General features: G+C 37.0%; 1 protein-coding gene and 1 long non-coding RNA gene across 5 annotated transcripts; both read left to right on the top strand.

Annotated features, from left to right (window-relative positions):
- Nucleotides 1–3361: 3361 nt before the first annotated feature.
- On the top strand, nucleotides 3362–4334 carry LOC132110573 (uncharacterized). Its single transcript, XR_009424662.1, has 3 exons — nucleotides 3362–3456; nucleotides 3601–3685; nucleotides 4253–4334. It is a non-coding gene; the product is annotated as an uncharacterized LOC132110573 (long non-coding RNA).
- Nucleotides 4335–26100: 21766 nt separating this feature from the next.
- On the top strand, nucleotides 26101–61129 carry LOC132110542 (protein jagged-2-like). Of its 4 annotated transcripts, XM_059517240.1 has the most exons (26): nucleotides 26101–26337; nucleotides 26869–27189; nucleotides 40932–40992; nucleotides 46041–46295; nucleotides 47136–47196; nucleotides 48217–48347; nucleotides 49051–49170; nucleotides 49358–49471; nucleotides 49591–49704; nucleotides 51407–51520; nucleotides 52247–52293; nucleotides 52949–53122; nucleotides 53216–53366; nucleotides 53528–53692; nucleotides 53805–53918; nucleotides 54243–54356; nucleotides 54437–54550; nucleotides 54635–54751; nucleotides 54973–55000; nucleotides 55226–55311; nucleotides 55833–55946; nucleotides 56802–56917; nucleotides 57292–57546; nucleotides 57639–57770; nucleotides 59337–59490; nucleotides 59998–61129. In XM_059517240.1, exons 1-26 carry the CDS (start codon nucleotides 26275–26277, stop codon nucleotides 60462–60464), a joined length of 3702 nt encoding a protein of 1233 aa, XP_059373223.1. In that variant the 5' UTR covers nucleotides 26101–26274; the 3' UTR covers nucleotides 60465–61129. The 4 variants fall into 4 exon arrangements, with proteins under 4 accessions (XP_059373223.1, XP_059373225.1, XP_059373222.1 ...); XM_059517242.1 differs by lacking the exon at nucleotides 51407–51520; XM_059517239.1 differs by having other exon boundaries at nucleotides 52949–53366.
- The last annotated feature ends 10960 nt before the right edge of the window (nucleotides 61130–72089 follow it).

The following is a 72089-nucleotide window of genomic DNA, read 5'->3' as shown; positions in this document are numbered from 1 at the left end:
GAATTGCCCCAAATTCCGTGACGTGGCCACGGATATATCTCCAACGCAAGTCAATGACACTGACCTTCCGTGGTCCACACACGGATACCCGTTTCAATGACGGAGTACAGAACTCGCTCAACGGACGTGCTTTCTCATTTGGAAACGCAACATTTGAAGTATTTGTTTCTTTTCCAATGCCATAATGACGTTAACCAGACAGTTAATGTAGTTATTGCATTGTCCTGCCATCATAAAAATTCACTTTGATTCTGTTAGCCTAACTAAAATCTGTGATACGAGCACGGAGTCTGTGCTGAGATCACGGATAACTCTAACGCAAGTCAATGACACTCATCTTCCGTGGCCCACACACGGATGCAGTCTCACGGCAGTTCGTGATTTGGGCACGTAATTTAATCTATTTATTCGTGGCATGGACACGTTTATTTCGTTATTTTCGTGATTGCAGCACGTTTTTTTTAAACTAATGCATTTCAATTGGAGGCATCTTTCGTGCATCAGCACGATACTTTCTGATTAATTATTTTTTTTCCCCCACAGGACAACAGAAGAAACTTACTGAAACTTTTTTTTTTAAAAATCGGAGCTTAACTTACTGTAACAAAACTGAGCAACATACTGTATTGCTGGTGACAAAAACACACATTAAAACTTTTTTTGCTGTAAAATGCACAATGGTTCTTTTTTACTTTTTTTTATTGATTTTTATTTTTTTCATAGGCCTAGATTTTTTTTTAATTACAGATATCAATATCAAGTCCTTGACACATAACTGTAACACATTTTCACATTTAGAAACAATATAGTTTAAATAAAAAGAAAAAATAAATAAATAAATAAATAAATAATCTAGCAGAGATCTTTTTTTTTTTTTTTTTTTTTACTTTAGACTCTAAAGTTTAAAGTTTTTATTAAGGTTATTGTAAAGGCTGCTTAAAAATGCTGTTGCTGATGAGCCGCTGATCGCTGTCAGATTCTGCGATATGAATGTCCGCGTTGGATTGTGGCTAATGGGCTTAGAATGAGCCCCGCTCGGCCCGTGTTCTGGCTTACTGTAATATTTCACCGGTAATAAGACCGAAATAATATAATTAAAATAAAGAAATGAATGAATACAATGATAACATCTAAATAAATGTTGATAGATGTAGCCTTATAGTTTTAAAAATATCAATAAACAGCAAATCAACACAGCTTCGAAATAATAACCGAAAGAGACCTAAATAATAATAATACATAATTAATATACTACAGCGCCGCCACTCCCACCACGCGCATCACGCGCTTTGCGTCAACCCATTCACTCCCAAAGCGTCAAAAACTGAAGGCTGGTCAAGCGCCTCTAGCGTCACTGACATGAGATGTTTATCGCTATGAAATCACGTTCAAGAAGTCTCATTCAGCACACATCGCGATACTTGCCATCAGTTTACAAGAGCCGCAGGTGGGGTGAGTAGTAGTAAATATGCTCTTTTAATGCCTGTTATAAAATGTATTCTGTCTTCTTTATTAATCAGATGAGCGCCTTATGTTTACTCTCTGTATTATATCGGTCATCCGAGGCTGTCTTTGAGTTTCATTGTGTTTAACTAAATGAACACAGCTGCTAACTGGGGTGATTAAACTCTGTCACGTGACGTGTCATAGACCTGGGATCCGTTTTATATTCATTTCAGGTTCAAAGATGGAAGTTGTATTTGTAGTAAAATCATGGTAACCATGACACCTACAATAGTAGGTCAAACCCAGTAAACAAGACATTTACCATGTTTTTTACCGCAGTAACTGTAGTTTTACTATGGTTTCGTGATAGCACAATAATCACCAAAATAACTATAGTTGTACCACTGTAATGATAGTGTTTAAATGTGCTTTTATATGACATATTTCACAGTAATCACATTTACTGTACCATGCTTGTAATACCTTTCTAATGTAAATAAAAAAAAACACATTTTTCCCATCTTGCAGTTCATTCATATTAGTTTATATCTTAAATATTTTGCTCACAGATCACTATTAACATTCTGTATATAATTCTGTTTTATTTTCTCTCCCCTTGTATTTATTTTTTAGCTGAAAAGATGTAAAGGAAGCAGTCAGCCCAGTCGTGTTTGTGGAGAGGTATTCCTTCAGAAATGGAGAAGACAGAAAGCTGCAGAGGCAGGTTGGTCTGTGACTGTGATAGTTTGTCCCTTTTATCAAACATTCCTGCTGTTATCATTTGCACAGCATTTGTTGTTTCTTAAACTGTTGTACGGTCCAAATACTCACACTTGCCATCTTTGCACATTTCCTTTATTTGGCCCAAGTGAGCATGAAGATCCCAAGTGTGTGTCGATCTTAACATGACAAAGTTTGTTTCAACTTTGCATTTTAAAATAAACTTCTAAATGTTTTTCCAATAGTCCCTATTAAAGATGACAATTTAATTTGTGGTGCTTCTAATTAAGTGATAAAAAGAAGTTACAAATGATGTACAAAATAAATATACTTTTCTGTGCACCAAGAAAACGTGCAACACTTTGTTTTACTACTAAATTATTCTCAATATCTAATTATTATTATTAATATTTTACATACATTGGAAAGGTTTGCGTGACCTCCTGTGAGATCTCTGCAAAAAGTCTCACGATTAATTCCAAAACATGATGCATGATGGGATACACTAAGCGTTGTAAAGCGCTCCGGAGCAGTATTGGAGAGGTTTAGTTTGTGTTAAGGATGCTGCGCTTTGGCATTATTAAGACCGGGGACAGTATTGTGCATGCACTGTCACGTACACACACTCTCAAGGGACCTCAAGTGTGGGTATTTGGAAAGGGGAAAAGTCTTTAAAATGATCCCTAAATACAGTCGCACATCAAAGTCTTAATAATTCACTAATTCAATTTAACACTTGTATGATATTGTACAAGCCCCTGGACAATCTTATCTGACACTGTCACAATATTGGAAAATCACACAGTCAGAAAGTTTATATTGTTCATTGGCTTCTCATTAAATTACTTCAAATAAGCCCCATCAGTTCATGTTCCCACTATACGTGATCTCCACGAGTAGAAATGCTAGTTTAATGTGTCACGTGATATATATTAAATCTTTGATTAATTTGTCAGAACCAGATCAATTACACTACTGATAACAGCCCTATTAGCATGTATTAATTTTTAAACCAACTCATATGAATATAGCTTGCTATTAATGACTTATACAGCAATTAATTATACAGCATCTTTGCAGAGGATGCTTTCATGGTCTAAAAAATAATGTATAAGTAATGAATAAGTTGCATGTAATGAAATAATATTTCTGTCTTACAGGATTGTTTGCAGATAATGCTGCTCTTCTTTTTCAGAAGTTTTTGGTGAGCCAACCCTCACACACCTTCCTAAAAACTAAAAGAGCTATTACTGAGTCTCAGTGAATCTTGCCATGATCAGCTCTTCCCAGGTACCTTTTTTTTTTAATATTTTTGAATTAACATTTACTCATCAAATGCTCTGGTCTGAATCTTACTTTAAATTAACTTAATTATATGTTTAATGAGCAATATTAATTACACACAGAGTAAGTAGAGATTATCTTGTTTCACAGAAGAGAAGGAAGACCAAGGAAATGATTTGCTCAGGATGAGGAATGAAGACGGCCATCTTGTGCTCAAACAAACAGAAGTCCACTGGTATGTGTGTGTTGAAGCAATGCTGTGTTATGTGTTACAGCACTTTATGATGATCTCTCACAGGTCTGGTCATGTCAGCCGTGATTATTCTTTCCAATGTTTTTATTGTTATGTTATTTTATTTGATACAGCTATTATAATTATAGCATGTTAGCAAAGTGTGACTGAAACATTTTTAATCTTAAGTTTTTAAAAAACACTACCTGTTTTTCTTAAAAGCATACAAGTGCCATAAAAGTGGTTTAATTGATATAAACACCAATTGACATTATCTCATTGTTTTGTAAATGTTGTGTTATAAATTGTGGATTGATATTTGATTGGTTTGAAGCAAGGCCTTACACTCCACAGACTAAAACACATTTGTGAGAGAAGTCAGGAACTTTGGAGAAAGATTCTAGAGGAAGAAAACACATTTACTGCAACATTAGATCAATTCTAGAGTCTCTGAGAACTACACTTGCTAATGGAGTCTCATGAGCAAGACCTTTGCCTCTGTAATTTTTTCTTAATTCTTGCAGAATTAAATTGTTTATTGCAATACTTTAACAATTTCACTTTGCACAGATGATCTCATCAGCCAAATGAGGGGTTTTGATCAAGTGATGCTCTTGAAAGGAGTGAAAGAAGAGGATGTGGTAAATTGTCTTCAGAGATTCAGGTCTTAAAACAGCTTGAAGAATGGTAAGTGTACAGTACTACAAGGGTCATAGTTGCTCACCCTGCTAAAATCACACAGAACATAAGCTGAGCTCTCTGTCCATTAAACAACTTCATCTGGATTGTTTGTTACACTTTGACCAGGTCTGGGATCTTAGGACTGAGAGATCCTCTGGCTGAGAACATGCTACACCACATCGGTGCTGGATATCAACCACAAACTGTTTCCAGACACGAGAGAAGAAGATCACGATGGGGAGATGAAACCAGTTTAGATGTGATGATAAGGAATCATTATTTTCTGGAACAGTATCACATGTCTTATATGTACTGTATCGCATGATCTGAATCACAGTTGACTGGATGGGATTGTGTGACTTTTAAGGACATTTCATCACTCATCTGTGTGAACTGATTAATATATGAGGTTAATGTATTTTTGATGATAAATAATTATTTTCCTTGAATCTTATTTGTCTTGATGCTACTTTTATCATCTTTATATTCTATGCTTCAATAAAATGAAAATGGTGAATATTGTGTTCTGAAGATTCTTGGTAAATACATCATTTTACTAGGTAGGCTCATATGTGTTTATTTTAGACTTGGAAAAACTACTTATTATTAATTATCGGGATTATTTTTTACTTAAGACATAAAAATATTTGATCAGATTAATGACATCTGGGACATCAATACACCAGAAAGTTATTATTGTTTATATTTAGTAACAAATGCCAATTGTTTTGTGAAAGAAAGGGAGTTACGAGATTAATTATTTTGCATTACAAGATGTTGCCATGGGCTTTATTGTTACAAACACTTGAGGGATAACTGAGAATGTAGCAGGAATGATCAATGTTTATCTTGAACTGCATTAAAACCAAGAGCATGCACATTACTGATGTCCAGTACCTGAGGAGCAAGATAAGGGGGTGAGGAGGACATTTTTACACAGATTTTTTCTAATTAGTTTTTCCATGTTTCATCAGATGGCCTCACCATGTCCTGTCAAAAGCTTTACTAGCCATGATGTTAAGATTAGAAAAGTGTGGACTGTGAAAACTGTCAGATATAAATGTGACTCAGCTCAGTTTGTTGTCCATGATGAGGAGAATACATATATGTAGGATTTACTGCCCTTCTACCCCCAGGGGCCCAGTAGCACCTCCTGGAAGAGCCCAAAACTGTACATTTCAAATGGCTGTAAATCAGAGTCAAATTAACATATCAAAGAGAAAATCAGCAGGATTACTACTTATGCTATGCTGATAAAATAATTTTGGGCACAGTTTTCAGAAATAAATGGAAAGGTGGCATAAAGGCATTTTAAATATTGCTCACTCTAAAATACTAAATTTCATCATGCCTCTCAAATATATCATAGATGTTTACACAGTGAACATATTTATATGTCCAGTTTACCATTAAATATATTATTTATTTCATTTCGTTAATAAAACGTTTTAACTTACATTACCCATAAGCCTCCGTCGTTCTATCTATGGAAAGGCAAAACTAGGCGCTGTTTTTTGTAGTTCATTGAAGTTATTCTTAGGGATAGGGTTAGGATCTCACTAAAAAGGTGATTTTTCTCAACATAGAAACACTTCATTGTTGACTTAATATATTTACTAATGTGATAATAGCAGCAAAACATACTTTTGTAACATGATGCGCTGTTTAATATGGGTTAAAAGATAGTCCAACCACAGACAGTCCTGCGGTGACAAGGAACATTCACAGCCAATGGCATCAAAGCTGAGCAGCGTCATCACACTTCCTTAACCATTTATGGTCATTCATGAGCGCTGTCTTCCGTTTTTCGGCTAAAGGGATAGATTGGTTAACAATAAATTAAATTTGCCACCTATTAGATAGTGTTTTATTAACGTCTACACCTTCTTCCAACAATAATGCAAATACAGAAATTATTGTTATTCAGCTTGACAAAAATTAGGCAATATTGATGTGCACATGTGTATTTACAACTACACATGTGATGAGAACTGCACAGTCACAGTTGTATCTTATCTAACCAATAGATTCATTTCATTCAATTTAAAAGATACATTTTTTTCCTGACCAAAGACAAGTGCATTTACTAATAAAAAGTAAAGAGTGAAATTATTAAGTTATTAAATTATTCACATTTGTTTCTGTGATTTGCCTTGCTTTACCAATTGATCTCTAGGAATAAAAACTGAAATAAAGCATAATGAACATACATAATTTTGTAAGAATTTTCCAGTATTTATTACAGTATTATTATTATGTCAAACTCATTTAAAGACAAAGAGCGCATATTACTGCACTGTCACCAAGCTCGTTTTTGAAGAATAAAATTATGAAGAATAAAAAGGCAGTTATGTTGTAAACGTTAACAATTTTCAGTATGCAAATACTTTTATTAAAAAACAAAACAGTATAAATACGGTATATGTCTTTCAGAGAACACCGGAAAAAGATACATTCTCTTTAAAAATTCTATTGACCAAAAAGTGATACAACACAATGTAAATGTTTCAAACTCACAAAATAACATCATGAAGTCATGCATGTCAAGTGTGCAATATCATCTATAAAACTCTATCAGCACATCATCAAATAAACACTGATTGTCCGAACAATGGAAGAAAGATAAAGTGTTCAGGAAAACAAACACCTGCTACATAAAAATGCAGAAATATAACTTTAACAATAACATCATTCACTTCATGACTGGAACTAGGGGATGGCTGTGTATGAATATGTCCTTTACTAAAACTCCCGATGAGAACTGATGCTTTTTTTATGATAAAAGCACCAGAAGTAAAGTTTACTGTATGACGCTTGAAAAAGAGAACACAATGCTTTATCAATATGATAAATACTATTTTTAACTATTGTTATCATCACTGGTTCTGTATACAGTACAGTATATGGGTTGCTGGAAGGTCACAATGTATTCATTATAAGCTTAATTAAAACAAAGTTACATCTTCTGCAAAAATCAAACCACTGCAAAGTCTTAAGTCACTGATCCAGGAACCATTTCTGTGTGTGGGGGGGGGGGATAAAGAGTTGAAGAGGTGAGTCCTTGTGCATGATGGAGAACTACAGTGTTATCTGCAAACAACCCTGGAAGACAGAAAGGAAGGAAATATTATTTCTTTACATGCAACTTTACTGTGTTTTTTTAGACCATGAAAGCATCCTCTGCAAAGATGCTGTATAATTAATTGTTAAATGCATCCATTTTATAAAAGCAAGTCATTAATAGCAATTTCTAATCATGGAGATCACGTATAGTGGGAACATGAACTGATGGGGCTTATTTGAAGTAATTTAATGAGAAGCTAATGAACAATATAAACTTTCTGACTGTGTGATTTTCCAATATTGTGACAGTGTCAGATAAGATTGTCCAGGGGCTTGTACAATATCATACAAGTGTTAAATTGAATTAGTGAATTATTAAGACTTTGATGTGCGACTGTATTTAGGGATCATTTTAAAGACTTTTCCCCTTTCCAAATACCCACACTTGAGGTCCCTTGAGAGTGTGTGTACGTGACAGTGCATGCACAATACTGTCCCCGGTCTTAATAATGCCAAAGCGCAGCATCCTTAACACAAACTAAACCTCTCCAATACTGCACCGGAGCGCTTTACAACGCTTAGTGTATCCCATCATGCATCATGTTTTGGAATTAATCGTGAGACTTTTTGCAGAGATCTCACAGGAGGTCACGCAAACCTTTCCAATGTATGTGAAATATTAATAATAATAATTAGATATTGAGAATAATTTAGTAGTAAAACAAAGTGTTGCACGTTTTCTTGGTGCACAGAAAAGTATATTTATTTTGTACATCATTTGTAACTTCTTTTTATCACTTAATTAGAAGCACCACAAATTAAATTGTCATCTTTAATAGGGACTATTGGAAAAACATTTAGAAGTTTATTTTAAAATGCAAAGTTGAAACGAACTTTGTCATGTTAAGATCGACACACACTTGTGGTCTTCATGCTCACTTGGGCCAAATAAAGGAAATGTGCAAAGATGGAAAGTGTGGGTATTTGGACCGTACAACAGTTTAAGAAACAACAAATGCTGTGCAAATGATAACAGCAGGAATGTTTGATAAAAGGGACAAACTATCACAGTCACAGACCAACCTGCCTCTGCAGCTTTCTGTCTTCTCCATTTCTGAAGGAATACCTCTCCACAAACACGACTGGGCTGACTGCTTCCTTTACGTCTTTTCAGCTAAAAAATAAATACAAGGGGAGAGAAAATAAAAAAGAATTATATACAGAATGTTAATAGTGATCTGTGAGCAAAATATTTAAGATATAAACTAATATGAATGAACTGCAAGATGGGAAAAATGTGTTTTTTTTTTATTTACATTAGAAAGGTATTACAAGCATGGTACAGTAAATGTGATTACTGTGAAATTTCATATAAAAGCACATTTAAACACTATCATTACAGTGGTACAACTATAATTATTTTGGTGATTATTGTGCTATCACGAAACCATAGTAAAACTACAGTTACTGTGGTAAAAAACATGGTAAATGTCTTGTTTACTGGGTTTGAGCTACTATTGTAGGTGTCATGGTTACCATGATTTTACTACAAATACAACTTCCATCTTTGAACCTGAAATGAATATAAAACGGATCCCAGGTCTATGGCACGTCACGTGACAGAGTTTAATCACCCCAGTTAGCAGCTGTGTTCATTTAGTTAAACACAATGAAACTCAAAGACAGCCTCGGATGACCGATATAATACAGAGAGTAAACATAAGGCGCTCATCTGATTAATAAAGAAGACAGAATACATTTTATAACAGGCATTAAAAGAGCATATTTACTACTACTCACCCCACCTGCGGCTCTTGTAAACTGATGGCAAGTATCGCGATGTGTGCTGAATGAGACTTCTTGAACGTGATTTCATAGCGATAAACATCTCATGTCAGTGACGCTAGAGGCGCTTGACCAGCCTTCAGTTTTTGACGCTTTGGGAGTGAATGGGTTGACGCAAAGCGCGTGATGCGCGTGGTGGGAGTGGCGGCGCTGTAGTATATTAATTATGTATTATTATTATTTAGGTCTCTTTCGGTTATTATTTCGAAGCTGTGTTGATTTGCTGTTTATTGATATTTTTAAAACTATAAGGCTACATCTATCAACATTTATTTAGATGTTATCATTGTATTCATTCATTTCTTTATTTTAATTATATTATTTCGGTCTTATTACCGGTGAAATATTACAGTAAGCCAGAACACGGGCCGAGCGGGGCTCATTCTAAGCCCATTAGCCACAATCCAACGCGGACATTCATATCGCAGAATCTGACAGCGATCAGCGGCTCATCAGCAACAGCATTTTTAAGCAGCCTTTACAATAACCTTAATAAAAACTTTAAACTTTAGAGTCTAAAGTAAAAAAAAAAAAAAAAAAAAAAGATCTCTGCTAGTTTATTTATTTTTTCTTTTTATTTAAACTATATTGTTTCTAAATGTGAAAATGTGTTACAGTTATGTGTCAAGGACTTGATATTGAATTCTGTAATTTAAAAAAACCTAGGCCTATGAAAAAAATAAAAATCAATAAAAAAAAGTAAAAAAGAACCATTGCGCATTTTACAGCCAAAAAAGTTTTAATGTGTGTTTTTGTCACCAGCAATACAGTATGTTGCTCAGTTTTGTTACAGTAAGTTAAGCTCCGATTTAAAAAAAAAAAAGTTTCAGTGAGTTTCTTCTGTTGTCCTGTGGGGGGAAAAAATTAATTAATCAGAAAGTATCGTGCTGATGCACGAAAGATGCCTCCAATTGACATGCATTAGTTTAAAAAAACGTGCTGCAATCACGAAAATAACGAAATAAACGTGTCCATGCCACGAATAAATAGATTAAATTACGTGCCCAAATCACGAACTGCCGTGAGACTGCATCCGTGTGTGGGCCACGGAAGATGAGTGTCATTGACTTGCGTTAGAGTTATCCGTGATCTCAGCACAGACTCCGTGCTCGTATCACAGATTTTAGTTAGGCTAACAGAATCAAAGTGAATTTTTATGATGGCAGGACAATGCAATAACTACAATAACTGTCTGGTTAACGTCATTATGGCATTGGAAAAGAAACAAATACTTCAAATGTTGCGTTTCCAAATGAGAAAGCACGTCCGTTGAGCGAGTTCTGTACTCCGTCATTGAAACGGGTATCCGTGTGTGGACCACGGAAGGTCAGTGTCATTGACTTGCGTTGGAGATATATCCGTGGCCGCGTCACGGAATTTGGGGCAATTCCGTGATGATTTCACGGATTTTGAGTTAAGGGCCCGTGGACATTTCACGGAATTCTGTGAGACCAGGTTGGTTTAGATAGCAGATAGCAACTGAACAGCATTAAATAGTGGAAAATAATGTCAATAATGCAAAAAGGCAGTTCATCGTTGATTTCAATGATGTCATCATTCCGTTCAGTTTAAATAGTATCTGTGCAATCAAGTCGATGAAATCGCTGGAAATTTAGCGTCCCCAACTCAGCAAGTGTGTGTAAAAGATCAGAGATTTATAATGCCTGGAGTTTACTGAGGTGTTGGAGGTAGAAGAGACAAAGAGATAGAGACATTGAAACCTACCTCCTTACTTCTAAACAACACATCCACTCTACTAAAAGAGTGCAATAGTGGGATGGTAATATATACACTAAACTGGGAGGATCTGCTAATCAAGGGGAATTAATCAAGAAACTGCAGTTAAATACAGAGGTCTCAGGACTCCAGCACTCCCCAAAAACAACAAGAGCCTGCAAACTGGGGCAAAATTCTTTTCGTTTCTTCGGAAACACGCCTGGGCCAATAGGGGTCGGAGAACACTTATAGAAAGATATCCCAGTAGTGGGGAAGGGTGCAGCTCCCTTTTTAACCCTGACGTCCATGAATCACACTGAGCTCTCTTCAAGACTCCTAAAGTGGGGGATTGTACACTAAACTCCCATTACATTTTTTTTTGTGGCTCCTCTATTGAAATGAATATTTTTGAACTGTAAGAAATAGTGTATATACATTTTTACATCTAATATCATTATAATAGCAGATTAGCATAACAATACTATTATTATAACATAACACTACTATTTTTCTATCTTTCTTTCTTTCTTTCTTTCTTTTATAATATCATGTGAGTGAGGTCACTCACAAAGGGATCATTACATTTGATTGATTCCTGATTCGGATCAGTAGAAATTGACAGGAACACTAAAACTGTTTGAGTACAGCTACACCTGTTGGTCAAATGGAGGAATAGATCCCCCCCTCAGCATTTCCACTATCAAATCGATCTTATATAAACTCGTACATATAACTCGTCTTTTGTGAAGTTCTCTTTTTGTCCCAAAAGAGCCTGGTTTAGAAATCTACATAAATTATAATCTTTTCATATTCAAATAGGCTAAGGCCCAGTGGTCGTTAAACCCATGAGGGATTAATGATGAGAAAGCTTGTTAAGGCCAGTCCAATTAAACTGGAGAGTCCCTACAGAAGAGCTCTGTGTAAAGGAGGGCAATTAAAGACTAATTAGGAAGAAATTTCTTAATTAATTCCAAAAGGGCACATGTGTGTGAGACCTCCCAAATTATGGTTACTGTTATAAAAACAGACTATGTAGAAACATAGGATCTTCATATCCCTCAGTCAGTTCTCAGAAAATGGGTCACCATCAAAGAGAAACCAGAAAATAGACACATAATGAAATATTTCTGCTCAAAGATCATTAGAATTAACAGCCAGGGACTTGTACTTTAACAACTGTACTGGTATGCTGTACAGACTGATATACTGTACGTGCTAAATTTAGATTTTAATCAGATTGTAGGATGAGCTATCAAGAGTAATAATATTTTTTAAAATAAAGAAGATTTCAAAGCTCCAGGTGTGATAAATAAATTTTAAATCAGATTCGTCTGAATGCAAGAGGGACACTTCTTTATTACATGTGGCAGAAGAAAGGCCTTAACTATTATTTTCCCTATTTGAAATTACGTATTTGGAATAAGTATTTTCCCCACACAAAACTAACTTTAACGAACAAAATGTCAAAATGAATTAATATCCCGCTGACAGTGAAATTGCAATCAATTAAAGTCAAAGTTCAGCATGAAAATATGAAGTTCGTTTGTTTGAAATATAAAAAAATCTTAAACGTGAATCTGCTTCCACCGTTTTTTTTTTAATTAGCCTATTCAGAAGCTAATTCTATGCTCCCTCAAGTGGTTATAAAGGGTATAGCTATATACATCTGAGATACATAGTTTGTCAGCACATCAAAACCAAAACTTTCAAACTGATTATAAAACTAAAAGCAAAAACATTTTAATATGTAGAGTACATGTAACCTTTCAGTGTAATTAAGTTCCTTTTTACTTTCATAGAAACCGTGAAAGTTTTTATGTTTCTCTATGAAATTATGCTTAAATTGTGGAGGTTTTTTTTTTACATTTATAATTATCTTTGCGGTAGAGATATAAAATATGGATATACCATTATATTTGTGTTTGACATATCTCACATGAAACATTTTTGTTTTCTCAGTGAGCGTGCTATGTGACATATTTATGCTGAAATCATGAAATTATTTATTGTAAAGATAGTGATTTACATCATAACACTGCATTATTATGTGGTCAGGTAATAATTGGCTTCTGTGTAAAAGACTGACCGTAATACTGCATTTTGAAGCCAGACAATTTCAAATCCTATTTAAAGGACACTTCTCTGTTCACACACACTATTAAGTTAATCCATATCCAGACGTGCAGACACCCACACACACACACACACACACACACACACACACACACACACACACACACACACACACACACACACACACACACACACACACACACACACACACATTCTGAAGTCAAACCAGCTGCTCTGCAGGATCCACCTTCACAGATCTCTCTAATCACAGAGAGACGCTGCGTCTGTTATCGTGAGGTTTTAATGAATGATACTGTAGTTCAGTGGATGTATAGGTGGTGAGTGTGTGTGTCTTTGATGCAATGTGGAGACATTATGTCTAACAGTGTTTAAGAGCAGTAATGCTCAGGTAAAGGTTAAATCATCGTCATCCACTTGTCTTGTGTGTGGGCTTGTCATCTATCATCCTAAAACAAAAGCAGATGATCCCCTGCAATGCCCTAGACAATAATAAAAAACATTTTGTTTATATTAGTGGTTCTCAAATGCTAGTTTGCAAAGGGCTGTTCTAATAGATGGGCAACAGCGAAAAAAAAAACTAAATGCAAATAATAACATGACAGTAAGCATGTAATTATGCTTGGTTAAGATGACAAAATAAGGCTTATCAGCTTATCAAAAAAACTGAAAAGTTGTTCTCATTGATGTTTATACTTCAAAGGATGTGCATTGACTAAAACTATAAATTATTTTGTTATAATCTATCACTATATAAATAATCTATCACTCGAAAATATGATTAATAATGATAAATTAGTTGGCCTGCGGTTTGTTCCATGTGTACGCATTGGTAAATAAAATGCATCTATGCATTTATAGAATTGATAATACTTCTATTCGGCCTGTCATGTTAATTATTTTTTAAAATTTTTTTTTTTACACAGAAAAAAATACTGTAAATAAAAGATTATTGAAGTATATTTTACAAAAAAAAAATCATATTTGATTTGGTGTACTACTTACTGTTTTTTTGTAATTATTTGTGAAGTTTACCAGCAATTTCTGATTAAAAATTGTTAAATCGTTAAAAAACATGAAATAAAAATAGTTCAAAGTAAATTCTACACCATGGTAATAAAATTGCAATATTTCCATATAAATATTTTATGTTTATTTAAAGACATTTAAAGACATTGTGAAGACAAGCATTTATGTTGACATTTTGCATTGATGTCCAATGGTAAATGTGGCTCTTAAAATAAAAACTGAATAGAATATATGAATAGTTTTATATGGATATAAGTGCACAGAAAAGAACAGATTAATAGAACAAGATATGTAGAAACAAAATGGCCTAATTTTAAGCAGTCACAGCGTGTTTTTAAAAAAGTGTGATTAAAACAAGGCACATCATATTATATCTTCTGGATTAATGATGCATTTAACGATATTTAAAACATCGATATGTTTTCCAGTATACACTAAACAAAATTATGTGGACTCCTGACACCACACCTATTCGTGCTTTCTGAATATTTAAATTCAAAGCCATTATCCTGAAACCATAATTTTGCTACCATAACAGCTTTCTCACTTCTGGGAAGGCTTTTATCGGCGCTTCATTGATAAAGGCTTTTTATAGTTGTGGTGCAGGCGGTTAACTCAGAGTCAGTCAGGGAAAAGAGAGAAGAACCAGGTTGGCAAAAGCCGGACTCTAACCCAATCAATCGCGTTACAAGCTAGTTTTCCGTGCCCAAAACATTACTGCCTACACCATTGAAGCCGTTATTCACATGTGTCGTATTCACTTTTGTGTCGATGGAGGGCGGAGCTACAGTAGATTTGCACTTAGTAATAGACGCTCCAAATAATCTTGTTTTCCATTTGCATTAAGATTATTTTTATTACCACACTGGCACATAATTTTACTTAAGTAAAATTCAGTTAATTTAGATCCCCCCCAGAAAACAAGACTAAGTATCTTATATCATTTCCTTATATAGAAAATCAATCTTTATTTTATTATTTTTTTTTGTTATATATATATATATATATTTGTACTTGGGAAAAAAAACACTTAGTAAGAAGAGCATTTTTTCCAGCGTGCATCAGTGAAGAGTTTAAAAAGGGCCAGGTTAGGTTCATAGTGTAAGTTACCATGGTAACTGACTCTGAGTATAAGTTAGCTCTCTTTCAGAAACGGGTTTGACTTACCCTGCTTTCTCAGGTTTGACAAACCTCCCATTCTGAAACAGAAAACCTAGAGTTTCCCTCATTTTAGGGTTGACATACTCAGAGTTTTCACTTAACCTCCTTTGTGAAACAGGCCCCTGGTTCACACTATTCACAGGGATTCAGGTCTGAGCTTTAAAAAGTTCTTACATGCCAGATTCTTTTAATAATTTCTTTATGGACCACTTAAATTAACCATTTATGAATTGTTGCAATGAAGTTAGCAAGGTAACAGGTTATTTCAATCATGACATCACAGCGTTCTTTTCGCATGGAGCCACTAGGTTACAACATTATTACATTATTACAACACTAAGTTATAAAATTATCTATCACAGACCAGCATGTTTATCTCCCGAGAGACAAGATGCTCCCGGGAGCTTCTGAAATACAAACCATCGTGAATCTGAGCAGCGCCAAACGTATGAAACAGATCAGGTTTTTTAAACTCTTACCTGTCAACAAAGTTGACTCCATTTAGAACCAAATCCTGAACTGTGTCACAAAGAGCCCTCGGAGAACTCTGGAGTGTTCTGTGCTTACAGTAAACAAAGATAAGAGTCATTCTCATCTTCTCTTGTTTGACTAGAATTTTCCTCTCTTCTGCCCAGGCATTGCTTTTGCCATTAGGACAAATGTGAGTGTACACTTTGTAGTCTTCTTGACATGTAGAAGGCAGACTTTATTCCTCTCTGATGCTCTCGGTCTACATTTCCTGGGAAATGAATACCAGAATAATGTACATGAAAGGATTATTGCCCCTCATATAAATGTTTGCCCCCCAACATGTCAAGGTTCAGGAATTACTATCATTCATGCAAAAAAACTAGGAATGTGATTTGGCAAGGGATTGCTGGCTGAGATTTACCATGGAAGAGGGAGAGTGATATGACCTTGACTCTGTGTGTTTTTCCTGTGCTGCTAAACTGAGCTGTGAAGTGTTTGGAACAGAATGCAATGTCTGTGGAATTCCCCTCGATTCCCCCGCATCATGCAGTAGACCTACCTTTGACAGATTTCACCACAATGAAGTCTCTCAACCCTTTTCTCTTCACTTTTTTCTCTCATTCCCTCTCTATCACGGGAAATGTTACCTCATACACAAAAGTACCTCTATGTGTGAAGCACAATTGCACAGGATCCTTCCCCGCCCAACAATATTTCCAACAGTTCTCTTGTTCCTGTTCGAAAAAAACATGAGAACACAGAGAAATGTGAAATAATTTATTAAAAAAGAAACTTAACAAGTCTTAACAAGAAGAAAAAAACAAGTTCAAGCATCAGCTAAAAAGTGAAAGTGCATGCTTTTGAATACATGTTAAGGCTGAAGAGAAAAACAACTAATTAATAAGATATTTTAGCTATTTTACACGAGCAAGAGTGCTGTTGTTACAAATTTCACTGATATTGAACCGCTGCATTCTAAAACTGACCCATAGTCCTTTGAGCAGAGAAATTAGAAACATTGTTAATTCTCATTGGCATATAATTAAAAGTGATTATCAACTGAATGGACTTTTTCAAGATTTGCCTCTTTGTCTTTTCTAGAAGCTCAAACCTTAGAGATAGGCTGGTCCATGCTGATATTGCCACGCCTCCTTCTGGTACTCTTTCTAATGCCCAGGGTAATTTTCCATGCAAAAGTTGCACTTCCTGTATACATTACCTTAAACTCCAATCTTTCACACATCCGCACACACGTAAGATATATAAAATCAAGCAATTGATTACATGTAAATCTACTCACGTGGTGTACATTTTGATCTGCCCCTGCCCATTGTTGTATGTAGGCAAAACTATCAGGGCTTTACGAACGAGAATTTTGGAACATTTGAGTGCAATCAGGAGATGTGATGCAACTTCGTCTGTTTCCCAACATTTTCAACTAGCTAAGCATGCAATTTCTGACCTGAAATTTCTGGGCATCGAAAGAGTCTTGCCTAAAAGGAGAGGTGGTGATGTAGATAAAAAACTGCTACAGAGAGAATCTTTTTGGATTTTTGAACTCAACAGCCTTTTCCCGAAAGGGATGAATGAAGAGATAAACTATTCATGTTTTCTGTAAATGCCTTTATTCTTTTTTAGAGATAAATATTGTTATCGTTTCTATCCAATGAATTGTGCTTCTATTTGTTCTCTGGGTCTGGGCTGTAGCCCCTCCCTTTGCACCTGTTACTTGTTTCCTGATTATCTATCGGATATTAATTGACTGCATGTTTGTTGTTGATTCATTATGAGCATTGAGAATAGCTGGATGGCTGAAACATCTGCTCTTGCTCTAATAAAATGATTGATTCTTTTTGTTAAATACTTTGTCTAGTTTTTCAGAGTGCGAACCATCAACAGTCTCTTCTACTGATATTTGAACAAACAGCAACATTTTGAATGTGATATCTTATGCCAGTTCGTAATAATTTTACAAGTATGACAAGTATTAGTTCATACAATCTCATTTATACTTTTTTTTCACAATCTGACAATTAGGTTATTGGTGGACCTTCGTGCTCCTACATTTTTCTAAAAATCTTCCTTATGGATCACATTTAAATTAAATAGGCTAAAATTAAATGAAATTAAGTTGGATTTTTTTTTATATAAAGCAGCTCAATAAACCAAAAGATATTTTGATAAATCAAAAATTTTAGACACAATTTTGTCAAGTACTTTTTTTTTCAATAGAATTAAAAGCAGAATTTGCATCTCAGATCAACACAGGAGAGTGGTGCTCCTAGTGTTTTACATTTACATTTATATTTATTCATTTAGCAGACACTTTTATCCAAAGCGACTTACAGATGAGGACATTTTAATCAGTGTTGTTTTTTAATCAAATAATTTAATGACTAACTCATAAGAACAGCCAGTTTTTTCCTTACAATTCTAGTTGCATCCAAAATCAGAAGTTCATCGGGATAGTTTTCACCTACTTTTTTCAAATACTATGAACTCAGATAACCTGTTTTTATAATGTTATTTTTTATAATGTTAAAACCCGTTTTTTTGCATGGGCTACTATATAGTATGGAAGCAGGTATAATCGGATTGAATGAGTGATTCAATTATGTACTCAATAAATCTTTATCACCACAGCCAGCCTATAATGGTAAAAGTTTTCTCCATATATTCATGTCATACTTGGGAAAAGTCCCGCCCATTTGTGATGATCACTGCCCTATTAGCTTAGACCAGTGGTTCCCAACCATGTTCCTGGAAGCCCCCCAACACTGCATGTTTTCCATGTCTGCATAATCAAACACACCTGATTCAGATCATTAGTTCATTAGTAGAGACTCCAAGACCTGAACTGGGTGTGTCAGACAAAGGAGAGATGCAAAATGTGCAGTGTTGGGGGGCCTCCAGGAACATGGTTGGGAACCACTGGCTTAGACACAGCCCTGAGTGAGAAGCAGCAGTCCGCCATTACTGTTTTCTTGCTGTAGCTGCTGGAGATACAATGTCAGTGCCAAAGAGCCATTACAAGTGTCGTGTGTTGGGATGCACCAACGAACATAGGAGTCTCCATAGATAACTGAAGACATGGGGGTTAAATTTCACTTTTGAAGTAAATCCCCCCCACCCCCCAAAAAATTCCTATTTGTTTGTGCAAATCATTTTACGCCAGACTGCCTCACAAACGAGGGTCAGTTCAGTGCTGGTATTGTGCAAAGGTTGATTCTGAAAGAGAGATGGATTTCAACGCTTCATGCGCAAAACGTCAGCTCCAGAAAAAGCAAGCATCACGTGTCATATTTTGTTTTCCAAAAGAGCTTCTTGGCACTTTGTAAGGCTAATGTTGCTGAAGCTACCATCGTCTCTGCCTGTTTTAACTGATGATGCCTTCACGTGCTACCAGAATGTTTCCTAAATAGGAATGTGGCAGTTAAAAATAGCATATGAAAGCATGTGAAGTTAACCTCATGAATTTATCGAGCTCATAATGTGATAGCATGTGAAGGCAACATGCAATCAGCTTTGTTATTTTTATGGTGCCGTGCTTACCTTTGTGTAATTCATAAATGCGCGTTAACTGCACAGTACAAACATATTTTGTGATAATGTTTTGTTTTGTTGTTGGAGGTATGCCTGAGCATGAGATCTTGATGCTCTGGCCTCTTTTGAAAGGGAGGTGTGAGCAGCAGCTCATTTGGATTATAAAGGGACAAACACAAAAGCGGCGTATTTTGGCTCATACCCTAAAAGTGGTAATTTCAACAAGCTATAAAAAATGATCTGTGGGGTATTTTAAGCTAAGATTTCACATACACACTCTGGGGACCCCCTTTTTACATCTTGTAAAAAGGAGTATAATTGGTCACCTTTAGGTCACAGTTTTGACTCCACAGAATGTTTGAAAACTTTTCATGTGTTTTTAGCTATTGAATTGCGTATTAAGTTATATTATTTTAATAAAATGATGATCATTTATTAATGTAAATACCTTTAAGTCATCCTATGACCCTCTTAGTAGTTTCCTGAAGCCACTAGTGGGTGAAATCTCCACCATTAATGCACAGACCTTCTGTCTTGGATGCACAAACACAGATAGCAAAAGCAACAAAAACATTGAAAAGTCCTAGTCAAATTCAAGGGCTGTTTTATGTATATAATATTTTATTATATAAAATATAATACTCATATAACACACATACACATTAGAGAATATTCTCATGTGTAGAAGGTCACAGTCATACACAAGGGGTCCTTAGGGATTTCTCTGAGAAACACTTAATCCATGTTCAACCAGCCCTGCCTATCTCCTTCTATTCAGTTCTGTATATTAGCAACACAATGTCTCATTGTGTGTGTGTATGTGTGTGTTTGTGTGTGTACTCCTCCCTCTCTTACAGCACACTAATGCAATGAATGATTGGCACAGCTGACTGAGCTGATAACAGCTCCATCCTCTACATACCCACCCACTGCTAGGCACGCACATACCCGCCTGCGGTTAACACTCATGGGCCACAGACCTATACTCTGCCACGGCATCTATTCCCAGAAGCCTGGATTAAAACCACAGCTGGGCTTCAAAAATTGGCCTATGTGGTGGGGTCAAATTGCTGTCTAATTAGCAGTGTTTTACAATCTCAGGCTGGATCTTGTGAAAAAATATTCAGTGTTTGCAATTTTGCTTGCCACAGTAATAACCATCAAATTAAAATTAGGTTATTATGCTTAGTGGTATCAGAGTTTATTAGTGGATTTTTTACCATTTCGCTTACTGAAATTGATGGTGGTTCACCTGCCTGTTTAAAAGTCTGTGCTGACCAACTGGCCTCCATCTTTACACAGTTCTTCAACAGATCTCTGCAGCTGTGTGAAGTTCCCTGCAGCTTCAAACTCTTCACTATCACTCCAGTCCCAAAAAAATCTAATTAATGACTACAGACCTGTCGCTCTCACGTATGGTCATGAAGTCGTTTGAGAGACTGGTGTTGGCCTATCTGAAAGACATCACTGGAACCTTGCTGGATCCTGTTCAGTTTGGGTACAGAGCAAACAGGGCTATGGATGATGCAGTCAACATGGGACTGCATTATATAGTGCAAAATCTGGATGGACCTGGGACTTCAGTTCGGCCTTCAATACCATCATGCCTGACCTTCTCTCTGACAAAATGACCCAGCTCTCCATGCCCACCCCAAACTGTCAGTGGATCACCAGCTTCCTGACAGACAGGCAGCAGCTAGTGAGGCTGGGTAAACTCACATCCAGGACTGGTGCCCCTCAGGGATGTGTGCTCTCTCCACTGCTCTTCTCCCTATATACAAACGAATGCACTGCAAAGGACTCCTCAGTGAAGCTCCTGAAATTTAAAGGTGACACTACCATCATGTACCTCTCTCAGAACCTGAAATGGGACACTCATAGACTCCACTGCTAAAAAGACCCAGCAGATGTTGTACTTCCTTCTCCACCTGAGGAATTTCAACCTGCCACATAAGCTACTGAAACAGTTCTACATAGCCATCAAGTCCATCTTGTGTTCATCCAAAACTGTCTGGTTTGGTTCAGCTACCAAATCAGACATACAGAGACTACAACGAACAGTCAGCACTGCTGAGAAGATTATTGGTTTCCCCCTGCCCAACCTCCAAGATCTTTACACTTCCAGAGTGAGAAAAAGGGCTAGGAAAATTACTCTGGACCCCTAACACCCAGCCCATTCTCTCTTTCAACTGTTGCCCCTTGGTCAACGCTACAGAAAACCAACCAGAACAGCCAGGCACGAGACCAGTTTTTTCCCCCCACAGGCTATATCCAGCCTGAACAATTAAAACTTTCATAACTATACCTTGTCCATTATAACCAGGGGTGTCGGACTGGGGGTAAAACCAGTACTGATTACCAGGGCCCCAAAGGAAGAGAGGGCCATTGAGCCATTGGGGGGGGGGGGGGGGGGGGGGATCTTGTGCCAGGATCTTGTGCAGCGCCCCTGATTATAACTTACATATTTATACACAGTAACTGAAAACTGAAAACTGAAATTTGTAAACTACATAAGCTGTACACTTTTAAATAGCATATCTCTGCATTTATTAAACCAATAGTTTTTTCCTCTATATTATTACTTCTATATTATATTGCATTTAATTTCCTGTTTTTCTTATATTAGTGTTATATTTAATATCTACTGTGTAATTCCTATGCCTGCTTTTTTCATGAGAGCATAACCCACAGCTGTGATTAAATACAAAATGTAAAACTAAGTATGAGAGTAACCAAATGGATCTAAACAGTTTCATTTCAGTCACCATTTTAAGGAACTACAACCAGTTTTCAGTGATCATTCAGAACAGGGCAAGCTGAGGTGAGCTGCAAGCTGCCTCTTCTGAAAATTATATTATTCAAGTCAATCCATTTACACGTCACACCCCTTCAGTGACCCTAAAAAAGACACACTGAGGGAATCTGCATTAGCTGTAATAGAAGTCTGACTTGAGGTCAGAGGTTAAGCACTCCCACACTCCATCACTGACATTTATAAACCTGAGACAGAATTTCACACCTCCCAATGACACACCTGCTCGCTAACTCTTCTGCACTTGTTTCTCTCTGCGTCTTCAAGTAGAAGGAGAGAGAATGCATTTACGGTGGCTAAAGATATGCTGAACACTGTAAAGCATGACATACTAGAAAAAAAGTCAGCAAAAAATCTTTTATCTATTATTATTATTATTTTTGAAATGGAACAGTTTATTAAACCTTTAGAAAAGATACAAAAACATCTTTTAAAAACATGTTATTGTTATACAACCCGAATTCCGGAAAAGTTGGGACGTTTTTTAAATTTTAATAAAATGAAAACTAAAAGACTTTCAAATCACATGAGCCAATATTTTATTCACAATAGAACATAGATAACATAGCAAATGTTTAAACTGAGAAAGTTTACAATTTTATGCACAAAATGAGCTCATTTCAATTTTGATTTCTGCTACAGGTCTCAAAATAGTTGGGACGGGGCATGTTTACCATGGTGTAGCATCTTCTTTTCTTTTCAAAACAGTTTGAAGATGTCTGGGCATTGAGGCTATGAGTTGCTGGAGTTTTGCTGTTGGAATTTGGTCCCATTCTTGCCTTATATAGATTTCCAGCTGCTGAAGAGTTCGTGGTCGTCTTTGACGTATTTTTCGTTTAATGATGCGCCAAATGTTCTCTATAGGTGAAAGATCTGGACTGCAGGCAGGCCAGGTTAGCACCCGGACTCTTCTACGACGAAGCCATGCTGTTGTTATAGCTGCAGTATGTGGTTTTGCATTGTCCTGCTGAAATAAACAAGGCCTTCCCTGAAATAGACGTTTTTTGGAGGGAAGCATATGTTGCTCTAAAACCTTTATATACCTTTCAGCATTCACAGAGCCTTCCAAAGCTGCCCATACCGTATGCACTTATGCACCCCCATACCATCAGAGATGCTGGCTTTTGAACTGAACGCTGATAACATGCTGGAAGGTCTCCCTCCTCTTTAGCCCGGAGGACACGGCGTCCGTGATTTCCAACAAGAATGTCAAATTTGGACTCGTCTGACCATAAAACACTATTCCACTTTGAAATAGTCCATTTTAAATGAGCCTTGGCCCACAGGACACGACGGCGCTTCTGGACCATGTTCACATATGGCTTCCTTTTTGCATGATAGAGCTTTAGTTGGCATCTGCTGATGGCACGGCGGATTGTGTTTACCGACAGTGGTTTCTGAAAGTATTCCTGGGCCCATTTAGTAATGTCATTGACACAATCATGCCGATGAGTGATGCAGTGTCGTCTGAGAGCCCGAAGACCACAGGCATCCAATAAAGGTCTCCGGCCTTGTCCCTTACGCACAGAGATTTCTCCAGTTTCTCTGAATCTTTTGATGATGTTATGCACTGTAGATGATGAGATTTGCAAAGCCTTTGCAATTTGACATTGAGGAACATTGTTTTTAAAGTTTTCCACAATTTTTTTACGCAGTCTTTCACAGATTGGAGAGCCTCTGCCCATCTTTACTTATGAGAGACTCTGCTTCTCTAAGACAAAGCTTTTATAGCTAATCATGTTACAGACCTGATATCAATTAACTTAATTAATCACTAGATGTTCTCCCAGCTGAATCTTTTCAAAACTGCTTGCTTTTTTAGCCATTTGTTGCCCCCGTGCCAACTTTTTTGAGATCTGTAGCAGGCATTAAATTTTAAATGAGCTAATTAAGTGGATAAAAGTGTTAAATTTCTCAGTTTAAACATTTGCTACGTTATCTATGTTCTATTGTGAATAAAATATTGGCTCATGTGATTTGAAATTCCCTTAGTTTTCATTTTATTAAAATTTAAAAAACGTCCCAACTTTTCCGGAATTCGGGTTGTATTATATTTGATACATCAGGCTTTAATGGCTTATAAAGTATGATATAGTGAGTATATTCAGTTTACATTGGAGGCAAAAAAACATCAGTTTTATTCCAAATTTAGTCCAAACTGAGAAAAAGTTTGCAATTGTTTTGCTGTTCCTATTATTTATATGGCCCAAAATGATGAAATCCTGATAGCTTGTAACATAAATCATTGAGCCACCTATAACAGTATAGAAGACTACTTACATAAAATACATATCAGTTGAAAAATTTTCATAAAATACATAATTAACAGTTGTCCAGTTTCCCTGTTGTATCATATTTGATGATGATTTGATTTTCATGAAAAAAGAAAGAAAAGAGGCTATTCAAAAGTTGATAATCAAGAAAAAGATAACTTGCTTCAGTCCAGTAATTGTTCATGAAATATAACTAACAATATAAAAGTTATTCTTATTTTTCCTTTATAAAAACTATTAAAGACTGCAAAAAGATACATGTACCATAACCTGAAGACAAGCATTTTAGGAATGACATAAGGCCATTTAATTCCTAAAAAAGTATGAACTATCAATCTGATGTCTGAAGGCATGTAAATTGTGTACTTAAGTTTTTTCAGCATTTTATTAATTTAAAGACCTGAGAAATTCACATATTAAATAAGATACTGTAGGCTTTTTAGGGCAACTGCATGAATGAATGTTATTTTATATGTGAGATAATCTTTTATGTGAGCTGTTATCTTTTATATAATCCTGCATCCAAACAGATCAATCAACAAGACTGTATCAAAACTACAGTTGTATTTTTGACTATGGGCCAAACCTCAGCTTTCATAATAGAGCTACAGTGACGATGATGACAATATCAACAACACTTCAATTAGTCATACCCTTAGACAAATGATGTGTGCTTCTGTGGTGTAGATATTATGTAAATTCACTGGAAAACAGAACTGTTTCAAAGTTTCCCACCCCGTCCTCGGTCTGTACATGTTCTTTGAGCTCAACAGAATGCAGGTGCCTTTCTTTCTATCACAGCCGCAGTGTGTCACATCCTCAGAGTGCTGCAAGCATTGTTAACATCTAATTCATCTGCATGCAGCTCTCAGGCTGACTTCCTCTCTTTATTCTGGCTATGGACCGGCACTGGAGGAACGCAGGATGGAGTCTGACGGCAAGATTAGGACTTCAGCATCACCCATTTCCAAATAAATGAGAGAGCGGGAGTAAAAACAGACAGAAAATCAGGACGTGACACAGCTATAAAAGTAAATGTGCGATATCATCTGGTTTAGTCTATTACTAACAAACTCTTTTAGATTCTGTCTGTGTACTAAAGAACAAAAGTTTAGCTGGCATCATGGCTGAGTGGCATTACACACACACACACACACACACAAATGACACAAAAGTCATCGCAAGTGGTTATTAGATTAAAAACACATTCCTGTGCAGTACCTTTAACTCATATCTTCCAGTAATCGATCACTAGAGGGCGCTCTGTATCTGTTACCTGCAAACATTCACCCATGCCTTGACATGATTTGGATTGTGAAAGAGTACTAACAGGGCAAAATGCTACCAAAATAAAAATAGCAAGATTAAATAAATAAAATTTTATAAAAAAAAATACACAAATAACTTAGTGTTTAATGATCGCTTGCAGAATGTCAACCTACTTCTTCTACCAGTAATTAAATGATCATTCAACTGTCAAATATTCTAGAATGGAAAATCATTCCTGTTGTGAAAGATTAAAATGATTAAATAGTAATAGTACTTGTTTGACGCATTAAAATATTTTTTTCATCCTTACTCTACGAACTAAGTCAATAAGCCTGTGAGATATATAATTAATAGGAAGGCCCCGCCCTCTGACAATGCGATTGGCTGAGGCAGATGTTCTACTACAGCTGATGGCTTACCAATGGTTTATTGAACTGTCGATCAAGCCCGTTCAGACGGCTAGTAGTTGACTGATATAGTGAGAGCAGCACGCTGGAGGAGTGAGTGGATGACTTTCATCTCATCTTCTGGACGTCTTGCGGAGAAAGGAATCACTTTGAATGGCTGGATTTTTGTGGATAATAATGCATATATGTGTTTTCTTTTTTTAACCATGTCGTACTAACTTCATAGGAGTCATGCATAACTATTTTGGAGCTTGTTTCTCAGTAGTGTTCTTAATTGTGACGTTTTGGACTGAGGTGAGTTAAACTTCCTTATGCCTTTTTAAGTCCAACTTTTCATTCACTAGTTGAAAAGTCAATATATTAAACAACCGTTTTAAACTGAACTCATTCATTTTTGTCAAATTAGATTTTGGGATTCTTGTCCTAATAGAATTACCCTGCTGTCAGTAGAATCATGTGATCCTTGAACTTTAAAGGCGTTTTAAAACCAGTTCTCGTGCACTGTAATGCATCTACACAGAAACCTTTAAAGCATTGTCTAAATTATTCATAGAGCAAAGTGCATATTTCATTAATGCACAAACAGATTAATATTTTTGCGAGTGCATTTGACTGGTATATTTGCAATACCCTTATAACTATAAAAAGATCACTCCTTAAACAAATGTACGTCAGTGCACTGTATCCGCTATATTGTGTTGAGCTGCATGTTCTGTCTTGTATTTTTTTTATTTATTTTGGAAGGCTGACAAATGATTCTGTTAAGTCTTACAAAGCCAATCTGTTTGCATTTCACATTTTAACTGCTGTTTATGTTATTTTTAGGTATGCCAGTCGTCGGGTTATTTTGAGTTTCAGTTGATCAGTGTGGAGAATAACAGGGGTGAGCTCGCTAATGGAAACTGCTGTGACGGCGCACGGAGCGCACGAGACGGTCTGTGCGACCGGGACGAATGTGACACGTACTTGAGAGTGTGCCTAAAGGAATACCAGGTGGAGGTCACCACATCTGGGTTTTGTTCTTACGGCACTGGAAGCTCGAGCGTGATCGGAGGGAATACGTTTCAGTTAAAAGGATTCAGTGGAAACCCAAACAGGGCCAATGACCTCGGGACCGTTATCATCCCCTTTCAGTTCGCCTGGCCGGTAGGTGTTCACCGATACTCTCTTTCATCAGCTCTTCCAACAAACAAACCCCTTTTGTGGACGTTTTCTATATATTAGGCCTATTTAGCCTACATTGTGAAAAAAATATCTGCTATATTCTATGAGTTTTTGAACTCGAATTGTCTTAAATAATTAAATTCAAGGGTGTCAAAACTTAACAATGATGGGGTTTACACTTTTATTTTACTAAGAAAGAAGGAAAGCAGCTAAACCTAAGGTAGAACTTTTTTATTTTTTTACTGTATTAATGTGTTCATTTTGCAACCAAAATATGATCGTAACCAAATAGCTTTTCCTATGCTAGCAATGCAATAGAAAACACATTAGGCGCATATGACATTTGGGGAGTATCAAATCATAAATAATATGAAGCCCAGTTTATGATAAGGATTTCTTGTTATATGACGTATTATCCACCTTAAGATCTGTGGAAATGGTATCTGGTCTAAGATTATTATTAGGAGTACAAACTGTTTGATATTTCCTTTTAAAGCCAGCCTGACCACCTTAAGATCAGGTTTGTTGTTGGTCCAAGAAGATATTGCTAGATTGTACCAGTTTAACGACCGGTTTAGACCAGCTTGAAACCACCTTGTTCCAAAACGTTTCCAGCAGATTGAAAACGCACACGTGAAGATTAATTTGGTCTTAACAACACCAACTGATAGCCTACGCTACTGCAAAGCAAATGACTCGATGGAAAGAGGAGAGGTCGGTATCATGGTGGTCACTGGTGTTAATCGTAGAGATGATGAGTAGAGCATCTCCGGTTACGGCGCGCGTTCGGCTGAGAGAGCGGCGGCTGGTGCGTGTCTCTCGTGCGCGCGGTGTATAAAATTACACGTTTAACTGACGGTGTCGTATTTATAGGACGTAGTGTGTTTTACTTCATGGCATGCGGACGGGGCTGCAAGAAGACCATGTATTGCGGAGTTTAGAAGGAAGATGATCAGTATAGTCATTCATCTATCCATCGGTCAGTTGCGGTTCTTTTATGGCGCCCTGGGCGAACCACCTTGTCTGCCACCTCATAATGAATTGAAATTTACATATATTTTGCTATTTTATATAAATGTAGCCTATATATTTAGATATTTAGACAATTACAAATTCAGACAAATAAAAAAATAAAGTGAGTAATGTTACATTTGTTTAAAAAAATACTTTGTTGGAATATCACATTTTACTGTCTGATTATGTTAGCTAGTTGGACAGAAAAAATGATTGTTTTTTCCCTCAATGTGTAATAACAACATGCAACATAGCATAAAATTAGTCATTTATTAGTCTATTTAAATTAGATGTGAAACCTGCATACATACTAATTAGGCTATCCTTTGCGCATTTCACCTCCATTTTTTTTTGGAGGTGACGTAAAATAAAGGGAATAAAGTAATGAAATGAATGGGCTGAAATGCCGGTGTTTTGTCGAGTGTGTGTGATGTAAGTAAGATATTCCTTTCACAATGTAGACAGATTCAGTGATTATAATGGGAGTTTTTTGAGAGTTCTTAAATAAGCCGAGAATGAAAATTCGTCCATCTTCTACTCACCCTCGAAGCATCCCAGGCGTGTGTGACTTTGTTCTTTCAGAATAATCCAATTGAAATTATATTAAATATTGTCCTTGCTCTTTCAAGCCTTACAAGCCAGTGTTTGTTGGGGTAAGCGAGTGTTTATTGTCAATTGTTCAGAAGACGTGAAATAAAGTGCGCGCATCTGTAATAAAACGTCCCTCACACGGCTCTGGGGCTGAATAACGTCCCCCTGTAGTGAAACCATGCGTTTTTGTAAGATAAATATCCAGATTTTGAATGTAATAAACACCTTTTTCTCATTTCTTCTGACCGTGGGGTACCAGAAGACTTGACATACCCTGGAGTTGGTTCACCCTCCGTGTGCGTCTGAGTGAGAGTGTTTTTCTCCGTGTACACACTCCGAGTCCCGAGCGGTTATTGACCCACACGATTACGTGATATTGACGTTGACGTGTCATGCAAATGAGCAGGAAAACCCTGATTGAGCATTATAGATTATTTACTTTTCTAGTGCAGGCGCCCCGTGCCGCACTGAGCGGTTGTCCACGTCGCCCATGCCTAAATCCGCCACTGCGTCTATATAGCCTATCTAACTCAAACTTTAAATTAACCTTTTATGGTTCTCATTAATATATAGTAACTTGTTTCTTTCCATGAAAATATCCAAGGAAGCTGGCATAGTGTTTAAAACACCAACCAACAACATATCTATCAATCCATTGTGAATATTTTCACTTTAGCTATACTGTATGTATGTATGTATGTATTATCTGTCTGTCTATGATGGTGTAGCTGAAAAGTGGACCTGCCAATGCTGGTTTAAGTTTCTTCTTTTATTCAGCAGCAAGTCTACAACACTTACAACAAAATAGTTGCTACAGTTGATGTTACTGTAGTAAGGAATCATTCATTAACATGTCACTTTCTCAGTAAATCAACTTTGATCATTAAAGCAAATTTTTATTTTCTTAGTGAAATAATCTTAATATATGCTCATCAGTGAAGGGCAACAGTTGCATGAGCTCATGCTGTTTTTTTCCTTTTTTTTTAATGAAAGGCACAATTTACACAAGACAGAGCTCTTGACTAGAACTGGCATGCTCATGGAGTGATATCACGACCAAAGAGATGGAGAAGAGAAAGAGAGAGGCAGTGGGAGTTGTCTACACGATCATGTTTCAGATAGCAGCATTGTTGCTAAATAGACCAGAACAGATAGTTTGTAAGATAACGCAAGGGGCATTACTGTGGGTACAACATTTAACTCAAACCACACAGTGCTTACCTGAGTGTGAGTTTGTTGTTGATTTCTTTAACCTGGTAAATATGTTTTGTAAGTAGCAGGGGCGCTGCACAAGATCCCGGGCTAATCCAGTCCTAATGCCCCCCCCCCCCCCCCTCAGTACTGGTTTTACCCCCTAGTCCAGTGCCCCTGGTAAGTAGTGAAAAACGCGGAATCACTGGATTTGAGTGTTGTTTGCTTTCAGATTTCGGCCATGGTGATAACAGTAATGTTGTGGTGAGAGTGGCCTGTTTTTTTCTGTTATATACACATCTTTTAAAACGGCTTTGTTTTAAACATGCAATAATTGCTCAGTTGAAGATGAAATCATGTACATATATAATGAGATGCTTTGGGACTGTCTATCTATCTGTCTGTCTATCATACCCTTAGTTGTTGATTTGCTGTAATTTCTGGTATGCATAAGAACATCTGTGTTTTTCTATGGACTGTTTGGTTTCCCTATATTCAATTTAAGACTGTTTCACGGTTACCTACTTAAGTTTAGTTTTAGGTCTAGACTGTGTCTCAGAACGTTTTCTGGTCACCTGCCTATGAATAGATTAAGTGCTGTTTAATAAGCTTTGCAGGTGAGTCATGTTAGATACTGGTCTCACATTCAGCTGGGGAACCTCTGAATATTCTTCCTTGCTGTAACTCAGTTGAAGTCTGAAGTGAGAGATATTTGCAGTCTTGTGTTAATACTGGTGAAGACAGCCAATAGTAGGAAGGAAATCCTCCTGCTGTGATGTTTAATAGTTATTTTTGGAACTGGCAAACCACAGCAACACTTGTTAATGAGAATAATCCTCCCATAATGTTCTCTGCAATTTAAGGAATGGTAGACAATATACTGTTGGATACAGTTACATCATTGCACTTGGTGCATCATCATTGTTATTTAGTTGAACATCAGCTAATCTGAAATTTGCCAAGACACTTACATCTGCTGTTGTCCATAGTTTCTTAGTGAATCGGGTGTGCCAGGGGAGGGACGTAGTTTACGGAAGGTGATGTTTATGAGCCTTATAAGTCCTGCTGTGTCTGACGTCCTACAGCTGTGAGATCTTTGATACTCTTCCAGCATACCATCCTTTGTTTTTGGATAAAAATCCACTCCCCCTGAGCACACACAAGTATAGAGCTCTACGTCCTCTCTCTAAGTCCATGTTCTGTTTCACGATAAATTCTCAGACTTTAATCTAAATCCTGAATACATATTTAAGAAAAGAGATCTTTTTACAACCAAACAGAAATAATACAATAGCAATGTATCTTTACCAAAGATAACCTTAGCTCTATCTGAAGCTGTCAGTGTATTGGTCAGGACACTTTCATTTCTGTACCTTTGCTTTGTCAGTTCTGTCTCTGTTTAAATCGCAGACCTGCCAAGATGCAAGGGCGATTTCTTCACATTAAAAGTTTTACTAAAAGAGATTCTAGTAACAGGGATTCTAGTGACAGACAAACTTGACTCATTAATTCTTTACAACTAAAACAGTTATGAGGGCATGACTAAATGTTCAAACTTCATTTGATCTCCTCTACTCTTTCCATTTATTTATTTATTTTCAAATCTTTCCTGTCCCCCTTTAACCCCATCCTGCTTTCTTTAAATCTTGGATGAGTGTTGAGTCTCTTGTTTCACGACTGTTTTTCTCTCCTCTTTTTCGTGAGCATTCTGTATAGTTGGCTGCACATTAGATCACAGGTGTTTGATGCAAACCTGCTTTGTGTTCTTCAACTGCACTGTGATGTCAGGAGTGATAACAGTTGATATCAGATCTATTAATGCAAGCGTGTTTCCATCTGGGCTGATTTAGTCATCAGAAGCTCAATGTTCCTGCAACTCATGTAATTTTTCATGCAGTCAACTTAAACAAAATGGATAATTATTCTTCTATTATTTATCAGAAATGCTACTTATTATGATTAATGATTATTAAATAATAAATATAGTTGATTGAATGTAGGATTTTCTATCATATTACTGTCGCTTTACAGTTTTATTAACCACTCCAGACCATCTAAAGAAATAATAATCTCAAAGGTTCTGTCAGTAATTACTCACCTTGATGTTCATCCAAACCCATTTGACTGTCTTTGACACTGTCAAGCTCTGAAATGACTCAAAACACCACTGAAGAAATCTTCTTGATAAGGTAATGGAACAGAGTCTGTCTGTCTGAATGTCTGAAATTCTTGTCCTAAACTGGCCCATATCACTGGAGCAGAAAATCACAAGTTGCAAAAATAATGACATGAATTTTGTTCCTCACATACAACTATAATATGCCTTCAGGAAATTTGTAATAGACGTTTTTTAATATATATACAGTTCCTTCTCAAAAAATTAGCATATTGTGATAAAGTTCATTATTTTCCATAATGTAATGATAAAAATTAAACTTTCATATATTTTAGATTCATTGCACACCAACTGAAATATTTCAGGTCTTTTATTGTTTTAATACTGATGATTTTGGCATACAGCTCATGAAAACCCAAAATTCCTATCTAAAAGAATTAGCATATTTCATCCGACCAATAAAAGAAAAGTGTTTTTAATACAAAAAAAGTCAACCTTCAAATAATTATGTTCAGTTATGCACTCAATACTTGGTCGGGAATCCTTTTGCAGAAATGACTGCTTCAATGCAGCGTGGCATGGAGGCAATCAGCCTGTGGCACTGCTGAGGTGTTATGGAGGCCCAGGATGCTTCGATAGCGGCCTTAAGCTCATCCAGAGTGTTGGGTCTTGCGTCTCTCAACTTTCTCTTCACAATATCCCACAGATTGTCTATGGGGTTCAGGTCAGGGGAGTTGGCAGGCCAATTGAGCACAGTAATACCATAGTCAGTAAACCATTTACCAGTGGTTTTGGCACTGTGAGCAGGTGCCAGGTCGTGCTGAAAAACGAAATCTTCATCTCCATAAAGCTTTTCAGCAGATGGAAGCATGAAGTGCTCCAAAATCTCCTGATAACTAGCTGCATTGACCCTGCCCTTGATAAAACACAGTGGACCAACACCAGCAGCTGACATGGCACCCCAGACCATCACTGACTGTGGGTACTTGACACTGGACTTCAGGCATTTTGGCATTTCCTTCTCCCCAGTCTTCCTCCAGACTCTGGCACCTTGATTTCCGAATGGCATGCAAAATTTGCTTTCATCCGAAAAAAGTACTTTGGACCACTGAGCAACAGTCCAGTGCTGCTTCTCTGTAGCCCAAAGTGGCTTGACCTGGGGAATGCGGCACCTGTAGCCCATTTCCTGCACATGCCTGTGCACGGTGGCTCTGGATGTTTCTACTCCAGACTCAGTCCACTGCTTCTGCAGGTCCCCCAAGATCTGGAATCGGTCCTTCTCCACAATCTTCCTCAGGGTCCGGTCACCTCTTCTCATTGTGCAGCGTTTTTTGCCACACTTTTTCCTTCCCACAGACTTCCCACTCTGGGAACAGCCTGTTCGTTCAGAAATTTCTTTCTGTGTCTTACCCTCTCGCTTGAGGGTGTCAATGATTGCCTTCTGGACAGCAGTCAGGTTGGCAGTCTTACCCATGATTGCGGTTTTGAGTAATGAACCAGGCGGGGAGTTTTTAAAAGCCTCAGGAATCTTTTGCAGGTGTTTAGAGTTAATTAGTTGATTCAGATGATTAGGTTAATAGCTCGTTTAGAGAACCTTTTCATGATATGCTAATTTTTTGAGACAGGAATTTTGGGTTTTCATGAGCTGTATGCCAAAATCATCAGTATTAAAACAATAAAAGACCTGAAATATTTCAGTTGGTGTGCAATGAATCTAAAATATATAAAAGTTTAATTTTTATCATTACATTATGGAAAATAATGAACTTTATCACAATATGCAAATTTTTTGAGAAGGACCTGTATATATGTATATATGCCGTGATACCATTCGCAGTGTTCTGTTTTACTTCTCATTTCTTTAGATATTGAAAGGATGGAATTTGGGGGCATTATATTTTGTTTTGCATCCACTCACTAGCCCTAACCACACGTCACATTCACCTGCATTTCATACTGATTGATACTAACTTTGTGATTGTTATTTTTGGTTAATTTTTGTTGTAGTAAATATTATTCTTGAAGTAAGCCCGTCATGTCACATCTCTGAGCCAGGTGTCACATTTGGGTTAATGTTTGTTTTTTTCATGAACGGCCTTCAGTTTTTACCACCGTTACCTCTGACATTCATATTAAATGTCATATTAAACTTGACAGTGCAAATTTTTGTTTTTGTGTGAAATATTTCTTTTAAAGAGCTTCAAATTAACAACACATCTTAATCATGATAAAATCAAATACACTTCTTTCACTGAAAAATTGCACACAATGGAATTGTATTGTTAATTCTGTGCCACAGAAACCCAAGCACATGGGGTATGAAGGGACTAACACAGGTGTGTTACCAGCCTGGACATATCACATTCAGCTTTTAGGTGGAACAGTTTCCGTGTAAGTGTGTCACTGTGCATTGATTTGCATTTGAACTTAATCCTGTGCCTTTTATCATCATATACACTCAGATCAGATTTTAATATACCAGTCCCTATACAGTAGGTGACGATATACGGGGCAACTTTTTAGAGCAATGTTGCTTGGAAACTTTCCCACTGAGAATGGGCAACAAATTTCTATCTGGATAGTTTAAATCGGTCGTGGGCCCTGTGTCTAACCTGGTTACCCATTGATGGCAAAATTGCTCAGCAACACTGCTTAAAAAGTTACCCTGTGTATCATCACATACTGTATAGGGACTGGTATATTAAAATCTGGTCTGAGTGTACAGTATATGATAATAAAAGGCACAGTCAGGCTAGGTTCTCACAATATATGTCCTTCTCACTTCCCTCTGAGGTGTAAAAACTTTGGAAGTACCTGCTCAGTGTCACTTAGGAGGTGTAATTTATTCATTGCCAGTGTGTTCGTGTGTTTCACTGTATCTGCTGGCATGTGTATATGCATGTGGGTGTCTTATTTCCCTCTAACTCCTTCCTGCTCCTGCTTTTCCCTGGGTTGGTGTCTGATGGCTGTCTTTGGAGATTAGTAACTTTGTCTTGCACCACTGCACTGACCAGGTGTTAACATCAATATGCTCATGCTGCAAACTAATGCTACACAAAGTCTTTCATTAATTTGCTGACATTGATTCCTCAACATCCTGAACATTTAATGGGTTTGGATGTTATTCTTGATATTATAAAGCAGTAGGCAAGCCATAGGGGGTCTGTGGCAGGACTGCAGGGGGTCCGCCAATTATTGTCTCTTGTCAAATAAAATGTTCTTGACAAAAAAAATAACATATACATTGCACAAAAATACAGTATTAACTTAACTTTAATCAAACATAAGTTAAACTAGTTTTATTTTCCTTTCCCACAGTAATTATTATTTTGTTACGGTCGGAGACCCAGGGAAACACAGGAGACGAGAGATTCAAACGCAGTGTGGGTTTATTTGGGTAATCCAACATGCAGGGGTCAAAACCAAAAATCCATCCAAACAAACAAACAAATAAACAGGAAAAGGAATAGAACCTAGGAACTCGGAATGCGAGGAAACTGGGTGATGCAAGGAAAGGACTCCATGCAGACAAATAGAAAAGGACTGGTTAATATAGGGAGGATAATGACTAACAAGTGAAGATACCTGAGTGCAATTGACAGGAGTGCAATTACTGTGATGAAGGGACAAGGCTTTGCGGGAATTGTAGTGCCTACGGTGAGGTGCCTATGGGGAAGTGAGACCACTAGTGGAGACTCAGGGAAACAGAGACCAGACAGAGTGACATTACCCCCTCCTCCACTGAGCAGCTACCTGATGCTCCACCCCGAACCCAAGAAGAGACCAAGGAACACAGAGACCAGGAGGGAGGTGGAGCGGCGGAGGACCAGGGGGAGGGACGGAGGGCCAGGTAAAATGGGGAAACAGAGACAAGAAGTGCAGAAAACAAAAACAAGGAGCCCAGGAGGGAGGTGGACCGGCGGAGGATCAGGGGGAGGGACGGAGGGCCAGGTCCATAGAGGGAAACAGAGAGAAAAACAAAAACAAGGAACCCAGGAGGGAGGTGGACCGGAGGAGGATCAGGCGGAGGGACGGAGGGCCAGGTCCATAGAGGGAAACAGACAGAAAAAGAAAAACAAGGAGCCTGGGAGGGAGGTGGACTGGCGGAGGATCAGGGGGAGGGACGGAGGGCCAGGTCCATAGATGGAAACAGAGAAAAGAAGAGCAAAAAAACAAAAAAAAAACAAAACAACAACAAAACACAAGTCCAGGAAGGACATAACGTTCAGTGTCCCAGGGCCGAACCGACAGGGCAGGAATCCAGAGAGGAGCAAGGTGGAATTGGAGCCATTCGGTCGAGACAGAAGCCCACCAGGGTGGCGCAGAAGACCACCGCATCCGTGCGGTCGAGACAGAAGCCCACCAGGGCGGCGCAGAAGACCACCACATCAGTGCGGTCGAGACAGAAGCCCACCAGGGCGGCACAGAAGACCACCACATCCGTGCGGTAGAGACAGAAGCCCACCAGGGCGGCGCAGAAGACCACCATTTCCGTGTAGTCGAGACAGAAGCCCACCAGGGCGGCGCAGAAGACCACCACATCCGTGCGGTCGAGACAGAAGCCCACCCGGGCGCGAAGAAGACCACCACAGTGGGATCGATGACACAGGAGAGCAATTCTGGCTAGGCAAGTCTGAAACAGAGAACATGAACAAGTTAAGGGTGGCCTCCGTGGCCACGACAGGATCAGTCGAGAGAGTTCGGCTGAGACGTGACGAGGCTCTGGAAGTTTAGCAGAGACGAGGAGAAACTCTGGTAGTTCAGCCGAGACGTGGAGAGGCTCTGGTAGTTTAGCAGAGACGTGGAGAGGCTCTGGTAGTTCAGCAGAGACGTGGATAGGCTCTGGTAGTTCATCAGAGACGTGGATAGGCTCAGGTAGTTCAGCAGAGACGTGGAGAGACTCTGGTAGTTCAGCAGAGGCGTTGAGAGGCTCTGGTAGTTCCGCAGAGACGTGGAGAGACTCTGGTAATTCCGTGGTGTTTAGACTGGATTTAGGAAGATCAATGATGACTTGACTCGGCTCATGAAGATCAACGGTGACTTGCATTTGTTTATGAAGATCAATGGTGACTTGCCTTTGCCCATGAAGATAGTCGGTGACTTGACTTTGCACATGAAGAACACTGGTGACTTGCCTTTGCCCATGAAGATCACCGGTGAATTGACTTGACTGGCCATCTTGGGCAGTGACGCTGGGCCGGCTGCCATTAAAAGCAGAAATTAAAAGCGTCCAACTGCTCCATTTCATTTCTAGGAACTGGGTCATCCGGCCCGGTGTTGAAAATGTCCTTTAGGGCCACATCATTATATCCAATACCATCAGCTAGGGTCCAGAACATTTGTGCCATAGCACCCACCTCAATCCCCTCTTGGCGGAGGGTGGTTAATCTTAAGAATTTAGCCCTCCGCTCCACCATACCGGCTGGGGAGCGGGAATGAAGTCCCACACCGCTGGATCTCAAAATTGATGGAGTCCTTCTGTTACGACTGGAGACCCAGGGAAACACAGGAGACCAGGAGAGATCCAATTGCAGTGTGGGTTTTAATGGGTAATCCAAATCAGTATCCAACAAGCAGGGGTCAAAACCATAAATCCATCCAAAAATAAACAAACAGGGAAGGAACAGGAAAGGGAACAGAAAACTCGGAAGACGAGGACACTCGGAAGGCAAGGAAACAGGGTGACGGAATGAAAGGACTTCATGCAGACAAACAGAAAAGGATTGGTTAATATAGGGAGGATAATGACTAACAAGTGGAGACACCTGAGTGCAATTAACAGGAGTGCAATTACTGTGATGAAGGGACAAGGCTTTGTGGGAATTGTAGTGTCTACGGTGAGGTGCCTATGGGGAAGTGAGACCACTAGTGGAGACTCAGGGAAACAGAGGCCAGACAGCATATTTTTAGTGGATTTGTGATGTAAGCCTCATATCAAAGTACTTAAATACATTAAATAAATAGTTAATCCAAAAATTTCATTTAATCTAACCTGTAATTAAAGACTTTCCCTTTATTATGGCAGTACTGCACACACACAGATCATTTTATTGTATTTTATTAGGAAATTCTATGTAAGCCGATTATGATAATATGTGAACACATTTTGATGAAATTAAATTGATCAAATGTGACAGTAAAGACATTTATAATGATACAAAAGATTTCTATTGCAAATAAATGCTGATCCTTTTTTTATTTATTTTTTATCAGCATTGATATTAACAAGAAATGTCTCTTGAGCACCAAATCAGCATCTTTAGAATGATTACTGAAGTATCATATGACACAGAAGTGGAGTAATTACTGGAGTAATATTGTTCAAAATTCAGGATTGTAGGAAAACATTTGAGTTTTAACACATTAAAATGGAAAAAATATGAAATTGTACCATTTCACAATATTTAAGTTTTACTGTATTTTTGGTCAAATAAATTATCTTAGTGAGCATAAGTTGACAAAAAAGAAAGAAAAAAGAAAACATCTCTCCAACCCCAAACTTTTGAACGGTGATGTATATCTACCATATTTATTGCATTTTGCTCATTTTTCATGACATGTGACTAAATTAGAGTGAATCATCAACCATAGTGAACAATAAATCAAGAAGTCTGTCTTTGAGAATAGAGTTTGTTTGAAGTTTCAATGAGGATGTGATGATGATTGCAAAGAGCTCCATACTTAATTGCATGAACTTTGAAATATTTTAGTCGAACAAATATCACTTGTATTTTTCAGTTTATGACACATTTATGAAACATGAGATTTGGCTCAATAGTTTGCGTATGCCTTGCCATTTTAAAAGCGTAGCCCTGTGCAAGTTTCACAATGTTGAAATTATGTCAGGTATTATCTTGCTGGCTACTTATAGGTTATTCACATAACATAAACTTAGACACTGATGCAGAGCAGCAAAATATAACAGAAAGCTGTTTTCTCAAGGCAGATTTGACACAAGAAGCAAGGAAGGAGCAAAGGAAAACAACTTAAAACTTATGAACAGAATGATAGAACCCAACAAGACAGCAAATGTGATGACATTTCCGAGGCAGTATTACTGACACACCTTTAAGTTCAATAATCAGTTTATATTTGGATTGTGATGGTATTTTGTAGTTGTCCATCAGTTGTTTGTTTCTTCATGAGCAACCTTCAGTTTTTACCACTGTTACTCCTATTCATGTTAAATGATTTCTAAAGGGGTTTGCATACTTTACGGATCTGTTATAACCTGTCTATATACATACATTTTTTTTTACAAATATAAATGTCAATGAAATGCCAAAACATTCCGCTTGCATTTTGTTTATTGGAAGGTTTATTGAAGCCATCCCTGTATCAGGAGTATTTCCTTCCTATACCATTTACTCATGCATGCAAGTATGAGTGGTTTGGCTTCACTGATGTTAGCGTGCTGATTCATGCTTCCATAGAAAAGATGCATGAGTGTCAGCACACAAAATCCATGCGCATGTTTCTCATGCTGTGCTACCCGATCTCTGCCCCCCCCCCCAAAAATACAATCTTTCAGCCAAACATTGACCTGTTAAAATTGCCTCTTCAGAAATTTTCACTGTTTTCCACAGCTTTATATAATAAAAAGTGGTATAATTGCATTTGTTGTGCCAAAGTGTTGGAAATGAATGGTGTTAGTGTGGTTTTTTTAACCATTTGCATTTGCAGACTTAAGCTGAAGGAAAAAGCTCTTAATTACACAGAAGTTTATTACACTCTTTTGTGTGCTATCATGTCCCAGAGATTTCCTTCTACTGTTTCAGACATTTCCTGAAATGTTCATCCAGGCCAAAGTTTTGTAAATCAAAAGCACTCAGGTTCTGTCAGATTAAAGGGAAGAAACATGCAAAACCCCTCGCTTGAGAGAAAAAAACACGACCTCTCCCGTCTTACAGTCAGTTAACCTCACTCACTGTGAAGTACTGCAGCATGGTTCTGGAATCTTTTGAACCTTTTGAAGGCATTCTGCCCATGCTGTTATTTGACCTGAGTTAGCAAACCATTTTCCCATGAAATAAATGAACTAAAGAACACTGTTAAAGCATGCGTCTGTATGAAAAAAGTACATGCATAAACATCACAGGATCATTTATGAATTGTTGAATACAGCAGTGATCTGATACATGCTCCTACAAACATCATTGCACCATTTCATCATTCATCTGGTCATCAGTGAATCAGTCACCAGACCGTGGGAACCAGGTTACTCATATTGCTATTAAAAAGGCACGCACAGATATACACAAGGGATCAATATGAGAACGTAAAATAGATTTCCAGTGTTTGATATCGGCTACACACTAAGCCAACTCTAGAATAACTGACAAAATCCCTAGATATTATTATACTTCATGAACAAGGTTTTTTTTTTTTGAGGACACCTCCAGATGCCCTTTTAACAGTGGTTTTGTGAAGGTAACATAAAAAACTCTTTTATTTGAAAGGCATGACTTCTATTCCTTTAGCCGGCCTAACTAATGTTATACTTTCTTGAATTCTCCCCCATATATTGTCTCAATATATCACTACTGTTCAAAAGTTTAGGGTCATTAAGATTTTTTTCTTCAATAAATATTTTCAATGGAATTGTAATAAGTATTTCTTTCATTTTGCATCTGTAGGTAGACTAATATGATTTGTTTATTTTTTTGCCTGTGTTTCTTTTGCCATTGTTTTGTGTGTGTGTGTGTGTGTGTTTTTTATTGATATTTTGTGTTTGTCTTCAGCATAGACTTTGCCTCTGGAGACGATTTGTCTGTGCATATTAGCTAACCAGCTCTTTCTCTCTATCTCCTAGCGAGCGTACACTCTGATCGTGGAGGCTTGGGACTGGGACAATCAAACAATCCCAGACAGCAGTGAGTAATTATTTCTCAATAACTTGACACACACTGCTATGATCTATAATTTCTCATCAGTACCAACAATCCCTCTCTTGAGCAAGTTCACATCTACAAGTGACACAGGTCAGATTTGACATTTGACTGTATGAGAAACATTTTAGGATGTACAACAGGGTTTCTGGAGTGAGATATGAAATGTATCCATACAGTTTAAGTTACTCAGTGTAGAGAGATTGATGCATGAGCCTGCATTAAGTATGCTGTGCTTTTATGAGAAATTCTCTGTAAATTCTGAAATTTGTTAAATTCTCTGCAAATCTTTCTTAGACTCCTTCTTGTTGTGTATCAGAGTGAGACTACGTCCTTTTTACATTTACACAGACAGCTGCTGTTTCTTTTAGTACAACAAACAAAGCAGGTGGCCGATAAGGGTATTAAGACAGAGTTGGATGCCTGTGGTTTGACGTGTCTTTGAACTGCAAAGGGTTACTGACAGGCCCATAAAAGAATTTGCATGAACAGAAAATTACAAAGATTTCTGCAGAATTCAGATGCCTGTCATGTACTAAGTTCTACACATCCAATCTTTCATGCTTGTGGTTGCAATATTTTTGCTAAATTGGTCTATATTATTAAATATATATAATATAATTCTCATAAAAAATTATCAGACATAAATGAAATGTACTTATGAAAAAAAAGTTTCATATAAACACTGACGAGATAAAAACTGAATTTCTGTAATGCCAACAGTAACTGCAAACTCAGGATTGTATATCGACCAACCATTTTTAAACCAGTATTGGTTTATAATTTTTAACACTTTAAAAACTTTCTTGACCAGAAAGCACTCTAAGTCCACTCTAATAGAATGAAAACCCAGTGTGCAGGACATGTTAACACACTGTGTGAATGTTGATCTGTGTATTGTCTTAACCAGATGTGACCTGTTTGCCTCTTCTCCACCTGTGGTTCTCCATTTCTCCATAATACATGATCACTCTGACAGGAAGAACCATTAATGAAGGAATTCATTTTCTGGGAGCTGGCTGATCATTTACAGTGTGCACTATAAACCTTAATTAATTACCTTGAAGAAAGTAAGATTAAACTTGCCATCACAAGAATGAATAACATTTTTTGACCAAATAAATGCAGTCTTGGTATGGTAAGCAAAAGACACTTCTATTCAAAAACTTTAATTTTAAAATAATCAAAAAGTCAAATTCACCTACTGCGGTTTTCATAATGAGAAGTTAAGCACATTATGCTAGCAAAGTAGAGCATTATTGAGACTGGACTGGAGATTCACAGATTCGACTGGATAATTTAAAGTAAACTTATTTTATGTGTTTTGGGAAAAAACATCTAATGTGGAGTGTTAATGTCACTGCTATGTGAGGATTTCTAAGCAGGTTGTTCTGGGGTTACTGCTGTGGTGTGTTTGTGATTTGGTCAGAAACAAGTAGAAAAAAGTTATTAAGCTAAAATGTAGATTGATTATGTCTAATAATATCTTATTGTATAAGCTAAGTATATTTCTTAAAAGAATAATAATTATTCTACTGTCAAGTGGAAGAAACAGAGGTAAAACGTCTATGTACACATTTATTTTGTGTAAAGCATCATTTTAAACACTTTACAGTAGATCTGAGTGTTTGTATAGATTCGTTTATGTTTATTTGTGTATGATTATCTTGTGTGGCTGTTTGTTGCTAGTGTGCTAGTGCCCTTAATGGGCCATGTAGGTTGTTTTAGCATATAAATGGAAACTGTTTATACTCAGTGTGTCATGTTTAAAGTCCCTGGAGAGAGTTTGGGTCTAAACAAAGAAGGTCATCGCCTCGTTAAGACATTAATTACTGTAGTTGCTTGTTATTTTCCACACATGTCTCTGAGCGAATTATTGTCTGAACAGCTGCAATGCTACTATTCTTCACAATACACACACACACACACACACACACACACACGAACAAATACATAGCCGCCAGTCAGTCATAAAGCAAAGGGCTACTGACAAGACTGGCATGAATATACACTCTCACAAATGCACACAACACTAACAAGCAACTGATTTGTTCGCTTACACAGCCCTGTCGGACAGATGTCATGTGACTTTTCGAAGTTCAGCACAGGATGTTCATTTGCTTCAAATGGAGAATAGATCTCAGACAGACAGACCATGAGCAAGATCTAGGTGATGACAAGACATCAGCAGGTGAAGAGGCAGTGAGAGGCTGTGTATGTTCCTGATGCATTATGGGTGCAAGGGTGCCAAGAATGACTGTTTGCTAATAGATCACTTTTTTTTAATGTGCAAGCTGTAGGTGAACATTTATGTTTCTATGATAGGCTTTTTTAATCAATAATTGGTAATATTTAATTAATAATATTCAAAAATAAAATGTAATCTTTAATATTCTTATTTAATTAATTAGTAAGTATATATTTAACTCTAAATTATATATTTAATGCTGTATAGTGTTTAGTGTGCATATATATATATATATATATATATATATATATATATATATATATATATATTAGTTTTAGAAAATATATATTTGTATATATTTTTCTTGTTTTGAACTTTTTATGTAGAGATTTACTTTTTAATCTTTAATATTGTGTAATATTTCTTATTATTAAATACACATCTTTAGGTCTTGCATAATAGTTAAAATAATGAAAATTAACTTCTTTGAAAGAAATCATCATCACATCGGGTTGTTTCTGTGTTTATATTTGTGCATGATTTTTGTTTCCTAGACACCACAGACATATCTGTTGTCAGCAGGAGATCAATTCATCATCAGGCTGTCATACCTGCCTCACATTTTTCAATTTATATATATATTTTTTTTACAGGTTTTTTCCAACTCTATCTTCTAGAATTAGCTCACAGATGTAGATCAGGCCATCAAGTAATAAAAAACGAAATCTGGCTTTAGATGCAAGAAGCCAGTTTTGGCGTTTGCAGGGCATCAGGTATCAGGGGCCCATTGAGGGGAGGGTCCCACGGGGCTTTTTACCTTTTAGGAAGTCCATCTCTCCAGCTCTACATTTGGACTCTAAATAGCTCTTTCTGGCCAGCAGGTCAACTGCATTGTTCACATATCTTCAAGGGGCAGAGAAAGGGCCGTTATTGTGATTCACTTGTGCTGTAGTGCTGGCTGGTACATCGCTAGATGGTAATAAAGTGGATAAGTGGAAAAAAATGCAAACGGGAAGTTAAGAAAGGTGCGGCACATTAACATGAAGGAAAACTTAGAAAAGTGGGCGAGAGAGCATTGTGTAATTATAGGGGAAATGATTTGGCCTTGTCTGACTCTTTGGTCTATTGTTTGTGATCTGTTATCGCCGTGAGGATGGGGGCCAGATCACACCCATTGTGATGGAGGCAGTGAAACTGAGCAAACTGGAGACAGACTGATGGAGAGATGTGAATAGGACAGAAAGAAAATAATAGGAAAGAAAAGAAACTAAGAAAAGATGCTTTGATTTAAAGGCTAACAGCAGCCATCATCTAAAGCCTCCCAGATCAAGGATGAAGTTCTAGTGTTGATTGAGCTCACGGATAAACACAACTGATTACGTTCCAGACCTGGCGAGAGCTGTTCATCTGCTTACCTGTTTGATAGTTAGGACTCTTATCCATGTGTGTGACTGTGTTCTTGAGCTGGCTTATCTTCAGTACCCCCCCCCCCCCACCCCCCCCCCCCACACACACACACTCACACTACTGTGACTCTACCCAGTAACAGTTTCTAAGTGTCTCCTTAAGCTTATAGATAGGAAGTGATTGGTGTGTATTTTTGTAACTAATTGCTGTAGATGATTCAGGAGTACTATTTTTTTGTATTTATAAATGGGGGGAGAGTGAGAGGGGAAAGAGAGGACAGCAAAAAGGGGGATGGCACATTTGATATGAAAGAGTGTGTCAAATTCCTTTTTTTAGTCAGAAAGTAGGAAAGTATGTCAAAGCTTTTGTTCCACTTCTGGAATCATGTGTCCATTTAAGGAAGAGAGCAAGTGGACTGAGATGGGACGAGCGGGGTGATTTCAGCTGTGGGGAAGGATTCGGGAGGCAACACGCACAAGGACGATTTATAGAGCACCTTGGCTGACAGTCGACATAACGACATGTCAGAAATACCACTGCCATATCTCTAAGACATCCTCAAATTGATTCTCTGACAATTTATATATATTTTATAAATTTTAAAATTTGCAGAACTCTCTTCATTAAATGAACTGAACATTTCCATTTAATAATGTGCGTGTGTGTATTTATTTCCATTCACATCTTTTATTGTACAGTTATATTGTACAGTTTGATACCTAAATTAACTTGTAGCATTTAAACGATTAATTTTAGTGTAATTTATTTATTACCACTCATATTGGTAATATGCAAATGAGTCTCTGGCCTCAGGTACGTGATTGGGCCTCTGATGATCATGTCACCACCTCATTTACCCATATCCCTATCACATCCCTAGACGATGTTATTGCTAATTTAATCAGGTGTGAATTTCTTGTTTGGAATGGAAAGTGCTGCAATGTGAGAATCCCAAGCCAACACCCACCTTCATGAACAGCATAGATTAGATTTGAATCATTGTTGATATTGTGTTCTCTCGCACTTTAAGAAGCTGTTTGTCTTTTTCCCACACAACCGCACACACCCACAAACAGACTTCCCCTCTCCCCTACACTGCTACATTGTGACTGTAGTTCTTCGCAAGGTCACAGCATTTTTCTTTGCTTCTCGAGAGGCAGTTTGGATGTGTGTGTGTTTTCCTTGGAAGTCTGTTCCTGATTGTATTATTTCCTCACTGGCTCCCAAGCAGTCTGGGACAAGTGTGTGTTCCGCTAAAGCAGGAAGACAGGCCATGCTTTGTAATACGCACACACACACACACACACACACACACACACACACACACACACACACACACACACACACACACACACACACACACACACACACACACACACACACACACACACACACAAGCACATATACATATAAATGAACGTTTCTGTATCTCCCATAGGTGATGATCTCTTGATCGAGAGAAGTGTTAATCGTGGAGAAATGAACCCTGGAGAGGAGCGACAGCTCATTCAGCACAAGGGCCAAACAGCCAGCATCCAATACAGCATGCGTGTGCGCTGCGACCACAATTACTACGGCAACAAGTGCAACAAACAGTGTCGACCCCGAGACGATTACTTTGGCCATTACACGTGCGATCAGTCTGGCAATCAGCAGTGCATGGAGGGCTGGACCGGGCAAGATTGCAAGAAAGGTGTGCAAGTTTGCTAACACACACACTTAAGATAGCAGCAATTAGCAAATGAAAATGATCCAACAATCCAATCAAGTCCCATCCTACATTTTGTTTCTAGTTTAAGAGCTCATTTCACTTGGATATAAATCAAATGAAAAGAAAAGATGATCACAACTTCCGTTTCATACCAACTTTAAGATTTACATTTTGTTTTATGTTATGTTTTACTACAACATTGTGTAAGATACTGTGGTTTATGAATTTAATATTACTGTGAGTGATTTCACTATTAAATATGTTGCATGCAACATCACGTGCAGCTGTGAGAATTTCTTTACATGCACATTTTTGCCAGCAAAAACTACTGATTCCTTATCTGTTGCTGTAGAATGCAGTGACTTCTTATGGGGTGGGCAGTATGACCAAAATATTTTTTAACTATGAGTAATTTTATTTCATGATAAATAGTGTTACAGTAAGGTTGTAACATTAGATGCTAATGAAATATTGCAATTATTGATCTATAATTGATCAAATATTGATCACTGCAGCAAAAAAGTTATATAAGTACAAAGTTGTGACACTTCATATTATATTATGTTGCCAGTCTTAACTTCTTATTTATTATATTATCTTATTATTTTCTTATTCTTAATATTTCTTATTCTTATTTTTTCAGGTAATACATCCCATTTATGATCAAATTTCCAAATTTTCCCTGACCTCCAGCAATAAACATATTATACATGTGAACACCTTATTATAATTTTCATCAGTCTGTGACTGTAAGTTACATGTGTAAATCAAGGGAGAGCAAAGAAATATAATAAAGCTCATCCATATTTATTTGTCTTTCAGCTCTCTGTAAGCAAGGCTGCAGTGAACTTCACGGAATCTGTGAAACTCCGGGAGAATGTGTGTAAGTGTTAGTTGATATCTCTCTCTGTTCTCAGGTCATGCATATCGACGAGATTAATGAGTCTGTTCGTTAGAGTAAAATTGTTTCACGCAAACATTTTCTGGCATGCACAGCAGCTTTAAATAGTCTTGAATGAGCTGAGCAGACAACTGAAGGATAATATGATAATATTAGCTCCGCCTCTCTCATGAATGTCTATATTTAGAATGGAATATTAGCTTATTACCGATTATTCTGCAGTAAATACTGGATGTTATTATTAATGAAAATGAAAGCATTAAACACATTAGAGAGTGTACTCTCTATGGTACTGTACGGTTTACAATTATAACATGAGCTCACTGTTTTGTCACATGATCTTCTCACATTTGCATGTTTAACCTGGCCAGTGATCACCTTTAAAAAATTTTTTTTATTAAAATCTTTTTTAAATTTGACTGTTAAATTAAATAATCAGTAATAGATGTTCAAAATGGTAGTTCATAGTAAAAGTATGCTCTTTGATAAAGTGAACGTTGTTAAGTGTATTACTCAGTATTACTGTACATGAAATTTTACATGCAGAATGCCAATCAATATAGTAAAGAAATAGTAGGGTATTATGCTGGTATGCTGTTTTGAATTGTCACCTCTCATGGGTGTGTCTATATTATGTTTCTTTTCCTCTTTTAAAGTATGTGAGGTGGAAATGACCTTTGGCCACCAGTCTGTCTGGAATACATTGCTTTCTAAGATTAGGAAAGAGACATAGGTCATGACCTATGTCTACTACTGGAAAGAAGTTTACACTCCTGTCTCTGTGATACTCAGACTTCCCTCACTTACAGTAACCGGTGTAGTGTACATGTGCAATGTGTGACACTGCTATAAATGCTTATATGCTAAATAAAAAGAAAGTGGAAAATCTTTCTATACTGAAACTGCTGTTTGATAAATGTGTTCAATTGTATAGATTCAGTTCAGGGAGGCTTGTGAAGAAATAACACACACACTCCTGTTCATGCTCTGTTGGTTTTGTAGGTGTAAGTACGGCTGGCAGGGCCCAATGTGCGATGAGTGTTTGCCGCACCCGGGCTGTGTGCATGGCACCTGTGTGAAACCCTGGACCTGCACCTGTGAGAAGAACTGGGGAGGACTTCTGTGTGACAAAGGTAGGTTGGATTGCCTACTTTTAAAGGGGACATCGGATTAAATTTTTACTTTGTAATCTTGAATCTTGAATTAAGAACATTAAAAAGTTTTTTTTTATAAGTAAGTACTTTTATCCAGCAAGGATGCATTAAAAGGTTTGAATAAAAGAGACCGTAAAGATGTTTATAGGACATTTCTATTTCAGATAAATGCTGTTCTTTTATCAACACGATAATAAGGGAAATGTTGCTTGAGGGCCAAATGAGCATATTATTATGATTTCTGAAGGGTCATGTGACACTGAAGACTGGAGTAATGGCTGCTGGAAATTCAGCTTTACCATCTCAGGAATGAAAGAAACTACATTTTAAATATATTAGAATAGAAAAAAAGTTATTTTAAATTGTAATAATATTTCACAATATTAATGTTTTTACTTTATATTTGATCAATTAAACGCAACATTGATGAACATAAAAATCTTACTTAACCCAAACAAATTTGCAAACATACACATTCACAAAATAACCCTTTTATATGAGATTCCTGGTGTCGTTAAATATTTTGTTAAGATAGTAAATGAATGCAGTTGAGGTCTGTTCCCTTTCACTTTAGACATTCACAGACATCCACACACATTTTCTGCTCTGAATGGAGTGTTACAACTTATCTGCCATATGCTTTCTTGCAAGAAAAGATTGATTTTGTTTTGTTTCTGCACAGATCTAAATTACTGTGGCACACACAAGCCCTGTGTAAATGGAGGCACGTGTCTGAATACAGAACCAGATGAATATTTCTGCTCCTGCCCAGAGGGTTACTCCGGGAAAAACTGTCAAATCGGTAAGAAAGCTTACAAAAACTCTGACAAAAGTTGTTATATAATTCTCAAAACTATTTTTAAGAGAATAATCTTAATATAGAAATGTAGGAATGACAAAAATAATACATAGAAAAGAAATGCTTATCCCAACCTGTGATTTGAGTTTAAAAAGGTATACCAAAATGTATGTGTGTTTGTACCTTACAGCTGAGCATGCGTGCATGTCAAACCCATGTGCAAATGCTGGGACATGTCATGAGCTGGCATCAGGGTTTGAGTGCCAGTGTCCCCCAGGATGGGATGGCCCAACTTGTGCTAAAGGTCAGAAGTCAATCACGTTTTATTGAATCTAGATGAGGCAGACTGTACTAGAAATGTATATATTATGCATATTTATTTTAATTTTCTAAATGTTTTTTGTTTGTGTGTGCACATTTCAGACATAGATGAGTGCATGCCAAACCCGTGCGCTCATGGGGGGACCTGCTTTGATCTGGAGAATGATTTTGAATGCATATGCCTGCCACAGTGGACTGGCAAGACCTGCCAGATAGGTGAGACCTAGTGTGTGCATGAATTAATATGATAGATTTTTTTTACTGAAATCTACTGGGGGCCACAAAACAGACGTTTAACTGGATCGTACATGTCTGAATAGGGGGTTGGATGGCACCTCTCAAATATCAGAAGTTCTCTGTGTCTACATAGTGCTTGTTTAATGTAATGAGGTGTGTAACTGAATGTCACGCTTACATCTTACACCACAAATTACTCACAGTTGATTGCTTTACAATTGATTGATTTTTGTGAGCGCATGAGCGTGCGATATGCCTGCAACTATGTATATATGTTGGCATTGCGTGCTTGTATGTTTATTTAACCTGAGTTTGCGGCTATGTACTGTATGTGTGTGATATAGAATTTCATCCAAGGTTGTGTGGTCATGGCAGATAGCTGAATATTATCTGCAACCGGACCCAGGTGATTTAAGTAAAGCTATATATATATCAACGGGCCTAGCAACTGCCAAGACGGGGGCTAAATTTATCTTTTTGCGGGACTATATTAGAGTGATTATGGGGTGGAGAATGACTCTCAAAAGGGGTGTGGTGGAAGTATTTTACTTCACTGATAGTGCTACAGGAAATGCTTAATAACCTGTAAACAAGCGCATTGTGGAATTGTAGCCGTGGTGTTTGGTTATAGGGGGCGGGTCGGGTTTCCCAGGTTGCACTCCGGTCTCAGGTGTGGAGCAGGCAGGGTTACCTGTGCAGGATTGAGAAGAGAGTTTGATTTCATCTGTTGCATAACATCAGTCCCATATACTGTAGCATACAACGCCACACACAACTTTAATTCGCTTTTTATACCTAATGTAGTCACCTATACACATTAAACATTTTGTCGGGGTTTACCAAATGGGAGTTTGCAAGGGACCTGCACATGGTTTATTAGTTGTTAAAAAAGCTAATAATTAATAGTATTGAATGTAAAATTAGAATACTGCAAACAAATGGGATATAGTCTGATGTTCTGCATGTTTCAAAGTTATACTGCACATTTCATTATTGTAATGATCAAATAAGAAAACTTTTGTAATTTACAGCTGTTATATATTGTGGTCTTTTATTTGTATAATTTAATTAAAACATACTAAACTACTAGTAATATTCAATGGTATTATTTTTTGATTAAAATATATATTATATATACATATATATGATAATATAAATTTATTATAATGATTATAAAAATAGCCATAAAAGATTGTATTAAATTCTTTAACTTTAAGACTTTTCCAGGTCTAGAAATCCCACTTTCAAAATCAACCACGTTTTCCGAGAACCCTGGTTCTACAAAAGATAAAAATAAAAAATTTATTTAAATGCTTATGTGTTATATTAAATAATTTGAAGTCATCTTGAGGCCTCCTTGGAAGTCCCCCTTGTTGCCCTCCTACTGTTTTCGGGGACTCAATGCTTTTATGAGGGAACATGAATATTTAGAAGACCTTCTTTTTATGAGCTTCTGGTATGTGTTTTAGAGGTGTGATATAACTGATACTGTAGTAATAACATACACAGGGGAATTGAAATGTAATGCTGTTAGTATAAAGTATGTGAATATCCCACAGTGCATCATGGGAATCTGAGTTTTTATGTGGTTTGACATACCCGAGATCTTGAGCTTGGTGGTGGAGCTTGATCTTTCATGCTGTCTCTTTCTCCCCTCATCCTTCTCTTCTCTCTCAAACAGATGTGAATGAGTGTACAAGGAGACCTTGTCTAAACGCTTATGCTTGTAAAAATCTAATTGGTGGATATCATTGCAACTGCTACCCGGGCTGGGTGGGACCGAACTGTATTATCAGTCAGTATACAAACTCTATGAAGTCTACAAAGTATTTATCCCTTATATATTTCCCCCTCTTTTTCTGCAAAGCAGCAAACTTTTGCTCTTCTTCCTCTTTTCTAACGCTGATTAAAGCTGCTTTGTTTTTCATGAAGCAGAAACCCCTTAAAAGCAATAGTGCACCCAAAAATTGATGATCCAAACACATAGAATATTTTGTCTTCCCCCATACTATTAAAAAGGCTAAATTGTAAGTCATTATTCATTACGACCAGTTTTGTCAACTGGATCAATTCATTCTTAGAAAAGATTGACTCAAATAAAAGATTAGTTCTGGTGAATGTTCCAAGAAAAGCATTCTGGTCTGTTACATTTTGCTCTGTTTATCACACCAAGTTATCATGTAGCTTCAGAAGACCACTTTAATGCTTTCATTGTACTTTTATTGTATTTTTAGAAGCTTGAAAGCTTCTTTTTAATTGCATAGAAAGACTGCCCAACAGTCTTCATGATTAATGCATACAACAGAAACATGCGGTCGGTTTTGAGAAGCAGTGACAGTAAAGATGTATTTCCCAAAATTGCTTTGTCTCTTACAACAAGTTTTCTCTTAATTGTGCATTCTGTTAATCTGCCTGCTCTTGCATGTCCCAAAGCTGTTTTGATCTTGTTTTCTTCTTTTTCTTTGTGTTTTTACACAGTTTGGACCAGAATGTTGTGCTGATTGTGTTGATTATTTTACAGATGTCAACAGCTGTTATGGTCAGTGTCAGAATGGAGGAACCTGTCAGGTAGGCGTATGCCTGTTTTATTTGGCATGTCTATTTAGAAATTCTGGGTTGTATCAGTTGCACGGCATCCTTCACAACCAGCACTCAGAACAATGCACAATTGTGTATGTGTGTTTTTTTTATAATAGCAGAACTCAGTGAAATAAACCATAAACAACTTAAACTCAGAAGTCATACTTTTTATGGAGATTAAGGATCGCAAAATGTGCATGTTTCTTCTGTTCTCAAATAATCAATAGATGTTGTCAAAGGTGTGAGCACGCAAATGGTAAAGATAAAAATAAATTAAATGGGTGTTCTGTAGATAATTAAGCATATTTGGGGATGCAGTTATTCCTAAAGGGATTGTTATCTGTATGACTAATTTTCTTCTGAGAAATGTCTCGGGTGTTTTTTTTTTTGTCTATAAAACAGAGGCCAGAATGGTTTGATTATCAGTATTCTTCAAAATGCCTTTTTTTTTTCTCAGAGAAAAAAAGTAAGTCATTTCTTAGTTCGGTTTTGGGTGAACTATCCCTTTAAGAAAAAACCATGTAATGGAATTTAAATTGGAGTAAGTTATCATTTCTTAGTTAATTGCTCCCTGACTTTTAAAAGCTTTCTTGGGCTTCTGCCCTGCACACCTGCAAATCATCTCCACCTGTGTTTTTGTTAGGATGGTCGTCATGGCTACATGTGCCAGTGCCAGCCGGGCTTCATGGGAAGACACTGCGAAGTGCAGCAAAGCAGGTGTGCCAGCTCCCCTTGCCAAAATGGTGGACGCTGCCATCCGTTGGCCACTGGTTATGAGTGTGAGTGTCTATACGGATACACCGGAACCAACTGCAAGGTGAGGTCAATAATTACATACAAAGCACACAAAGACCTTTCTTTTCCTCAAGTGCTCATTTCCTCATTTCTCTGTCTCTCACACTCTCTGAAGGTGCAAGTGGATCTATGCAGTCCAAACCCGTGTCAGAATAAAGGCCAGTGTCACTCTATGCAAGGAGATTTTTACTGCGCCTGCGCAGATGAATATGAGGGGAGGACATGTAGTCAGCTGCGAGACCACTGCAAAATCAGCACCTGCCAAGGTAAACAAATGACCTCATTGAAGTCCTGCATTATGTTTCAATTAGTAGCGCACAGCGCTGTGTGATTCGCAAGGAATGCACTAGATATAGTTGCTGATATTACACTATGATGCCAATATTTGGTTAATTTTGTTTTGGATGGTGTTCCTTTTCCTCATTAGTGATTGACAGTTGTACTATTGCTGTGACAACTAATGGCACAGCAAAAGCAGTTTGGCACATCTTATCAAATGTGTGTGGTCCTCACGGGCGATGCATCAGTCAGTCAGGAGGAAACTTCACCTGTGCCTGCCAACCAGGGTTCACTGGGACATACTGTCATGAGAGTGAGTAATATTACGCACATCCAAACACAAACCATGATTAAAACTTTATAAGCAGTATGTACAGTACACAAAGCATCAATTAATGGGGGTTTCTTTCTAATTTCTCACTCAGATATAAATGACTGTGCATCATCTCCTTGTCAGAATGGAGGAACATGCATTGATGACATTAACTCCTTTCACTGTGTCTGTCTTGATGGCTTTGATGGGCAACTCTGTGAGCTGGGTAAAAATATCAGCTCTACATGCTTAACTTAGCTGTTGTCTCTTAATAGTAGTGGAGCTCTAAACACATTTAGTCCCTAGATAGAGATTTATTTCCACAAAAATAATGATATTTTAAGTATTTCACATTTTTATATTTCACAGTATTACGGTTTTGATCAAATAAATGCAGTCTTGCTGAAATTTACCAACCTCGAGCTTCTTTCCTCAGTACAGTTTGCTTGGTTTTCTAGCAAGATCTGACAATGCTGATCTGAGTCTGCTTTAGTACAGGGTCTAGCATATATCACATAGAACTGCGATTGATGTATAATCTTCTCTTCAGAGGTGAACGAGTGTAGCAGTGAGCCTTGTTTAAATGGAGGTATATGCATCGATCTGCTGAATGATTTCTACTGTCGCTGCACTGACAACTGGAAAGGAAAGATGTGTAACTCACGTAAGGGAATTTATGTTTAAGTTTTCATTTCAGGCTTCTAAATGTATGTACTAGTACTCAAAGTAAATTTGTTGTTACAGGAGACAGTCAGTGTGATTCCAGTACATGCGCTAATGGAGGAACATGCTATGATCATGGAGACTCATTCAGATGTGCGTGTTCCTCTGGTTGGGGTGGCAGTACCTGTAACACAGGTGAGATAGAAACCGGAAAACCTCCTTGTTGGCCTCATTAAGACATTTATATTTTTCTGACTATCTCTGTCTCTCTCTCGATAGCCATGAACAGCTCCTGTGAATCTGGTCCATGTCTAAATGGCGGGACTTGTATTGGAGGGGGCAGCGTCTTCACCTGCATCTGTAAAGATGGATGGGAGGGGCCTACCTGTGCTCAAGGTTAGGCCACGCCCACTTATGAATTTCTTCCAACTCTCCCACTATTCCCAAAATATCTGCCAACTAAACCTTGTGGATGAGTAAGTGTGAATACTCCCACGTGTAAACCTGTAATTGGGCTTTGGGGTGTGCTGGCAGGCCGTGATTTGCCCTGACAGGTCAAGTTCTGATATATCATCTGGTAGTTCTGCCTTCATGAGATGTTTTCATTCTGTTTTCAGATGTCGATGACTGCAACCCTCATCCATGGTAAGTGATGCAACAGATAACATACGTGAAGTACAGAAGTACCCGTAAACAATTCACTCGCAAAACTTTGGCTGAACTTTTGAATCTGAGTATAGAATATAAATGTCTCTAAACCCAAACATCTAACGTGGGCAAGTAAAGGTGCTAGTTAATGCATCTTGGTAACCTGGTAAGATCAAGTTCGTACTCCTCAGATGCTGTCTCTCTGTCCCTCTCTTTCTGTAGTTATAATGGGGGTCAGTGTGTGGACGGGATCAACTGGTTTCGCTGTGAGTGTGCACCTGGATTTGCAGGACCTGACTGTCGCATTAGTGAGTAAATAAATATGCAGATATCTCTGATAATGATTCAGATTTTCATTTATATAAAAATATGAATATTAAATATGAATCTACAAGTGGAATGTTTGGAAAACCTGTTTGAACACACACATTTTATTTAGTGCAACTAGTTGAGCAAAAATGACAAATTTCACCTTTAAAGCATGAAGAGGAATTCACCCTATACTTTATAAATGCATTTAAATGAAAATTAAATTTGTGAACAATTCACTCATGCCTATGTTTTATTGAAATTTTTTTTTAGCTCATCATTTTTAATCAAATATAAATCTTCCTGTGAAATCACAGACTTCTCTCTGGTGACATATCTGCATTCATATCTGCCTCAATCCAATCAAAAACCAATGAACTGAACTCCTCGTTGTGCATTTCTTTTCTTTTTCAATGAGCCATTTCACTCAGATGTATGTCACAATACAGAAGAATAGAACCGATGCTACTTTCGGTACATTCAGACTTACACTCTACTTCTTTCACTCACTCGATCTTAGACATAGATGAGTGTCAGTCCTCTCCCTGTTCGTATGGAGCCACATGTGTGGATGAGATTAATGGATATCACTGTCTTTGCCCCATGGGACGAGCTGGACCACGCTGCCAGGAGTGTGAGTTGCCACTGACAGACCACCCTTCTCGTTTGCATTATGAGAAATGAAGTGTTGAAAATCTTTTCTGTCTACTGTCATGTGAGCCCACCTTAACTTTGGCCAAACAAAACTGGACTAGACTAAATTGCCTGTTTCAGTGGCTTCAACAGGGGCCTGAAGTGGTACTGCATGGGCTCTGACAACTTTTGTGTGGGAATTATTATTATTATTATTATTTTTAAATATGCATTGAAACAAACAAACAAAAACAGCTAAATGCATGCAGCTAAATGTTTCATTGTCCCTTCCAAATTAAAATGCATTAAGTAAATTGTTATGATTATTTATTTAATGAAAATTGATGGGATGGCATTTTATTATTTGATGCAGATTATGTGCTTACATTGCAACATTCAGTTATGTACAGTATATAATGGAGGTCCCTGTTCCATCTCACTGCATTTATTTGATCAAAAATACAGCGAAAATAGTAATACTGTGAAATATTTTTTACAATTTTAAATTACTCTTTCTATTTTAATATGTAATTTATTTCTATGGTGGCAAAGATAAAATCAGTCTTCAGTGTCACATGATCCTTCAGAAACCATTCTAATACGCTGATTTGGTGCTTGTTCTAAATCAGTTTTGTACAAACCAAAATATTGTTATTTAGGATTTTTCGATTGATAGAAAGTTTAAAAGAACAGCATTTATGTTAAACATTATAAATGTCTTCACTGCTTTTGATCAAGTTAATGAATCCCTGCTGAACAGAAGTATTAATAATAATAATAACCTCCGACCTTTAAACACTTGAAATGTTCATGATCTGATCTCTCGTTCTTTCACTGTGTTCCTCTTCATCTGTAGTTATTGGCATTGGAAAGGCATGCGATCGCTCTGGGTTGCAGGTTCATCATGGTAATCGCTGGGAGGATGAGTGCAACAGCTGTCAGTGCATGAACGGAAACATCAGATGTACTAAAGTGAGTCCAGCAATCTACCTCACACTGTGCTACTGTACTACCAATTGCAGTCACATGCAGTGTAAAATAAGATGAAAAGGTGAAAATTCATTAATGAAATAATTTTGTTGAATTTTGTTTAATCTCACAAACATAACATGTATATATATATTTTTTGGTTTGGTGCCTTGCTCAAGAGCACCTCAATCATGGTACTGAAGGTGGAAGAGAGCGCTGTTCATTCACTCCCCCCACCTACAATCTCTTCCAGTACTGAGACTCGAACCCGCAACTTATGTTACAATTATTTTTTTTTATTTTCATTATTATTTTTATTTATTATTTAGCTTTATGTAGATATAAATTCATTAAGATTTTTTAAATTGTGACAACAGGTGCATTGTGGTCGTCAGCCCTGCTTTTTGCAGTCCGACTCTGATGAGCTACAGCGTCCCATGTGTCCACTAGGACAGGAGTGTGTAGAGCATCATTTCCTGTCTTGCCTTCATCCACCATGCCATCATCTGGGTGTTTGCTCCACTCGTGAACATCTACAGCCCTTCAGCACTCGGTGCCTTCCCAACAATGGCTACCTAGATAACAACTGTGCTCGTGTCACGCTTGTATTTGACTCTGACAGTGTCCCGCAGGTACAGAAAGACAGATAGATGAAATATATACAGCTCTTTATTTCAGATACACTTGATTTTTACAATCAAAATGTTTTGGACTTGTTTAACAGGGCACTACTGCTGAAGGTGTCTGCACACAGCTAACATATCTGCCAATCACACGAACCCTGGCCAAGGACCACACCCTTTACATTCTTTGTGACCAATCACCTTCCAGCCAAAATGCAGTGGAGGTTGCTATGGTGAGCTAACTTTCCTATAAGATTACTCATGTTCAGTCTCAGAGCTGCTAAGAAGAAAAGGAACAAATCTTGACATATAACATAAAAACACTTTTAAAAAAAGACAGGACATAAAAGTAGACAAAAAGCTTTTTCTTGTCACCCAAGTTTTCTTGTCATATCATAATTTTTTTTTTATTAGATGCTTTTATTAAATGCTGACAAATAAAAACATTTACTTGAAAAGTTGGGCCTAGACGAAAATACCAAGTTTCATGCTGACAAACACAACTGTGGTGACATTTATGTCTGCGGATCTCATAAAAGGAATTACTCTAAAATAACCTGAAGGCAGTGTAAAACAGTGTGCATCAAAATACAGAATTTTTTTCATCCAACAACATGCTCTTCCTGAAAACATGTTTGCCTTCACTTTGAAGTGTTTATTTCTTTCTTTCTGTCTCGTCTCTCCTTTAAAACATTTGCATGTCCTTCTTCCAGTTTGGACTTCTTTAAAAAGCTGTAAATCATAGTCAAACAGCTTACAAATAACGTTTGTAGAAATGTTAGATCTGATAATCTAAATGTTTTTTTCACATCAAAAATTCAGCTTTTAACCTTTAACATACCTCACCTGTCCTGCTCTACACACTCTGGTCTTTCTCTCTTTATCTGCTTCACTCTCTGCTGAAGTAATGCAGACTCTTGGGGAAAGGTCTGGCCTTCTGCTACCTTAAGCCCTTAATGGCCAGAATCTTAGTTCTTCTCTTTCTGTGATGTTGTAATGCTGTTAAGATTTATGTTATAACATTGAAAGTTTTCTGGAAAAGAAGCAGGAACCTTTTATGGTGTGAGCTCTCAAAAGACTGTGCTTTGTTCTGAAGCCCAGCATTGGGATGTCCCCCATGAACTCCAGCGTGGTTATACCCTATTACCAGAGACAAATTACATGTGGCTGGCAATGAAATTTAAGGGAAAGGTGAATAACGTGCCCAGTCAGGTCTAACTTCTTTCATTTCTTTTTTCCTTCCTCCATCTAAATTCCTTTCCTCCTATTTTATTATGTCTTTCTATCTATGTCTCCATCATTCCTCCTTCCCTTTTCTCTGACTGTACTTTTCCTTTTTTAGTTTTTTATTTAAGTATGCTTTCTTATAAAATCAAAGGGAACAAAAAAGTAATATTATTTCTTCACAAAACTGTATTTCCAGATTCAAATGAGATTTTCCTTTGTTAGTTATCCTAATAGGACAAGGACTTTCTCATTGCTCGCTACATGATGAAATGTTTGTTATATCTGTTTTATTTTTGTGGTTAAATTTATATTCCTGTGTCTGCCTGTTTCAGAAGTGAGGTTGTGTGTGCTGTGTCTCTTCCAATTTGGCTCTTAGTTTTTTTTTTTTTTTTGACTAATATTCCATCATTGTGTATTGTCTTTTAAGGGCCAAATATCATTACGTTGACTCTGTTGTTGTTGTAAGTGAGATAATTATGTAAATGTACATAAAACAACAGGACTATACAGCTAAGAAAGGCCTTGACACTTTGTAAATTTTGTTTTGCTCTTTTTCTTTTTGATTTCTGCAGTCATATGAGCAAAACACCGTTGTTGAGGGACGAGCTCAGATACAGGATGTAGTCCACTCCATCATTGATGTTCTGTCCAAACCTCACAACAGCACATTACTGTTTGCTGTGAGAGAGGTCAGAGTTGAATCTCAGGACCCGCGTCCTCAAGTCGGTGAGTCAGATGTGTCTCTTTTAGACATCATAACATAAATCGATTAACATAATAATTATTATTTAAACTATAGTTTATTTGTAAAACTATATATTTAAATGTATATAGTATAATAACAATAACAATCAAAAGGTTTGAGGTTGGTAAGATGTTTTCTATTTGAATTTATTTAAAAAAAATAATTTATTCCTGTGATAGCAAAGCTGAATTTTCAGCAGTCTTTCCTCCAGGCTTCAGTGTCTCATGATCCTTCAGAAATCAATCTAATATGCTGATATTATATTATATATGATTTTTTTTATTATCGTGTCTAAAACAGTTGTGCTGCTTAATTCGTTTATCTTTTCTTTTTTTTTGAGGAAACTGCTATACATAATTTTGTATTCTTTTTATTTTTGATAAAATATTAATTTCTTAAAATTAAAAAATCTTGTTTACACAAAACTTTTGAATGGTAGTGAATATGTTTTTTTGTGTGTGTGTGTGTGTGTGTGTCTCTCTCTACAGGTTACCTCATCCCATTGCTGTGTGTGCTGTTTGTGGTATTATGGCTCTCATGTCTCATCGTCTGCGTGTGGTGGTTCAGAAGACACAGGAAAGCTAGACAAAGAGAGGACACGCGGATGGAGGAGAGCATCAACAACCAGCGCGGGACACTACTGAGCACTCACACACCTTACAAAGACAACACAGACCCGCTGCAGGAGAACAAGAACCTCTTTTACCCTCTGGAACGGATTGGAGACGGAGCTGAGCGAGAGGAAGAAGAGGAAGAGGGAGATGAAGAGAGCGAAAGAGGGCTGGTTCTGCATAAGTGCTCATCTCTTGCATACACTAAAGTAGACACAGTGTACACTACTCCCACTACAGCCCAAAATCAGCCAAAGAGGACACACTACAGCAGCAAAGACAACCGCTGCAAGAACAATGTGAACGAGCGATTAAGCGAGCACACAAAAGATCATTACGTATGAAAGTACCAGACAAACTGGAAAAATATAAGTATTTTTTTGCTGTCTGATCTGAAAGTTGCCGGGCTTTTCATTCTGTTTTCATTCTGTAGTCAAATGAAACAGAGATTTGTGTCACAAAAATGGAGCAAATGCGAAATTCAAAGAATGGTTTTCAAAATCCTTTTTTTTTTTACGCTTGCACTCACTTTCCTTGAAAAGAAGGACATTTTTACACAAATCTGAACTTTAAGATTATGTTTGTGAACTGTGGCGAGACCTTTGACCCTTGGGGCTGAGGAGGAATCAGCGATAGGCAGCTTTAAGGTGTCTTTGATTATGTCCAGACATGCCCAAAGTTAAGTGTTAGAAGCCGTTAAATCTTTCAGAGGTATATATACACAAGTGCCTCACTGAACCGTCATGATAGCGCTTACCTGGGTTTTTTTTTTTCATAATGTTGCACTTAAATGAATAGGTCACCCAAAGGAAGATTCTGTTATCATTTAATACTCACCCTCATGTCATTCCAAACCTGTATGACTTTTTTTCTTCTGTGTAACACAAAAGTTACATAAAAGTGTAGGAAGTCAGACAAAACTTTGGAGATTTCAAGGTTCATAAGGGATGAAAAGTATCATAAGAGTATCATAAAATTGCTAAGTTATATAACAAGTCATCTGGAGCCATATGTTGCAAAAAACTTGCATTATTATTATTCACTAATATCTTACCTTCTGTTGGGCTTTTAACCATTGTCACTGAGTTTGAAAACCAGCCCATTCAGAGTTAAACTGGATCAACTGATTAATTGAAAAAGTGAATCATTTGTTCATGAATCAGACAATCTCTAGCACTCTCATCAAAGAGATCAAGGGCAGATAGCAAGATATTATGTGAATAAAGACTGAAGATTGTCCTTCTCACAAATCTGTTGTATGACGTCAGATTTTCAAAACATATTTAAGGTGCTTTTTTTGTAAATACAGAGTTCGACAGCCTCAGTCCTCATTCATTTTTGTTAAACAGAGAATAAAACGGCATATGGGTGAGTAAATGAAGACAAAAGTTTCATTTTTGGGTAAACTGTTAAGTATAAAAAGCTTAATTTTTTATATTGAAATTCACCTTCTTTGGGAATTGGTACTCAGTCCAGACAGTAAGAGTATTCTGCTCTTGATGGTTATAAATGATTGCTTTAGTTTTTTTCCTTTTTTTCACATGCTAGCCATATAAACAGAATAGTCATGATGTAAAGAATCAAGGGCCACTTCAGTCAACACACTATTGTGTTGTCCCAAAACACATAGGTTTTTGGTCACACAGTAGGGAACAATGATTTTAGTTCTTTAATCACTGAGAGATAATTCATTCAATGAAAAATATTCGTATGTACATATGTAAATAGTGAAAAAAGACATAGCTGTGTATATTTGAGTTTAGTAAATTATGTGACACCTTTTTTTATCATTGTCTTAGAATTATAACTTTTTCTTATTCTCTCCTTCAGTCGCTCTCCTTTTCAACAATGTCATTCCTTTTATTTATGTTAGTCAGAAAATGTTTTATATATGAATATGGAAAATGGCCACAGGTTGGTAGTCTATCTGTGGGGACTTTATAAGAAATACTTTAAATGATAGATGATCTATTTTCATATTAGAATAGATTATCTGTGTTGTTTTTATGACTTTCCTAATGAATTTCGACTAAGGATTGGACATGTTGACCTTGCTGAAAGAATGTTTTGCCACTGATCAAAAGCTGACTTCTTGTGAAGGTCTACAGTACTTCACAGGAGAAAGACTCAAAGACTTCAAAGAACTATGCTGCATGTTTGAGTGGCACTTTTTTTTTCCTTTAGAAAAGTCCAACACTTGCATTTTCAAGCCAGTGTCAGTCCTGATATAATTGTTTTTATATTAGTGTCCCAGACTGTCAGGGTGTTAAGTTGGAAGTCTTTGGAAGATTTTATTTCTTAATGTTTTCAGAGCACCATTGCTTGTTATTATGCTACAATTCAAAATGAACCACAAATGGACCAGAGTATTGACCCACGTCAAAGACAGAAAACACTTGAGTTCAAAGTGTATCTTCTGAGTATTGCATTGAATATCAGATTTTATATATTTTTTAAATGGTACTATATTAGTATAATACCATTTTTCAAAAGAACAATGAGTAAAGATTTATGTTATGTGAAATCCTTGTTTGGGGTGGCTGGGGTATTTTTCCTGTTCTGTCATATTTGATTGGGGTCAAATCAAATGCAATTAAGAAAAATTTTATCAGTGCATGTTGCTGTGGCTGAATGAAGGGAACAATTTATGTTTTCATTGTCGTGTTTTATTTGGTGTCTTTAGTGAAATGTGACAGTAAATCAGATTTACATTCTGAATCATGTCTCTCCTCTAAGAAAGTTTCATTATTATAATATAAAGGAATTGAAACACTACCATAACATGAAAAAAAGTCCATCACATTACTGGCTATGATTTGTTCTGCATGCACTGATGGTCGTACTGAATCTGGCATTTCATTTGTTAAATCTGTCTGATTTTCCCAACAAGTATTTATTAAAGACTTTTGTACCTATGAGGTTTACAGTTTTACATTTGTGATGTCTTCATTTATTTTTTATATTTAAAAGAAGACCCAAAAACACAAGCTCGCACCTCATCTGTCACCTGCTGACATCATGCATGACAGTGAAATCCACAGAGCTAGAGACAAATCCTCATGGAGTTGACGTGACTGATAACATAATGTAGGTTTTGTTTTGACTCAGTCAGAGTAACGATGTGTATCATCTCTCTTAAAGATTAACCTGTTCTAACTCATCCCGGGTCTCAGGGCTTCAATTTCCCAAGGAAAAAAAGACACACCCACATAAAAAATTCCTCCATTTCTTTTCAAAACTATTCACCTTGGATTACCGGATCTTTCTGGAGGATAAGGCTGTAAAGCATTGACAAACAACCAGTAAAGATAGAAACTAAAAAAATTAAGCAACACAACTGATTTTAACATTGATAACACTAAGAAAATTATTGAGAAGTTTCTTGAATGATTTCTGAAGGATCATGTGACTGGAGTAATGACTGGTGAAAATTCAGCTTTGCCATCACAGGAATAAATTACCTTTTAAAATATATTAAGATAAGAGTTAATTTACAATAATATTTCAGAATATTGCAATTTTTCCTGTATATTTATTAAATAATTGGCAGTCCTGGTGAGCGTAAGAGACATGCTTTCAAAAAAAAAAACCTTTTGATTGGTACTGTAGTTTGCCCAAAAAATATTTTGTCACAAAAATAAGAAGTTCATGCTTGTTTCACATAGAATGAAAGTGGCAGGGGCTATTGGGCTCTATAAATGAAATTACATTTGAGAGCTGTTTTATATTAAAGTATATCAGGGCTGTCCCAAACTGGGGTTGCTCCTTGCACCACTCTTAGGACAGTCCTGCAGTATATTTTTTTTATTTAACTATTAATGGGCAAAATCATTAGAAATCGGAGCGCAAGATTGCATCACCTCTGTTCGCAGTCTATCTTGAACAACTTATTTACTTCCTCTTTCCGAAGGAGAAACCCCTCCTTCAGAAACACGAATTGTACCGTGATTGGTTAGCTGGCTCAGTGTATAGATATTGGTGAACCGCTTAGAGCTTGTTCCAGAAATGTCATTCCCCTTATCATAATCACTAGTTTCATCTGCTTAGCTGTAAATATTAACAATGGCATCAATTTTGCAATCAATTGGAGTCTGATTCAGACCCTGAGAATATTTATGAACGAGAGGCTATGCAGAAACTTTACAAGCACAGATAGCATCTGTTCACCATGTTCACCAGCAGGTCTTCTTCCAGCTTTTCTAGTCCAGCTCAAGCAGGCCTTGCTTGTGAGCTGGAATTATTTAAATGAGTGAGTGTGTTCACAATCACAATAACTGGAAGAAGCTGTGTTTTTGTAGTTCAAAAGTATTTTCTGTTAAAGGGACTGTAAGTAGGAATTACTCCCATCTAGTGGTGAAATTGTATTTTGCATTCAAACTAATTTTGCTCTCCAGCGCCTCGCTTTTTCAAATGCGTGTTGCATCTACGGTAGGCGATATGTACCAAAAAGCTTTGACAGGATGTCTTCTAATAGCACTTTGTTTTGGCGACGATGTTTTCTTCTCCTGTGGCGCGGCATATGTATGGTCCATAATAAGAATGCAATCCAGACTTTTAAACTTGCCGGTGCAGTTTCAAGCGCCTCTCGCTGCTCTGCACCTGCGTTTCTGGCTCTGACCGAAAACGCGTTGTGGAAACGCGTTGGCTTAGTACTTTTTGTCCCTCTCTGCTATTATAGTTTTGCAAGATGGCGGAACTACATGGAAGCCTCCGTCGACCTACCCGTCCCATGTATATAAAGATAATAAATTCTTCATTTACGAGGATTAGTTTAAACATTGGCATAGGTATTTGTACACCATTGAGGGCATATTTATGAATAAAAATATTGATTTTAGATAATAAAATACCTAAAAAGTTACTTAATGTCCCTTTAAAAGAGAATATATCTTTTAGAATGGACTTTGTGCTTTTTAACCTTGCAGATCTTTTTATGCTCAAACAGCAACATTACACACTAACTAAAGTTGAAAAAGCATCAAAATCTTCATTCTTATTCCTCCAGGAATGTGGTTGGGAACCACTGTTCGACATCAAGGGCTCTTCAATTCCAGTTCTGGAAGGCCAGTGTCCTGCTGAGTTTAGCTCTAACCCAACCAAAAAAACCTGAAATTAAGGTTTGGGTTAAATTAGGATTGGTACTCAGGACACTAGCTCTCCAGAACTGGAGCTGAAGAGCCCCAGTCTGTGATTTTTTGGGAAATTGTGATAATTGGGAAATTATAGATTGGGTTAAATTAGGATTGGTACTCAGAAAACTAGCTCTTCAGAACTGGAGCTGAAGAGCCCCAGTCTGTGATTTTGCACTGTCAGGTTCTGTTAGGTGGCTTGGTGCCCTTGGTCTGAACTCTGGGCTGAAATGACTTTATCCTGTAACACGTCTGTGGTAGTGGAAAGGTGTCTTTTTCAGGAGTGTGTTTTTCTTGCCATACTGTAATTTATACTTCAATGTCAACAGTAGAAGGTTTACATGTAGGTTCTTTGGCATGAGTGTATGAGTGAGCATGCTTTGATTTGTTGGATGTTAGCTCCATGCTAAGCTGTAGAATTTAAAATCTGAAATGCATGCACAGACATAAAGAAAATAATTTAGTGAACACATTTGTACTGCCAACAGCCTCCAGCACCTTAACTTGAAGTAAACCTCACATTTCTGTTTTATAAGCTGAGAGAGAATTGTGGCGTCAAATCGATGCCAATAATAACCGGGCATACAACTGATGCTTGACTTCTATAAAGCGTTTGACACTATTGAACATCAATTTATGTTCAAAGTTATTGACTTCTTTGGTTTTGGCCATTTTTTTCAAAAGGCAATTCGTACGCTTTATAATGGTTGTAATAGTTCAGTCCAGTTGTCTCACGGTACCTGTCAGAGATTTGATATGGGCCGTGGGATAAGACAAGGTTGTCCCATATCACCTTTTCTCTTCATATTGGTTACTCAAGTCATGGCTGCTCATATCAAAAAAGCAAGTTTTCAAGGAATTTCAGTGTTTGGTAAAGAGATTAAACTTAGCCAATTAGCAGATGATACTACAATTTTTGTTAAAAATAGTGAAGAAATAGATGAAGTTATTAAATGTATTGAAGAAATTTCCAGAATCTCGGGATTGAAGATGAATAAGAATAAGTCCACTTTATTCTCTCTTAAAGATTGTTTCCTGAAAGAAATTTGTGGAATACCAATTAAAGACGATGTCACATACCTTGGGATAAAGGTGTGTAAAGATTTGAATCAGAGAAGCCTGTTAAATTTTGACCCTATTATTGAAAAAATTAAAAACAGATTCAATATGTGGCTTATGAGAGATCTGTCCCTATATGGACGGGTTCTACTCTCAAAAGCAGAAGGGCTTTCAAGGTCTGTTTAAACAGGTCCTTCTCAAAAAATTAGCATATTGTGATAAAGTTCATTATTTTCCATAATGTAATGATAAAAATTAAACTTTCATATATTTTAGATTCATTGCACACCAACTGAAATATTTCAGGTCTTTTATTGTTTTAATACTGATGATTTTGGCATACAGCTCATGAAAACCCAAAATTCCTATCTCAAAAAATTAGCATATTTCATCCGACCAATAAAAGAAAAGTGTTTTTAATACAAAAAAAGTCAACCTTCAAATAATTATGTTCAGTTATGCACTCAATACTTGGTCGGGAATCCTTTTGCAGAAATGACTGCTTCAATGCGGCGTGGCATGGAGGCAATCAGCCTGTGGCACTGCTGAGGTGCCCGCTCTACACACTTTAGGCTTCAAAAACACACTTCAGGAGTCTACGGGTGACGTCACGGACACTACGTCCATGTTTTTATACAGTCTATGGCGGGCTCCCGTTTCCTCGAGTCCGATTTAGTTTTCCTCTCGCGGAAGTGATTTACCACGCGCGCAAACATCAGTTGTATGCTCGGTTATTATTGGCATTGATTTTCCGTCATAGAGAATGACAAAGAGGGAAGAAATTAAATCAGAAAATATGCTGTAAACTGACTTTGCTTTGAATTTGTAATAACTCAAAATTGAGTTGCGTCAACTGAAAATTCTACAAAGGGCAATATGATGCATAAATGTCCTATAACATTTTATTTTCTCATTTTGAATTTGTACATCAACTAAAAGCAAGATGCCTCATTCAGCCAAACAGGTTGTTTACATCACAACACATCAAATAACAAACCATTACAATTACAAAACAACAAAAGTTTAAAGTAATTCAGTATAACCGTATCCACAAAATATATGAATGCTGCAATGTATGCTGGGAACCTATAACATCCCAGCAATATGTTCAGTGTGGACAAAAATATTATTCCCATTTAAAAGAAGTTTTGTGCTGTTTAGTGCATATTGCTTTATTTTTAATTATTTTTTATACCTGATCTTAATCTATAGTCTGTTCTTTTAATATAAAATATAAATAAATTCTATACATGCTCAAACACAGCACACAAAATGTTGATAATCAGCGAACCATTTTCAGATAAAAGATAAACTCTGAACATTACAAAAAAGAAAGCATTGAAGTATTTTATTTTAAATGCAGACCAGTGTATGAAACACATGATGGATCCATGCTTGGATTTCCAGTGGGAGACTTAAGATGAGTCGACGCCTGTATTTCACTTGTCTCAATGCCTTAATTGTTTGTGGAAACAGCTGCTAAATACCCTCTGTGGGTTTAAGACTTCATGCTGGCACTGTACAGTACACATCCCAGAATTCCTCTTGCTTGCAAATGAACTTCATTCAGCTAGTGCTGGCAGAAAACTACAGCAGCTGCCAACTGAAACTCCTCTCATCCTAAAACTTTCATTACTAACTGTGGTTTAAAACCAAATAATGAAATACTGTTTAATTGCTAAATAGCAGCCCTAAAAAACACTATTTGCATCAACCACAAATAGTTGGGCATTTCAGGTGTGAGTTTCTGAGCAGCTGAATGGACAGTGATTGTATTATAACACTGATTAATCATTAAATTCCTGCTCCCCATTCTTGGGCATGTTTTGATCTGCCCTCTTACCTTGTTCCATATATGAACAACCATGCATGTCTAAATCATTCTCCAGGACTAAAGATGGCACCAACGTTTCTAGCATATATCAGCAATTTATCACGTCTCAGAGTATAATAAGCGTGTGATCTAAAACAGATTAAATGTCGATGTAAACCGACTTAAATTATGTAACGTAACTTAAATTCTGTCCAAACTGAATAACAATCTTTGTGAATGAAATCTTTCGAATCACAAAGGTCTTTTCAGGCATGAGCGTAAACTTTGCAAAAGCATCCATGCATGTGTGTGTTCAGTTGATCTGTGCTTACAAAAGTCATGTAGCAGCATGGATCTCATTTAACATGCACACATATGCGCCACACCCTGAATTAAATTTCTATTTGAAAAAATAAAAAAAAAACCTGCTGGAGTGATTTTCATTTGATGTTGGGACAAGAAAAGACCTGTGTTATTCCAGGCCCTGACACAGAGGGTGTTACATTCACCTTTCTACTGACATGATTAAGATCTCATATCCAGTGCTATCCAAGATAATAAATACAAGTTAAGCAATTCCTCCTTTCTTTGTCTCTATTTTAGGGTGGATGCATCCTTACAGTAATGCAGAAAAGAAAAACAAGTTAAACAATTTGCTATTTGATACTCATGTATGCACGCACATTTTTACTTACTTGGCTATTCCTGTCTCTCTCTTTCTAAAAGATTGGTAATACAGGCATTCATGTGGTATCATGTCTCAATCTTCCTCCTGGACGTCCTACTGCTGCACAGATGTCTCATTAAAGGTGCGGAAACATTTCACTTTGAGAAGATGACATTTCTTCTGAACTTTCAATACATTTTTGCAACAGGATATGATGTCACATTCTACTTCTAAAAAAATAGTAAATGATAAATAATAAACTCAATATATCTTCAAATATACGGTCTAATCTACTTTTATGCAACATGCAACTTTGAAGTTTGTATCCTTTGTAGACTTACATAGATCCTCTATTGGTCAAAAAGCTAAAAGCAAAAGATTATACTTAAGTCTCCATTCTGCTACATCTGTGTTCGTAAATAGAAGTGAACACTATATAAAATCTTCATTTTACACTCCTGGTTCAGATCATGCTCCATAATTACTGATCGATTTATAGCAACAAAAAAAAAAATAGCACTCACTCAACCCTATTTTAGTGAATTGAACAGTGAAATGAAACATAACAAAATGATCATAAAACAAATGAATCAGTTTTTTTTTTAATTCTGTGCTTTACCATCTCTAAACCTCTTCACTTGTCTCCACTTAATTACTATAGTGCTGAGGGTGCAGCTACAGCATAGTCTCAAACACAAGTCTTTTCCATCAAAAGTCATTTCCTAAATGAGGCCTGCACAGTTGCCATATGTGTAATGGAGTAGATTAGCTAGCTAATGGGAAAAACTGATCAAAGATCAGCTCTTAACTGAAGCTCTATTCATAACAGATTGTTAAAGAATACCACTCTATCTTCACTCTATCAGGGGGCTGGGTCTGAATCTGTGTGATTCAAGACCAGGTGTAGAAGTTACTCACAGATGATGATGTGTAGTGATTAAAGGCTCAGGGTTAGTGATATTTATAGAAAATGCCCTTGTCCGTAGAACACGGCTGAGATAAAATTGAACTTCTGTATGCAATTAAACAAACTTGTTGAATGCAATAAAATTGTGAAAAATGTTTGCATGCAATTAATTTAGGTTTGTACAATGAAACTAGAAGATGTTTGTTCAAACCGATAATGTTATGCTGAACAAATTATATATATATATAGTGTTGCAGCCTGTAATTAAAACATGCAATGCTGGTTTTGTCTGGCCAGAGGAGAACTGGCCCCCACCTGAACCTAGTTTCTCCTAAGGTTCACCTCTCTACTGACACGATTAAGATCTCATCCAGTGCTATCCCGGATAATAAATACAAGCTAAGCAATTTTTCCTTTCTTTTTTCCATTTTAGGGTGGATCCACCCTTTCAGTATGCAGAAAAGAAAAGAAAAGCAAGATGAACAGTTTGCTATTCAACACTCATATTTTCCTGTTAGACACTGTAAAGTTGCTTTGACACAACCAGTTTTGTATAAAGCGCTATACAATATATATATATATATATATATATATATATATATATATATATATATACAGTACAGACCAAAAGTTTGGACACACCTTCTCATTCAAAGAGTTTTCTTTATTTTCATGACTATGAAAATTGTAGATTCACACTGAAGGCATCAAAACTATGAATTAACACATGTGGAATTATATATGGAATTATATACATAACAAAAAAGTGTGAAACAACTGAAAATATGTCATATTCTAGGTTCTTCAAAGTAGCCACCTTTTGCTTTGATTACTGCTTTGCACACTCTTGGCATTATCTTGATGAGCTTCAAGAGGTAGTCACCTGAAATGGTCTTCCAACAGTCTTGAAGGAGTTCCCCGAGAGATGCTTAGCACTTGTTGGCCCTTTTGCCTTCTGTCTGCCGTCCATCTCACCCCTAAACCATCTCGATTATGGTTCAGGTCCGGTGACTGTGGAGGCCAGGTCATCTGGCGCAGCACCCCATCACTCTCCTTCTTGGTTAAATAGCCCTTGATGCCTTCAGTGTGAATCTACAATTTTCATAGTCATGAAAATAAAGAAAACTCTTTGAATGAGAAGGTGTGTCCAAACTTTTGGTCTGTACTATATATATATATATATATATATATATATACATATATATATATATATATATATATATATATATATATATATATATATATATAAAACGCATTCAATCAGCAAGTAAGAGGAGGCTAGTCTCAATACTTGCATTTTATTGTTCATTAAATGAAAAAACATTCATTACAGTTTTCAGTAATGTATAGGGTTGGTCCATTAACAACTTCACAAGCTTCATTATAGTAACCATAAAAAAATTAAGTCTTTACCCTTTACTCATGTACTGTATGATAAGGTGCATGTTGATTGTTTTTGTAAACCAAACAAAGTAAAGAGCAGTGTGTGTCTATGAGCACATACATGTGTCTGAGCGATCGTTCAGCTGTCTTTACCAACGCAGCTGTCCGTTGTCATACAGACAGCTGCCCTGTCAACATATCAATGAACCATTACTCACTTACATAAACAAACCATGAGTGTGTGTGCTTTTTCAAATCAAGTATTATGTTACAGCAAATGTTAGATTGCTTGTTCTCCTACCTTTAGTTCATTTGTCTATATGCAAACATATTTATGGAAAATTATGAATGCATTGCAATATATCCATCTATCTTTGTGTCAGCTGCAGGTTCAATGTCAAAAACCTTCAGACTGAGAAACTACAATGCATCTTAATTGCCCTTGTTATAAGCATTAAACTGGTTAATGCTCCAGGCTACTCCTTTAAGTGTCAAGTGTGAATTAGTGAGAATGCAGCGGAGTAGATGGTTTAGATACAAAGTGCATTTGTAATAAATGGTGTATTTCATCACACACTGGCAGCTTTGTCAATTTCCTCCATACAGACATATATACCTACAGCACGTATCCGTGCATCTGTGGTAGGAGGTCCCTCTGAAACTGAAATCAGATTGTGTGTGCACAGTAACACCAACACCGGAAATCTGGCCATGACCCTTTAAGCCACAGCTATGCTGTTCTGATATTTGAAATTAATGTCCCTCCTATGCATGCTGCAGATCTATAACCACTTGTATTGAGTCACTTGTAAGTGTAGTGTGTGTCTGTGTGTTAGTGTCTGTGCCCATATATCTGTTTTCTCATATCTCTGGCAGTAGTTAGGTTGCAGCTCAGATGAGTCCAGTCATTCCTCAGCTGTTCCACTTCTGATCACTGAACATATGCATGTATGTGTTTCTTCAAAGAAAACTCATTAACCTCACTAAATCACTAAAATGAAGTTGCAATGT

The sequence above is a fragment of the Carassius carassius genome, chromosome 30, assembly GCF_963082965.1.
Source record: "Carassius carassius chromosome 30, fCarCar2.1, whole genome shotgun sequence".
Classification (NCBI taxonomy): domain Eukaryota; kingdom Metazoa; phylum Chordata; class Actinopteri; order Cypriniformes; family Cyprinidae; genus Carassius; species Carassius carassius.
This window is presented reverse-complemented; position numbering and strand designations above follow the sequence as displayed.

Excerpts from the sequence above, each read along its gene's own strand:
- LOC132110542 (XM_059517239.1), top strand. The coding sequence starts at position 26,275 with ATGCATAACTATTTTGGAGCTTGTTTCTCAGTAGTGTTCTTAATTGTG. Across the intron at positions 49,171-49,357 it reads CGGGAAAAACTGTCAAATCG|CTGAGCATGCGTGCATGTCA; the intron begins GTAAGAAAGCTT and ends TGTACCTTACAG. Across the intron at positions 53,919-54,242 it reads TGGGCAACTCTGTGAGCTGG|AGGTGAACGAGTGTAGCAGT; the intron begins GTAAAAATATCA and ends TCTTCTCTTCAG.